General features: G+C 32.8%; 6 protein-coding genes, 1 long non-coding RNA gene and 1 other non-coding gene across 10 annotated transcripts; 4 read left to right on the top strand and 4 right to left on the bottom strand.

The window, feature by feature from the left end:
* Positions 1-863: 863 nt before the first annotated feature.
* Positions 864-1,630, bottom strand: LOC114417208. The gene is made up of 2 exons (XR_003667726.1): positions 1,438-1,630; positions 864-1,302 (listed from the first exon to the last, which is right to left on the bottom strand). It is a non-coding gene; the product is annotated as an uncharacterized LOC114417208 (long non-coding RNA).
* A 15,818-nt stretch (positions 1,631-17,448) lies between these two features.
* On the bottom strand, positions 17,449-18,586 carry LOC114416357 (riboflavin synthase-like). The gene is made up of 2 exons (XM_028381219.1): positions 18,058-18,586; positions 17,449-17,558 (listed from the first exon to the last, which is right to left on the bottom strand). Exons 1-2 carry the CDS (start codon positions 18,584-18,586, stop codon positions 17,449-17,451), a joined length of 639 nt encoding a protein of 212 aa, XP_028237020.1.
* Positions 18,587-21,514: 2,928 nt separating this feature from the next.
* LOC114417207 (CASP-like protein 1C2) lies at positions 21,515-23,962 on the top strand. 2 transcript variants are annotated; one of them, XM_028382331.1, is made up of 4 exons: positions 21,517-21,623; positions 21,793-21,933; positions 22,031-22,133; positions 23,519-23,962. In XM_028382331.1, coding segments are annotated over exons 1-4 (480 nt in total). In that variant the 5' UTR covers positions 21,517-21,621; the 3' UTR covers positions 23,753-23,962. The 2 variants fall into 2 exon arrangements, with proteins under 2 accessions (XP_028238131.1, XP_028238132.1); XM_028382330.1 differs by having other exon boundaries at positions 21,515-21,933.
* Positions 23,963-32,371: 8,409 nt separating this feature from the next.
* Positions 32,372-38,213, top strand: LOC114417206 (basic salivary proline-rich protein 4-like). Its single transcript, XM_028382329.1, has 3 exons — positions 32,372-32,852; positions 34,113-34,400; positions 36,798-38,213. Exons 1-3 carry the CDS (start codon positions 32,721-32,723, stop codon positions 37,971-37,973), a joined length of 1,596 nt encoding a protein of 531 aa, XP_028238130.1. The 5' UTR covers positions 32,372-32,720; the 3' UTR covers positions 37,974-38,213.
* Positions 38,214-41,174: 2,961 nt separating this feature from the next.
* Positions 41,175-49,110, top strand: LOC114417205 (callose synthase 12-like). Of its 2 annotated transcripts, none has more exons than XM_028382328.1 (2): positions 41,175-46,766; positions 48,402-49,110. In XM_028382328.1, exon 1 carries the CDS (start codon positions 41,454-41,456, stop codon positions 46,752-46,754), a length of 5,301 nt encoding a protein of 1,766 aa, XP_028238129.1. In that variant the 5' UTR covers positions 41,175-41,453; the 3' UTR covers positions 46,755-46,766; positions 48,402-49,110. The 2 variants fall into 2 exon arrangements, with proteins under 2 accessions (XP_028238129.1, XP_028238127.1); XM_028382326.1 differs by having other exon boundaries at positions 41,176-46,766; positions 48,683-49,110.
* On the top strand, positions 44,407-44,486 carry LOC114417538. The gene has a single exon (XR_003667800.1). It is a non-coding gene; the product is annotated as a small nucleolar RNA J33 (small nucleolar RNA).
* A 2,221-nt stretch (positions 49,111-51,331) lies between the features above and the next one.
* Positions 51,332-55,592, bottom strand: LOC114417204 (mannan endo-1,4-beta-mannosidase 2-like). Its single transcript, XM_028382325.1, has 5 exons — positions 55,203-55,592; positions 53,883-54,080; positions 53,227-53,349; positions 52,465-52,676; positions 51,332-51,990 (listed from the first exon to the last, which is right to left on the bottom strand). The coding sequence occupies exons 1-5, from the start codon at positions 55,590-55,592 to the stop codon at positions 51,603-51,605; spliced, it is 1,311 nt and encodes a 436-aa protein (XP_028238126.1). The 3' UTR covers positions 51,332-51,602.
* An 8,481-nt stretch (positions 55,593-64,073) lies between these two features.
* On the bottom strand, positions 64,074-65,201 carry LOC114417203. Its single transcript, XM_028382324.1, has one exon. It carries the CDS (start codon positions 65,017-65,019, stop codon positions 64,495-64,497), a length of 525 nt encoding a protein of 174 aa, XP_028238125.1. The 5' UTR covers positions 65,020-65,201; the 3' UTR covers positions 64,074-64,494.
* Between the last annotated feature and the right edge of the window lie 6,888 nt (positions 65,202-72,089).

Here is a 72,089-nt window from a genome sequence, read left to right as displayed (position 1 = left end):
CCAATCAAACTACTTCTAGAAGTAAAATATATATCTTGATTGTAAAACAAAAAATATATAAAATTATTTAATACTTATTATTAATTATGACAACAAAAATCAAATATTACAAGCTTATTATAAAAAGAAATACACTATAAATCACATAGTATAACCATTATAATTTACTTTTTTTGAGATAACCATTATAAATTTATAATAATACTAATTACATAATGTTAAACATTCATTAAATAAAACCAACCAATATAATTATAATATGTGATGATTCAATTTTGATAACAAAATCTAAAAATCAAATTAAACTACAAAAATTATATGATTTTTTTACTTTTGCAATTTTTTGTTTAAGTGATTTTCAATTTTTTTATTTATCGGTTTGACAGCTTGCATAAGATTTGGTTCAATTTGATTTTATCCACATGTTGTAACTTAACAATAAAAACTAAAATTGTTAATAGAGAAAAAAAATGGACTTTAAAGTAAAAATAAAATAAAAAAATTGTTTAAGTTCTAAATTTAAAATTTGTAAGAAAATTGAAGACGAAAACATAATTAACGCTTAAATTAACAATTATTTTAACAGCAAATTCAAGATCAAATTAAAATCTCAAAACTTCTCCTCTTTTTATTCTTCTCCATGCAAAGTGTAAAAAATAACGCATTTATCAAATGATGCACCGAATATACTACATGTGGCCCCCTCAACACCAAATCAATCACCATCTACACAAGCTGCCTGGGACAGGTCCCCAACATGTTTTTACCGAATCAACGAAGGAACAATTGCTAAACACAAACATAAATATATGAACAAATCAAAATCTCCATAAACAAGAACCATAGACAAGAAGAAAAAAACAAGGGAAGAATGAATAAATCAATTAAAGCATTTTTTTTCATGTCTCTCATAGATTTCACAAAGAAATAGTCACGACTCACAACACGAGTAAAAAAAAACTACCTTGAAAACAAATTACAACAACAGTAACAATCCCGTAATGTTACAATTTTCTCTCCATTCCTCAACCCAAAAACCCAAATGGCAAAACATCATTAGAAAAAAAATTAAAACATTTCCCACGTTTGTAATTTTCCTCAATTTTCTAGACAGTGCAAGATCAAAAAAGATTAGGGTAAAAAAAAACCCCAAAGGCGCGTTTGAACAACGCGCGTTCATCTGTGCGCAGTAATCAGCGTTTCAATGAACCGCAACCCGTCGAACCGCGGCGCAAACTTCTCCGTTGACGCCGAACTCACCGCCGGCGAGGATCCGCCGTGGCCTCTCTGAGCCCCACCGTCCTGCAAAACCCAAACGCGCGTTTCAATCTCACCGAGAAAAAAAAACATTTTTTTCGTAAGAAAGGTTTCAGATCCCACGTTTTGAAACAGAATCACGGCGAAAAAGAGAAGAACTATGGAATTTAGAGAAAATACCTGGAGAGAGAGTTTTGCGGAGGAGGAAAGGGAAGCAGCGGTGGCCGACGCGGCGGCGACGGAGGCAGCGAGGAGAGCGGATCTGTTCATGGTGGGAAGTGTTTGGCTGCCTAAAAAATGTTGGATGAATTTTCTGGGAAAATTGGGGGAAGAGAGAGAAAATTGAAAGAGCGCGTTTGTTTAAACGGGTTTGACGGCTTATATATAGAGAATGGGTAATAATGATGCTTTGCCAGCTTTGAGGGGTAATATAGGAATAGCGATGATGATCATAATTACGCGGCAATTCTTCATTGCCTGTTCGTTCAAATTACCTTTTTCCCTTTCCTAAATATCAACCCTTTGTTTATTAAAAAAATAATAATAATTGAATAATCTTATCTTATATATTGCGCAAAGAAAATATATGTTATATATCATATTGTCAGATTTTTCTTAAAGATGACATCGCATTATCAGTGTTAACCTTTCAAGATGTTTGAAATTTAAATCTTATTGATTGATAATTCAGTAATGCATTTTTAAATTTCAAATATATTTTTGTTCTTTTTTTAAAAGAATAACAGATTTTAAAAAACTAAATTCAAAAAGAATTTAATAGATGTGTATTGTCAATATAAAATTTTAAATTTTCAGTTAATTAGAAATCAATTCTGATATAATTTTAAAGGTAATTATTATAAAAATTAATATTTTATTAAATATTATGATTTATAATTATATGATAATGTAGACATGTTAATTTTTTTAACTGAAATATTTATATTTTTTCATTCATAACCAATTAGTCAATACAATCAAATACATGATTAAACATATGGTTATCAAACTAGTTAATTCATTAACTTTTATCAATTCACGAGTTCACTCATCCTTTATGAGTTAATTCATGTATAAAATCTTTTTTAATAGACTTTAGGTAGACTCGATAAACTTTAATAAAACTTTGTAGACTCTCGATTTTAGCACCGAGTTAACAAGTCAGCAAAACATAAGTCATTTTAAGTGTTGTTCCCGAATCAAATAATTCTCACCTCTAATAACATCATACCCTTAATGAGAATGTTCTATCACTAGTATAACATCTACAAATTATTATGAAGTGAACTCTTAACAGAGTTGAGTCCACGAGTCAAATTTATGAAATTCTGTTTAAGTAAACTCTCAAGTTTAATAACTTTAATTACACTTACAAAAAGACGTTGAGGAAACAATAGTGTCACCCTTGCAAACTCATGACAACATTATTACATCATTAACTTGTCTCTTTGCAATCCAATGACATACGATGGATTACTAAGAAGCAAATTCCAATAATGTTGGACTATTTGACCCAACTCAGAATTATCCATTGCATTGCCTTTGATTTTATCACTATGGTTTTGCAGTAAATCACAAAGATAACATTTTGATGCCCCTCACAGCTATGAAGCAAATTGCTGCAACAAGAGCCCAAGCCTCTCCTTCTAGAACTGACATACAAGGCTCCATAAAAATCAGTTCTAATCACAACAATTTTACCATGATGATCCCGAACACACATCCATGCTCTAGTTAAGTTCATCTATTGTTTGAAGAAATGTGTGGGAAGAGATTTCCATTTGTACATCGCATAAGGGGCACATCATCAAGCATTCAACACTATGAGACCTCATATTACACTTTGTAGGTAAACAATCTCTACAAAGCCTCCACAAAAACAATTTGACACGAGGTGGAATGTCAAGCTTCTATATCATCAACCAATCCCCATCCTTACTCAAGCTTTCGATATCAACAAATTTTTCCATAATAAAGTCGTAAGTGCTTCTAACAGTGTAATCCCCACTTCCAGTAAATCTCCATAGTCGAGTATCATCTTCACTAATATCCAGTAATGACATTTTCATGGTTGCATGAGCATCTCTATGGCAAAAAATCTTATTAATAATATCAAAATTCTAGCATCTATTTGGAGCATTAATAATGTTTTCCACCTTCAAATTCTTCAATCCATCAATAATAGGAGTTTCAATTAAAAGGTTGCAACTTCAACCATGTTAGCTATTGATCTTTTATATATAAAATAAATTATTCAATCGCCACATGTCAATGACATGACATTTTACACTTTTTTTTTTGTTTTTCTAATACATTTTATTTTTGCTTTTAAAAATTTAAATATTTTGTTTTATTTTTTTTCTCCCTCTTTTACTAAAAATAACCATGCATTACAGAGGTTTTAATGCTAGTAGTTTCAAAGTGTGTAAAATAACTTTCATTATTTTTTTTTTGTTAAAACATTTAGAATACATCAAGTGAGTAGCACCAGACCATTGTTTTTTCTATTTAGTTGATCTTATGATTAGTTTAGGTCATGTGTCATTTAGAGTTCATTTGTTTTAAAGTGATATAAGGTTTCTAATGAGATCATGATGAGATAACAAAATCTGTGTGCAATTATTATCCTGTATTATTAGCTTGTGATCTTGATGAGACAACAGAATCTGTGCGCAACTAAAACACTACGAATTTAAGTAATCTCTTTCTGATTATTCTCTTTTTGTCTTGTAAAGACCGGAGGTACATATTGTAGTGTTGGTGTATGTTGATGACCTAATCATTTCGTGTGATAATCATGAAGCTATCATCAAATTTAAAGCCTATTTACGCAATTGCTTTCACATGAAAGATTTGGGGATCCTCAAATATTTCTTGGGTGTTGAAGTGGCGCGATCTTCTACGAGTATCTTTCTTTATCAATGCAAATATGCTTTGGACATTATAGCCGAAGCTGGACTTCTGGGAGCTAAGCCATCAAATGTGTCAAGTGAACAAAATCATTGTCTAGCACTTGCAACAAATTTGTCTTTTCCTCATCCTGATCAGTATAGGTGGTTAGTAGGTCATCTCATTTACCTCTGTTTTACCAGACCCGAGCTTTCATACTGTGTGCATGTGCTATCTCAATTTATGCATGCTCTTAAAGAGACCCATTGGGAGGTTGCTCTTCGTGTTGTTCGATACCTGAAAGGGAATCCATGATAAGGTGTTTTGTTGCGTAAGGATTGTGACCTGCAACTATCTGGTTGGTGTGACTCTGATTGGACTGGATGTCCTTTAACTTGTAGGTCTCTTACCGGATGGTTTGTTCTACTTGGATCTTCTCCAATTTCATGGAAAACTAAGAAACAAAAAACGATATCTCGCTCCTCTGTTGAGGCTGAGTATCGATTCATGGCAATTGTAACAGGAGAATTGAAATGGTTAAAAGGTATTCTCCATAGTCTTGATATCTCTCATTCTCAGCCTATGCGACTTCATTGTGATAGTCAAATAACGCTTCATATTGTCAAGAACCTGGTTTTTCATGAGCGTACCAAGCTCATCAAAGTGGACTGCCACTTCATTTGTGACAAGTATCTCACTGCAATATTACACCTACTTATGTTCCTACACATGCACAATTAGCTGACATTTTTACTAAGGCTCTTGGTCCCACTTAGTTCACCTCTTTATTGTGCAAGTTGGGGATATGTAATTTACATGCCCCAACTTGAGGAGGATAATGAGATCATGATGAGATCATGATGAGATACTAGAATCTGAGTGTAATTATTATCCTGTATTATTAACCTGTGATCATGATGAGATAACAGAATCTACGAGCAATTGTTATCCCGTATTATTAGTCTGTGATCATGTAAATCAATTTGTTGTATAGCTCAATTTTAAGAGATTTTGTTGTAATTATCTTGTATATATTTATGCCTTAGCAAAGCATGAAATACAGAACACAAATATTTTGTCATAGGATCCTTTAGTTTCGTTACATTAACATGTGGGGGAATAATTTATTTAGTAAAAAATCCGTATTTAATTCTTTACGTGTGTAAAATTTATTTAAACCAACCACGACAATCATGCATCACAAATGAAATTAATTAATCTTTGACACTGAATTAGAAAATACCTGTGATATTTGACCCGGGTAAAAAAGTCAAGCGAACTAATTTTCATAAAATTAAATTTCAAAAATGTAATTAGAATGTGTGCTCAAATCTCAGTCATATATCTTACATTGAAATATGTGATATGTGTTACATTAGGAGGAATTGATTTTAAGCATTACACAAACATACAATTAGGCCTTAATTACATTTATATATATATATATATATATATATATATATATATATATATATATATTGATCCTTAACTTTCAAAATATATAATATGGTTTCTTCCTTAATCTCTTCATTCAAACTTAGAGTGTTTGTTTCATTAGAAGGCTGGATTTTATTCGTTTTATTTCTACATGGAAAAATAAATGGTTATGTGTGAAGGAAGTGAGTTCATGAAGGGCCGTAACAGCTAGCTTTGATTGTGACAAAGAGGAGTCAGGGTATTTCGGTTTTGGTTTAAGGGAGAGAAAATTCAGTTTGCACTCTTTAAAATCTTGAAATTCAACTTTTTAAAGAATGGAAACTAATTAAGTCAAACATAACACATACAAGTCATTGGGGTCATTTTTAAAAAATAATGGTCACATGCTAATCATGTTAAAGTATTCAATCAATATTTAATTAAAAGATTAATAAATGGATCATTTTCCACGCTTTAAATTCTTTAAGAATCAAGACAGATTTTATGAACCCTTAATTAAGGTTAGAAACTAAATCGTTTATCACCTTAAAATGTCAAAGATGTAATCCATATTTTCTCACTTGTTTTTATTTACCAAACTACCTTTTATGAAGGATTTGTAAGATATGGAAATAGAAATTAATTAATTTCTTGGTCTTTTATCGTTTGACAAATTATTATTAAAATCATGTTTTATCAATTAAATATTTTTTGAATTTATATTTGACATATATTTTAAAGCTTGTGTAATGTATGAGATATTTTATTTGTTTTTATAAAATAAGAAATTGAGTTATGTCAACTTGTTAATGAGAAAACACTAAAAGATTAATTTCATAAGGGAGTAATGAGGTAATAGGAGTAGTAGAATTAATAATGGGTGTAATTGGTTAGAATATGAATGATGACTTAAGGTGGTGAAGGGGTAATTTGGAGAAAGAAATACAACTAGTAAAGGAATTGGGAGTGAGTGGAAGATATTTCATGAAGAATCAATAAAGGAGCGTGCGTGAGTGGTAGAGATGAAGCCAACGAAGCATTACCGTTCAAACAAATTAATATTCGGCTCCGTCGTATCTGTGGACCACTTTGCAAATCCCTGTCACGCTGAATTACCATGTTACCCTCAACCATTCAAGTGACCAACTTACAAATTTTAAAAGGGTAAAAGAAAAGGTCAAATGCTAACTAGCTAGTGACTTAAGAAAATTGGTTGAGAAATTAAAAAAAAGAAAGAATTTTATTTGAATGCATAAAATTATATTGTTTATGATTTTGATAATAAATATTTTTGTAACAATGATTCCTGAAACCTTATAAAAAGCCACTCATTTCCCGTACAAATAATAATAATATAGTTATCTTGTACATAGCATTTCAATGTCCATTCTTAATGCTTTCATCGGGATAACATAAAATTTAGTTGATGAATTTCTTTTCTTTTCTTATTTTAAGATTAAGAGGTGCTTCAAAGTTATTGATAAAGAAATACATTTTTTTTATTCTTTAAGTTAGTCTAAAAGGTAAATGCGAAATAATTTTATATTTTTAATATTTTTTTATTACTTTATGATAATAGCTTGAAGACAATTTTGCATATCAAATTCTATTATTTATGGAGCTTAAACATTTGATATTGGCGATGTTCACACTAGATAATATCACTTATTGAGGAGTTCTAAAGCCAGAAGAGGACTCAAGAATCTTCAACAACCCTTTTCCCAAATGCGTAAATCTTGGTGTAATAAGAATTAAGAAGGATATTGGATCTCTTTATATCATGGTGTCCTATAAAAGTCAAGATGCTAAGATAACAATGTTGGTGATCCACCCTTTGACATGTTGTGGTGCCTTGTCACTCTATGGTTACGTGTGTTCATGGTAGCACTTGAAATCTTGACATGCCAAAAAGTGGTGTGCTCTTTGTACGTTGATGCCATGTGTCTGAGCCTATGTCCTTATAACATGTCAGAAGGTGGTGTGTCTTTTGTTGTTTTCATGCATTCGTACATTTTGGGGTCTCAAAGGGCTTTAGAGTGAGGAAAGCAATGAGAATTTCAATTTCTGTCAATTAGAATTTATTATTCAGATGTTTTTTTTAAGAATTTAAAATTTTGAAATTTTAAATAATTAAAAATTTAAAATTTTAATTTTCTTTTAAAAGGTGAGAAATTGAAATTTTCATCTTACAATTTTTTTCAAAAAAAAACACATCGTTTAAACTCGTAAAACATCGATTTGGTGTGAACTTAGATAAACATGTATAATTAGCATACCAATCATTTTTTTTTTCATTCATTTTTTTTCATCCTCATAATTTTAATTTTTTTTTATCTAAATACAAAATTTTGAAAATAAAAGAATTTCAATTGAAATATTTAAAATTCGATCTTAAAATTTTAAATTTTTCAAAATTTTAAATTCCTCCATCCAAACATATTCTTAGGATTTTTATTGTTTGAAGAAACATACACACTTGTTTTTATTGTTAGAAGAAACATACACACTTCTTATTGCCAAATGTTACACTTGATTTGATGAACTATATAGATGTTGGATGAGTGGCTGATCCATGTAATAAATAACCTGTGGCATTAGTCACTTAATACAAATTGAATGGGTGATGAATGTGGCATAATGTAGTTGTAATGGTGGACTTGTAAAGGCGTGAAGAGAGTGGTGACACAGTCGTTTAGCACCCAAAAAGGAATTGGTCTCTGTTAAAGTTAAATTTCCAAGTCAATGTCGAGAAAAGAAAGAATAGCATACGCAACGCAATCTTGGGACAAATAATTAAGAGCACTTTTGTTACGTTTACTTTCTTTACTCTGCAGGAAAGATGATAAAGATCTTAATATACATCCAACATTTTCAACTACATTGTTCATTTGTTCTTTAATCCTCATAGGTTGGTTGGATAGCTGGAAAATCACGTTCGTGACATTTTGTGTGTGCATTACACGATAGTTCGGTTCCTTCCAAAATTCCGGAGAAGCCAAAATAATCAATTTAATTTCCATGTGTTTAGCAAGTTAGTTTTACTTTTAAAATTAACTCTGCCGGTAACTATAATAATAAATCTAAAGAGAATATACCTCTTATTCGTAAAAATTAAACATGGTTTGATTTCACAAGAGATTTATAACACTCATATTTCACTCTACTCAATAAACTGAATTAGATTTCCTTAATAAAATTATAACAATGACATTTTCTTTTATTGTTTGACTCACAATGCATAATTATTAAATTCTAAATAAAATTAATTATAATTATAATATTTATGAAATATATTTATATCTATAGCATAAAATTAATTTACTTTTAAAAAATGTATTTTTATATTTATGCATGGTGTTTGGGTGAGGTAGATTTTTTTTTCCTTTGATAGACCAGACCTGTGCTTTGGAGGAATTATGACTATAATAATTTATTGGTGTTAGAGAAAAAAATTGTTCCTAGTTTAGAACACACAGACTATAGTTTTAAAAATGATAAATAATTAAATTTGTTTTTAAGATAAATTAATCTTGAAAAATGAAAGAGTTAGATTTATTTCTTAAATATGTAAAAAGTATGATAAATTAGTTCGACAAATAATTCAATGGCAATTTAATCTCTAAATTTTTTAATTTAATATCAAATTAATCATAAAATTATAATTTATTATCAAATTAATCATTAAATATTATAACTTAATAATAGAATGTTCTCACAAATCTAATAACATAACTAATTTATTACACTCTTTACATATTTAAAAATTATTTTATATTTTTTATCTTTAAGAATTAATTTTGTATTGCTTCACATTTTAGTGAATGAATTGGATTATTTGTGTTTGTGCGTCATATCATAGATTTTTCCGTATTAAATTATCATTTTCTCATCCCTTGTATATAAATATTTTTCTTTTCTTTTTCAGTTAGAAACACTGCATGTGGAAATTTTCTAGTTTGACTATATTTTTTTTTTTTTAACTTGGGACATGTCATGCGATCAGAAATAGTAAAACTTAGGTGGTTGATACGCAACAATCGAGAGATTGATCATCCATTCAAGAGGGGATCAGTGCATATATATCTCATCCCCCTTCACCATCACTTCCGTAAATTCTAACCATAAGTAAGATTTATAATAAATTTTAAGATAAATATTTTATTTTAAATAAAAAATATATTAAATATTTCTGTTGATATATATAACTTTTTTTTCTAATAAATGTAATTTTTATAAAAATTAAAAGAAAATATATTTTTTATTGATGAACTTATGTCTTAATTGGTTTATCTTTGTGTTCTGAGTTGCACCGGTAAATGGTTCAATTATAAGTTAGTTCCAATGCTCTGAGTTCTTTTTTATTTTTGAGTTCACGTTCAGCTAACCGGTTAAACTTTATTAACAGTGTTTGTTTCTTTGCTTCATGGGGAGATAAGGGAACTACAAAGTGAGAGGATCTTTTGTTTTAATGACTTTTAATGCTAAATAATATTTTATATAATTTAAATATACAAATTTAAATTTCATTTTTTATTAGAAGAAAAAATATTTTCATTTTTATTAAATTAAATTTATTATTACTTTTTTATCTATCCAAATAGGTAGAAAACCTTTTTTTTTTCATTCTTTCTCCTATATTTACCCGTAGAAATAATACATCTTTTTCACCTTATATCTACTCTATTTCTCATCCTCTTATTTTTTTTTCCCTTTTCTTATTTCATTTCTCATCCAAACCAACAGAACATCGAGGACCTACTGTTTCTATGATCTCCCTTCAAAAATTCCAAGCAATAATAAGGGAAGAATTCTAAAAGACAAAGCAGAATGGGACATTGAAAAATGATTAGACAGAAAGCATTTAGGTACGTGACAAACTAGTTGTCTTTATTAGCCCAATATCGTGAGTATTTTGGACTTTAAATTTTGGGCCCCAAATACGAACAATGATAAATATTGCTATTCGCACTTGTCCTTTTACTCTTCTTACCGCATGAAAAATAAATTGTTATTTTTTTAACAACATAAACAAATTTGGTTGTGCATTAATGTATCAAAATATCAAATCAAATGCATAAAAAATTAAATTCTATTTATTTTGCATAAAAAATACAAAAACTAGCAACCTTCACAATGTTTTACACTAAAAACAGTGTTTTATATTTTTGCAAAAAAAATATAAAATTTACAGGCAGTACAAGAAGCAACCCTCACAATGATAATACATTCAACATTCATTCTCAAATGGGCCTTTGGAGTGGTAATACTTTACCATTGCAGCGTTTGATTCAAATTTTTTATCTTAATATAAAACTGCTTTTCATATTTCCAAATGGAACTTGCTATTCAAGTACTCATCATACCAACCTTAGTCCAAGTGACAATAAGCTTGATTCTCCTTATGCTTTTTAGAACTTTGAATGAAAAAAATAAGCACTGCAAGAATTTTATCCAATGAATCTAAAACTCAAAATAAGTCAGAGTCTACTGTGACGAGTACTATTGGATAATGAGTCTAGAAAAGAAAAGGGACAAGGAACAGGTACTCATTCTCATGCATTTCTGCATAGTTACAAAGTTGTTGCTTCATATGGTCAGTAAACATGACAAAAAAGAAGCTTCAAGGAAAAAAAATCCTGGGTTTGCAGATTAGCCAAGCCACAATCAACAGGAAAAATACAAGTTTGCTCAAAATACAAGATAAAATAATATCCCCGCGAAACTGTGAAAGATAAATGCCACTGAAATTCATCCAAGTGTGGTTGTCCTAGAGGAGAATAGGAAGGAAAAAAGTGTACACGAAAAACTACTTCCAATAGTTGCTCACTCAACCTCTCAAAACATGCGTGTCCTGAGCTCAATACATGGAGGGTTTAAATAAAAGAACAAGGTGCAATCACATCATCCCAGACATGTTTATCAACCAACCCTGAAGGTTCTGGCAGTTTTATAAACATAAAAATAATGGTGCTGAAATGCAAAACAGATCAAGTATTATTATCTTTTAATCTCATTGAGCTTCACTTGGAGTATCAAGAGCAGTACAAGCATCATCATCTGCGGTGCTAATTAAAGAATTAGACAACTTAAGGCACAGAGATTAAGCAGAATCAATAATTCAATATTCAGTCACATAAAGATAGAAACTGGATCAGATTAATGAATATTTGAAGAGTGAATCTTTAATTCTTTCTTGAAGAACCCAAATGTCCCAGTCCTTCTCAATGCGATACAGCAAAAACACTTACCAACAGAAGGGAAAGTACTGAGATAATAACTCAAGAGCATGACAACTATGGAAATTGAAGTTTCCCCATAAATAACTTGCACATATGTCATCATTTCCTAATCAATAACTGATACAGAAAGTCCACAAGTGCATCCAAAATTTTATCTTTTCAAAGAGTAAAGTGAGATAATCCACCAAGTGTATAATGACATTTTAAGCAAACTGCAAAAGACCATGATAAAAGCAAGCACAATAATTTACCCCTTACATTTACCAGGGCATTGGAGCAGTCACTCTTCAAACTCAAAGTAATATCAGCAATCATGTGTGACTATACTATTCAACAGAACTAGAAGTGTTTATTAATCTCATTGATGTTATTTCACTTGTGGGGCATCCATAACAGTGAGTCATGCAGTGTTAACAATGAAGGATGGCAGAACACGGCAGAAGGCCGAAATTCCACCATACGAACACCCCATTGCACCTTATGGAACTGCCATGGCAGGCCTCCCTTCAAAAGACTATGGTGGTTGGCAAAAAATCCACCACGCCATTCCACCACGGCGGCACCATGGCCGCTATTTAACAACACTAGAGTCACAAGAATCAATGTTGATAAGTCATAACCATATATATGTTTTGGACCTGGCTCGGCCCAGGTCAATTGAGGTCCAATTTCCCCTTCAGATCCCAGTCAGATATAAAGCCATGAACGGCTCCCAACACAATTGCATCTCTACCAAATAAGAAATAACTTAACTTTGACCCCTATTATTCTGCCAGAAGATAAAGACCCTATCACAAAGAAGATGATCACATCATATCAACCTACTTTATCAACAGAGGACAATAAAAGCCAACAGAGTTCTAGACTCTAAGTATGCCTAATCCCTAACAATCTATTATGAGACTCGTATCAGAGCATTGGCTCAGATAGGATCAACATGAAGGTCAACCAGGAGGCTCTTGAGAAGCACATAGAGGCTCCCCTGTGCTAGATCATAACACTTAACAACAGTTCAATCAGCACAAGACCATCATTTAAAAGCTTGACCACACGGTCTGATAGTCACTTGATGTCTATTCCCTCCTTCGCACATAGACTTGTATAAATCATTCATTCCTACTTATTTGTCAAAATCTATAAGACAAACAGACACACAAGAATAAAGAAACACACACCACATAAGCTCAACAAAGTCGAGAGTTTCCCCACCGACTCATTCCCGTGATGAACATAAATGTTACATCGTCAGTCCCAAAATTACAGCAGTACTAGGTTCTTTTACACAAACACACAAACAAGAAAAAACAATAAATAAAAGTAAAAGAATATTTATTTTATAAAATTAATTTTATATTATATTAGGATTAGATGATTTCTCTTGTATTTCTTTTTAATCTTTTAGTTAATAACTAATTTTGTTAGTTAGTTATTGTTTTATCTCCTTTTTAGTTAGTTAGTTATCTTCCTAATTATAACTTTGCTTGTATATATAGCAATTTTTGTAATATTTTTTGATTGATTGATCAATGTACAATATTGCACAAGGAGAATTTTTCAAAAACTGTTTTTTTTTTCTTCAAATTCAGTTTAGTTTCTTTCATAGTATCATCCTTATACACGAAGCCTTTTTTGTTCATCATCCTTTCGCGTTTGTTCATCTGAAATTCAGTTTCATTTTCGATTTTTCTTGCTTTTCTTGATCGATCATGGCTGTTAACAATCAGCATTCAACCTCTGATCACCTTGTTAATCCTGCCAATCTATATTTTCTTCATCCTGGAGAAAATCCTATCGTTGTTCTTGTTTCGCCACCACTGACACAAAGCAATTTTCATCAATGGGAACATGATATGGTTATGGCGCTTGAATCCAAGAACAAAGAGCATTTTCTTTTTGGCACACTTCCTTGTCCTCCACCGACAGATCCAATGCATGAAGCTTGGTGGCGTTGCAATCGCAAGGTGATGTCATGGCTCACTCGTTCCATGAGTCTTGCTATCAAGCAATCGATAATGTGGATGGGTTCAGCTTTTGAAATCTGGAAATATCTCAAAGATCGATTTTCGCATTCTGATAAGTTTCGCATTGCTGATCTTCAAGATCAAATCCAGAATTGTAAGCAAGTTAACTCAAGCATTTCTGAGTACTATACTCGTCTAAAGATTATGTGGAAAGAACTAGAATTGTATAGATGTTTCTTGCTGTGTATATGTTCTAGTTCTTGTTCCTGTGGGCTGACTTCCAAACTCAAGAAAGAACGTGAAGATGACTGCGTGATTCATTTTTTGCGTGGCCTCAATGATGTCTATGCACCTGTCATGCTTATGGAACCTATGCCTTCCTTGGTTAAAACTTTTTCTCTTGTGCTTCAGCATGAAAGAGAGTTTTTAGTGATTTTACTTCACAATCACCTACGGATACTGTTGCTTTTTCCTCAGTCAATGACAATACCAATGTCACCTCCTCCAATAAAAGTTTTTCCAATAATCACAAGGTTCTTAGTAATTCTGGTAAAGGACCTAAAGGCAATAATCTTAGTACTCATTGTGAAAAAACCAACCATATTGTTGAAACATGCTTTTTCAAGCATGGATTTCCTGTTGGTTATAGAAATCATGGTAAAGGAGGCTCTTCAAATTTCAAGTCTTCTGCTAGCTTGGCTGAAGTAGATTCTGATATAACTTCACAAACTGCTACTTTGGAGGATAGTTGAACCCGAGATCAGTTTCGTTTGTCCAAAGACCAGTATAATGCCATTATAGCTCTTCTTCAATAGACCAAGGATTCTTCTACTTTTGTTAATCACATTCAGCATTCTGTAGTTAATCAGTCAGGTATTGACCCTTCTCTCTGGATTCTTGATAGTGGTGCCACAGATCACATATGTCCTAATAAATCTTCCTTTTCCTTTCTTAAGAAAATCAAACCTATTCATGTTAGACTTCCTAACGATAGTTCTGTTACTGCTTTCTTTGCTGGTGATATTCACTTAGGTGATTTGCTTTTGAAGAATGTTCTGTATATTCCCAATTTTTCTATTCACTTAGTTTCCATTTCTAAACTGCTTCATACCATTGATTGCTTAGTTCTTTTTTGTAAATCCTTTTGTCTCATTGTGCAGAACTCCAACTTCAAAATGATTGGAGTAGCTAAGCAACACCATGGTCTTTTTCATCTGCAAGATTCCAGTGATTTGAAGTCTTTTTCTTTTTTTAGAGATTCTTGTATTGTTTTGGAAAAAAATTCTATTACAGATTCTATTGTAAATGCTACTGATAGTTCCATGTTATGGCATTCTAGACTAGGCCATACCTCAAATACATTTTTGCAACAGTTATGTTCTCAATACAATGAAATTTCATTTGATTCTATTAGGTCTTGTGATACTTGCCATTATGCTAAACAAAAGAAGTTGCCCTTTTCACTTAATATTGTTGTTAGTTCAATGTTTTTTGACTTAATTCAAGTTGATATTTAGGGTCCCTATTTTGTTCCTTCCTTTGAAGGTCATAGATATTTGTTAACTGTTGTTGATGACTTCAATAGATTCACTTGGATCTATTTATTAAAGACTAAAGCTGAGGTTTAAATTGTTCTTCCAAATTTTATACTTTTCATTCAAAATCAGTTTGCAGTTAAATTGAAGAAATTAAGATCAGATAATGGTAGGGAATTTTTTTTAACAGATTTTCTCAACTCCCATGTCATCTTTCATGAGACCTCTTGCCCTGAGACTCCTCAGCAGAATGGTATTGCTGAGAGAAAACACCAACATCTTTTAAATGTTGGTCATGCTTTGTTATTTCAATCTAAACTCCCTATTCATTTTTGGTCTTATGCTATTAGACATGTTGTCTATATCATCAATGGGTTACCATCCTCTTTTTTACTTCATAACAAAACTCCTTTTGAACTTCTTTTTGGTTCTAAACCTAATTTCTCAAAACTTAGAACTTTTGGTTGTTTGGCTTTTGCTCACACTTTGGATTCAGGCATAACTAAGTTTGATAAAAGGGCTTCCAAGTGCATTTTCATTGGTTACAAGGCTGGTACAAAAGGTTATCTTCTCTTTAATCTTCATTCTCATTCCTTGTTTCAAGAAATGTGATTTTCTATGAGAAAGTTTTTTCTTTTGCTATTGACAACACTAATCATGGAACATTCAATGGTGTTTCTACTTATTTGTCTAATTTTGATTCCCTTGTTGATGTTGATATTTCTACTCAAACTCAAGATTTTCATCAACATTTGTCTAATCAGAATCATGTAATAGACCCTTTGTCCATTTCTTTTACTAAATTTGTTCCTCACAATGATACACTTCCAATCACCGTAGGTTCTATAAGATTTTCTACTAGACTCAAGAAACCTCCTAGCTATTTGTTTGATTACCATTATGGCAATATTTCTTCTCATTCTACTTCTACTCATTCTACAACTCCTTATCCTTTGCAATCTATTCTTTCTTATTCTAAATGTTCTACTAATCATATTCTTTTTGCATGTCTATATCTGCTCATTTTGAGCCTCATTCCTTCAAAGAGGCCAACAAGCTTGATTGCTGGAAAGAAACTATGATGACAGAATTGCAGGCTCTTCAGGCTAACAACACTTGGTCTTTGGTTCAACTTCCTTCAGGCAAACCTATTGTAGGTTGCAGATGGGTTTACAAAGTTAAGTACAAAGCAGATCAGATGGTACCGTGAAAAGATATAAAGCTAGGTTGGTAGCTCAGGGTTTCACTCAAACAGAATGGGTTGATTTCTTTGAAACTTTTCCCCCAGTTGCCAAATTGAGCATTGTACGATTTCTCTTATCTGTTGTTGTTGCAAATAATTGGTTTCTTCGACAGCTTGATGTGGATAATGCCTTTTTACATGGAGACCTTTATGAGGAGGTTTACATGAAGCCTCCCCCTGGTATGCCCATTTTTTATCCTAATCTTGTATGTAAGCTGCAGAAATCATTGTATGGCCTCAAACAAGCTAGTAGGAAATGGAATCAGAAGTTGACTTTTTCCCTTCTTCAACTTGGCTATGTTCAAAACACTTCAGATTATTCCTTGTTTGTTAAGCAAACTTCGTCTTCCTTTACAACATTATTAGTTTATGTTGATGATGTTGTCCTTACTAGAAATAGTCTAGTTGAAATCAATGCAGTCAAACAACAGCTTCATGATCAGTTTCACATTAAAGATTTGGGTGATTTAAAGTTTTTCTTGGGCTTTGAGGTTGCACGATCTAAGACTGGCTTGATTTTGAATCAGAGAAAGTATTGCTTAGAAATACTCTCTAAATTTGGTCTTACTGGTTGCAAACCAGCCAATTCTCCTGCCAATGCTTCTATTAGATTGAACTCTGATGAGGGAGATCTTCTAGAGGATGTCACTTCTTTCAAGAGGCTTATTGGAAGACTTCTTTACTTAACTAATACCCGACCAAACATTGTTTTTGTTGTGCAATAAGTTAGTCAGTTTGGTTCCAAGCCTAGAACTCCTCACTTACAAGCTACCTTAAGAATTTTGAGATATTTGATAGGTGCTCCAGGATTAGGTCTTTTTTTATCCTGTTGATAATGACATGAAGATCCAAACTTTCTCTGATTCTGATTGGGCTACATGTCCAGTTAGTCACAAGTCAGTCACTGGCTATTGTATTTTTCTTGGTAATTCCTTGATCTCTTGGAAGGCTAAGAAGCAATCAATAGTTTCCAGGAGCTCTATTGAAGCTGAGTATAGAGTTCTTGCTTCTCTTGAATCTGAATTATAATGGATAAAGTATCTTTGTGATAATCTTCATCTCTCCATTCTTGTTACTTTTTGCATTTTTTCTGATAATGAATCTACAATTCAGCTTGCAAAGAATTCATCTTTTCATGAGAGAACAAAGCACATTAAAGTGGATTATCATTTGATTCGAATCAAGATTCATGAATGCCTCATTCTCTTGTCTCATGTTCCTTCTAGATATCAACTTGTATTTCTTTTTAGTCTTTTAGTTAATAACTAATTCTGTTAGTTAGTTATTGACTTACCTTCTTAGTTAGTTAATTAGTTATCTTCCTAACCATAGCTTTGCTTGTATATATAGCAACTCTTGTAATCTTTTTTGATTGATTGATCAATGCACAATATTGCACAAGCAGAATTTTCCAGAAACTGTTTTTTTCTCCAAATTCAATTCATGTTCTTTCATATTATCATTAATTTATTTATAGATTTTGTTATTCACTATTAATATTATATTGAATTGCTCACCCATGCGACTCGATTGGATAATCGCCCGCTCCAGGTTCACCGTCGTATCGGGTTCTAATTTCGAGAGGGAGGTTTTCCGAAGCGTCTCCGGCGACGGCCCCACCATGAAGTCGAAGACTTTGACGTCGAATTCTGTGACGGTGAGGCACGTATCGTTGACGGCGATGCTGTAGCCAAGGTTGACACCGTGGAGGACGGTGGAAGCCGTGATTTTGAGGTCGAAGCTGCCATGTGGGGAGGTGCCAAGATGCTTGACGGTGCCCATTTCCTCCACAATGCCGATGAAGAGGGATACAGGGGTGGAGGGGCGTGAGGTGAGGGGGAGGAAGGCGCGTAGAGGGTTGAATTTGAGAGAGGTGAGATGGGAAGTGTTGTGGGTTGTTGTTGCGATTATTCTTGGGATGATGTTGTGTTGGAAGACTCTTCTCGGTGAAGATTGAAGAAGTAGCAATAGCAGTCCTAATAACAGTCCTGATGGGTACCGATAGCATTTGTGAGATTTGGGATTGGGTTCTTCGACATAAGACATTATAGGTTAAAAGATCATTTTAACAGTCAAATTCATTCACAAGATGTAAAATGGTGTGACAAATTAGTTTTTTAAAGATGAAAAAAATATAAATTTAATTTTTGAATGTGTAATAAGAACAATAAATAAGTGTTAATTGCTAAATATATGATGTTATAAAGTTTAAAAATTATATTTTTTAGAATTAAATTGATATTAAATTATAAAATTTAAAAATTAGTTTATTATTAAATTATTTTTAAAATTAACTTGTCAACCTTGGTTGTAATTTAGAGATTAAATTTAAATTTTTCATCTTTTAAGGATCAATTTGTTAATATCTCACACTTTTAATGATGAATTTAACTATTTATCTTATTCCTTAAGATTATATTGATGAAAATGGTTTGTGAAATTAATAAGATGATAGAAAAATAGTACATGAAATTATAAAACATTGATTAATTTAAGTCTTTATTAGTTGGTGTTATTTAACAATGTTAAAAAGGTTGAAACAACATGCTAACTTATTAAGGCACTTAACTGACAATCAATTAGGCACATATGTGTGGTTATCATTTCGTTTCTAATATATCATTAAGAAGACTTAAGGGTGATTTGATCACCAAGAATGCAAGAGAATGAAAAAAAAAGTGAATAAATATTAAAATAAAAGTAGTGTTGTAAAGTAAGGAGATGTGAGACAAATTATTCTTTTTAATTTATCATAGTGGTTTTTTTTTCTGAATTGAATAGTAGCTTTTTCTCTTTAAGCAAACCACCCCTTAGTTTCTCCGTTTAATTGTGCATATTTTCATACATCTTAATTTTGAGGATAATTATGATTAAAATTTTTTAGTGGGTAAGTTAGAAGACTAATACGAAACCAATCAGGGAGAATAAAAATGTGGGGAAAGAAAAAATGATAAATATTCCACTAATATTTTAGTCTTTTTCATCCTTGTGGCATACAAGTAGATTAAAGGATAAATCAATTAAAATTTGAACTTTAGGCCCATCATGAAAAAAAATATTTATTTTTATTTTTTATAGAACAAAATGACAAATGTTGTATCCACTCATATTTTCCTATTTTAATTTGGTTATAACTTAAATGATTTTTTTTTTCCAAATCTTATTATTTTCTTCACATTGTTACACACACCATCCACATACACTCCTTCTAAGACAACCAAATAATCCCTCTCTCTTTCACTTCTTATATGATCTCTTATTCAATATCTCCCCTTTTTTTAGTCTCTTTGTCTAAAATTAGGGTTTTTCATCTCCAAGCTCTCTAACATGGTATGTTTGCACTCTTTTTTTGTGATTTATGTATAATTAAAAATAATTGCGAAGGAAAGAAATTAAAAATTAAATTTGATACAATTATTTTTTGAAATGCATTTATTTTTAAACACCGGAAAGTAGTTTTCTAGATATTGCTTTACATTCTTATATCGCACTTTAAAATTTTTAACCGTCATATCAACACTTAATTAATAATCCAAAATAAAAGTTTTCATAGATTAGGAATCAATGCAAAGTTATTAGAAAATTAAAACAAATTCATTAATTTATTAGTGACCTAAAATATATTTTTGTCTTATTTAAATATAAATAGTTATATATATAAAAAATTTAACTTTTGTAATAATTATTTAAAAAGTTAATTCTAATATTATTTTGAAGATACTAGTAATATAAAACTTTTTAGATTCAGTGTTAAAATTTAAAATTAAACTTCAAATCATTAAATCAATGGTTGAGGAGATATAAGAAACATGTCCTCGATATTTCTCCCCAGTATTTTGTTTTTTACAAATTTTAATTAGTAATTATTAGTGTTTTATTAGTGGAGAAATCAAATGTAGAACCTTTTTTTCTCTTTCTTCTTCTTTTATCATTCAACCAACTTTATAACCTTCCTGGTAAAGAAAACTAAGCCTGATGAAAACTGCTATGATATTAAGAATTTTGGTCGGAAATCTGATGATGAACGGTGCCTTCTACCAAGTGTTGGAGCACAATGCCCATAAATGCACAAGGACCATTGAACCATGCCAGAAGACAATGCTACATCATAAAAATAAATTCATATTTTATAAGAATGTAAATTTAATTTTTGTTATTGATATGGAAATTTTTTAACAAACAATCTGTAAATATATATGTATATAATACAAAATTTTCACGCGTAAATTTAATTGGAATTTTCTTCTACTTCTACCGCGTGAATGATAATGTAAAACCAAATTACTCAAATTAACGCCTTGGTCACTTTTTGCACAGTTTTTTTCGTACCAAACAGTGCTAGAAATTAACATTACTGTCGAGAAGCAGCAAGTGTTGACTGCTGAAAAGGGAGCAACCTTTCTTGCTAAGTGAACCAATTGAAAGGAAAACAAAAAGACACAAAAGAAAGGACACAAAAAGAATATTAAAACAATTTAGCTTTGTGTTTAGGTTGGAAAATTTTCACCTGCTTTATTTGGTATCTTACTAAATATTATTCATGCAAAGAAGTAAATGAAACTGAAAAGGACATAAAAACTAATATAACTTTTTCTCTGTACACATAATATTAGGATGAGAATAAGACTCAAACACACTCTCAAAATTAAATGGCTAAGAGATTATATAAAATATAATTTATATTTGTATTATTATTTTTATTTTTATTATAAATAATTAGATGTTGTCACATAAATGAATAATATCTATTGATTAATATTAATTAGATTTATATAAATGTATTTCTCCTTTAGGGCAAGAATGAATAAGAAATGAATGGAATTTATATTGGTTCTCTTTTATCTACTTTATTTTATTGCTTTGATTAAGTAAATTAGAATAAGCCTACAATTACCTTTGTAACACATAACTACATAAGTGATCAAGTGCAAATACCAAGATAAAATTGGAATTGCTTATATAATTACATGCACTCCTCGGAAGAAGGGGGGCACAGCAGCAAAACTAGAAAAAAAATGTTACAAGACGGTGGCATAAACTGTGAGGAGACATATAAGAATTTCACCTAACACAACACAAAGATGTACTATAATTTCAGTGCATTACTACCCTATTGTTTTCTTTCCTAACTCCCTCAGCATCCTTGAAATTTCAACACTTCATTTTTAAATTTAACCATATCCTTGAAGAGTTTCATTGCACCAACTTTTTACTCTTTGTTTTTTTTTTGTGGAATCCATGGGCAAGACTAGGACGGCATGCCATCTTCTGTTAAGGTTCTTGGTCTTCTTGGCAACGTTTGCAGCGGTGATTTTGATGGCTACTAGCCATGAGACAGCTACCATCTTCACAGTGACCTTTGAAGCAAAATACACCAATTCCCCTGCCTTCAAGTAAGTGTCTTCTGGTGCGTGTAATTTTAATCATTTTTGTTCAACAAATTTTTAGTTTCCTTAATGGTGAAAACTGATTAAAAAAAATTCTATCTAGGTACTTTGTGACTGCATATTCTGTTATCACTGTCTATGGATTTTTGGTGCTCTTTCTTCCTGCAAAAAGCTTGCTATGGAAATTAGTGGTGGCCTTGGATTTGGTAAATGCTCTAAAACCTCTTTTTTATGTTAGTTGTGTGTCTCAAGTGCACATGCAATACATTAGTGTGATTAATCAATAGCATCCAACCCATAATCAAACTCGCATAAAAAAGCATAAAATACTAAGAAAAATCTTGAATTTTGTCATGAATTAAATATTTCATCTCTTTCGAAATTGAAGGAAAGAAACTCCAATCCATTTTATTTTTTTTTAGTTAAAAATTTAGAACAACATGGTGCCCCTCTTCCAAGACAGGGTAAGCCTTCGGGAGTTCGGATTAAAAAATACTTACAAATATTCTTCCACTTACCTCACCCAAGGAAACGAGATGAGTGAATATTTGAACCTTCTACGTGTCAGATGATGTGAGACCATATTTTTCTTCACTCAACCAATTTCAGGGTTCTCTAATTGTTGGGATCGCTCCTTAATTGGAGAGGTTCTAGAAAATTTTAGAGCTTTCTGGAAAAGTGCAGAATTTTTCAGAACGTTCTGGAGAACTCTAGAGTAGTGTAGAACTCTCTAGAAGCTTGTGGAAGAATGTGGAAACCTCTGAAATATTCTGGAGATGTGTAGAACCTTCTAGAACCTTATGGAAGAGTATGGAAGGGAGTAGAAGAGTGTAGAGATTCCTAAAATGTGTGGAGCATTCTAGAGAATTCATCTCCACCCTAAGATACAAGTAATCTCCACCATTCATTGTGGAGGTGGAGTAGTATAAATAAGGGTAGGAGCCTTCATTCCTATCCATCTAAGACAAAAAAGAGTGAATCCACTTCTTAGAGTGGGAAAGAGCCTCTTTGAGAGAGAAGATAAATAGCTTGAAAAGTCTCTATCCTCAAGCTTGAGTGAGTCACCATAGAGTAGTCAATTTTGTAAACACATCATTGTAACCCTACTATCACTTTGTATAGTAGAAGAATCTGCATATTGGAGAATTATAATCATGTGCTCCCATTACTACCTTTAATTACTAAGTGTCTATCTTAGCTTCACGAAGTGGGAAAGTCTGAGTTTTCCCAACACTAATCCATATATGATTACACCTTGAGCTGACATTTTACATCATAAATCATTAAACTAAAGATTGAATTGGACTATTCACTTGGAGGAGTTGGCTTCCCTAGAGGATAGATGTATTATAAATTGCCAAGTAATAATCGTTTGATTCGAAATTCTGAAAATAAATTTTAGTATTTTGAAAATTTAATATACATGTTAATCGAACTAAATGACATTGTATGATCTATGTTACTTATCATCTCACCTAATGAGATTATATTAATATGGACAAATATTTTATTTTATAATATTAGCACTTCATATTATAGATGATGAGTCAAATTTTAACAAGTGTTATCAACTGGTTCATTTTATGTGTAGCTGTTCACCATGTTAGTCGTCTCAAGCTTCTCTGCATCTTTGGCTATAGCTCAGGTGGGAAAGAAAGGAAACAGTGATGCAGGTTGGCTACCAATATGTGGCTCAGTCCCCAAATATTGTGATCAAGTGACAAGAGCTTTAATAGCTGGTTTCATTGCAATGATTATATACATAATTCTTCTGTTGCATTCCATTAATACTGTCATAGACCCTCTCCTCTTGAGACAAAGTTGAGCAACTTTTTGGGGTCAGATGTGTTAGAACATTGAGAGTAGAGTGTGTGGTAGGTCATTAGTTGTTGAACCAAAAGTTTCATTATGCTTCACATTAGTTTTACTTCTTCTTTTTTTTTTGTGGTTTTCTTTTTTCTTTTTACTTCCCTTCTTTCTAGCTTGTAATATTTTCTTTGGCTGAAATGTGTTTTTCAATTTTCATCCTTTAAAATATCACCAATTTTCTATTAGATCCTTTTAAATATCATTAGTTTTCTAATTAGTCTCTTAATTTTTGGAGTCGCATAAGCTTTTCTATTTTGCCTCTTGATTTTTAAAGTCACGTAGACAATTTAGATTGTTTAGGTTCTACGAGGAAAATTATTCTTACTAAACAATTAGTGAGAATAATTGTTAAAAATTATTATATTTTTTCCCATCTCCAAGTAATTCTTTTTTAAGGTTCTGTTAACACGTGTCTTAAGAATAATTTTAAAAAATTAAAAAAATACTTCTTTTATTAAGAATACAGTAGAAGTATATTAACAATATTTTTTAAAATATTTTTTTTACTTGTAATTCCTTAAATTACATCATGAAAATATTTAGTATCATTTTTAAAAAAAATTATGTACTACATAATTTAATAGTGCAAATCCCAACAGGATGTTGACACATGAGATGATCAAAGCATGTGAAAGAAGATTTTTGCCTTCTGTATAAGTCTGGGTTTGAATCTTCTTGGACCTATATAAGCATGGGTACTCTTTCAAGATGTCTTAAGATTCTCATGTGTTACTTGAATCATTGCGATTATCAGGTCCAGGAAAACTGCTTCTGATTTAAGTATGTGTTCACGTAATTTTATCACTTAAGATTCTCAATAATTTTTTCAAGCATGTCCTTGACGTTGTTCACGTAATCACGCGAGGGTTGATTTTTTATTTTTCTATTGTGTAATTGATGTAGAATATTATTAATTTTGCTGATAATTAAAATAACACCATAAAGAATATTATACAAAGTTCTTTAACACTTATATGTGTCGTATAAAACATAAGAAAAATACCTAAACATAAATTAACTTTCATATATTGGGAGATACAAAATTATGAACATATTCTTTCATATGCAAGCAACTTCATGTTTCAAGCTCTTCCTTTGAGCATGTTCACTTGTTTAACTTGTAAAAACATGCAATTAGAACGAATGAGATATAATATATAAGTGAATGTTTTAAAATTTTTAGGTTGACTTTCTATTTCATAAATCATTTTTTTAACTCTCATGATTTCTTTTTTTTTTTTTAAGATTCATTTTCTTTTCTTAAACAGTCTATCTCACAACTATTATCCCATCTCATTATTATTTTCATGTCCTTGAATCATACCTTAACATTTAATTAAGTATCTAGAATTGATTACCTTAATCATCTCTAAGGCCACTAATACTTTAAAACACCTAAATATCATTATCTTTTAACTACTAACTAGAATCTTAGTTCAATATGACATTAGATAAAAATGTGCATAACACTTTCTTTTTTAAAATTGTCCACTAGGGTGCATATCACTTCTTTATCTAGCATAATATCTTTTTACAATGTAATTACATAATATCCCTAAATTGGACTCATTCATGCACATAACTTAAATAAATTCCAAACAAGGGAAGGGGAATAAAACTAAACTTTATACATTTAAAAAATGAGGCATATAATAACCAGAAAAGTATAACAAAAATCAGATTATACAAATGTTCTCTTATATATGTACATTTATGAACATCAACGTGCCACAACATTATTATTCAATCACCAAGTAGCATTGGCCAATGCACGTACACCATTGTGGGGGTAATTGCCCCCGCAAGAATTATTTATCTATTTATATATGTGTAATAAAAAAAAAATTTGCCCCTAAAAAAAATATATTTTGTCTCCACAAGATAATTTGTTTAATAAGATGAATATAAATAGTTGTAAAAAAAATAAAACTGAGAATAAATTGATACTAATTTTATCCACTTTATTTTTTAATATTTTACTCTTTAATTTTTTATTACCATTTTTAATAAAGCTTACATAATTTTTTGTTTAAGAAAATATTAAACTATTTTTTACCCCACTAAAAAAAATTCTAAATCTATCGTTGCCAACTAGTTTCCATAAAACAACAAATATTATGATAAACATTTTAAACACCTTCTATCAAAATCTCTTATTGTATTCTATAGGCTCATTCTCGTTAAGTCATACTCTCATATATACTCTTAGGAAGAATCTTCACTCAAGCCATACTTTTTCCTCACTTAAGTGAAATTTCACGCTTAAACTAGAAATTAAGTGAAATTTCACGCTTAAACTAGAAAATATCTCGCTTAAGCTAAACTACCAGCTCTGATTCCAAGAGGCAGCTTAAGCTAAAAATTTTCTCACTTAAGCTAAAAAAAAATTATCGCTTAAGCCTTGCCTCAAAAACTACACTTTACAATTTGGGTTCTCTCGAACCCATAATTGTTCCTAAACCTCCCAATCACTCCTAAAAACACTAAGTCAGACCAACAACACTTTTACATCAATGCCCAACTTCCAATCATGCCTAAACACCCTTCAATCAAGCCTAATCTTGTCCAAATCACCAAAATCCCACTTAGGGCTCAAGAGGAAAAATAGGGGAAATGGATAAAAAAACAAATAAGGACTCACACTAGGGATATCAAATCTACATTTTGGGTACTAGTCTTTGATCTCTGCTTTACTTTTCGTCTTTTCCTATTCTTTTTATTCTCCTTATTTTCTCTATCTTTCCTTCTTGCTTTTCTCTTTTACTTTTTCTAGCTTTCCCTTCCTTTTTCTACTTAAACATGTGGTGTGTGTGGCTTGGTGAGTCTGGGTCCACCTTGAGCATTGCCTTCCAATTTAAGTCCTATTATCTTGTTCTCATTGGTTCCTAATATAAGACAATTATAGCCTTTAATAATTAAATATTTAAGTTATTTCATAAAAAAATGTCTCTTTATTATTTATTTCCAAGGTTAGTAAATTTGGGATGTTATAATTAATATTATTATATTATATTTAGTGAATATAGTATTCAATTATATATATCTTTGATATAGAATTATATTGTTTTAATTGATAGTATATTTTTTTTTTTGAGAGGGATAGCATATTATTAATAAATATAGTATTCAATATTTGGTTAAATTATTTTTTCGTCTCGTTTATTTATTATATTCAATTTGTTCCTCTTATTATTTAAAAGTTTAATTAAGCCTTTTATTTTCCAAAAATAATTCAATTAGATCCTTTATTTATAATAGGTTCAATTATAGGTCTTTGAATTTTTAAAATGGGTTCAAATTAGTCCCTTTTTTCATTTTTTCCACAAAAACATTGTAAAATAAGACTGAATTTGATTTTAAATAGGATCAAATTGAATTCTTTTAAAGTAAATAAGAAACTTAATTGAACCTTTTAAAATTAAAGGATCTCATTAAATCATTTTAAAAATAATAGGACCAAATTGAATTTTAAATAATAAAAATATTAAATTGAACATAATTTTTTTTAAAAAAATTAACAATTCAACCTTAATTTTATTATTTGTCGATGAATCAACAGCTACCTACTCTCTCATTATTATTGTCGTGTGAGGCCACTTTTATTCGTATCATTACTCTAAACTCTAAAGTATTGGGTAGAAGACTATTTCAATATCTGACAAGTGTCTAAAAGAATTTTCAAGTGTTGTCCTTAGCTATAATTCAGGAGATGTAAATGTTAAATAAATAAAGATAAAGATACGAACTATATTTTATATTAAATACAATCTAATCAATTAACATTATAATATTATGTATTATATTATATAATTATATAACAGAATAGATATTTAATGAAGAAAAAAAATTCTTTGTTCAAATAATAATTACAGAGAACTTACTCTTATCTTATTCTTTCTCTAACATGTAAAAGTATATAATAAAATAGCATAAATAGTATATAGATTAATAATATAATTTTTTTACTATTATTTAATTATTAATCATAAATTATGATGTATAATAAATTTTTCGATTTTTATAATAATTATTTTTAAAGTCAAATAAAAAATAATTTATGGTTAGTTTACATTGTAAAATTCTTTACAATGTTGAATGTTCTATAAAGGTTAAACTCAAAAACATAAAAATTATATAGATTTCTCAATAAACATTAAATATGTCTTATTTAATATTTATAAAAATAAAATATATGTTAATTCACTCATATATTATAAAAAAAATATACATATTAAAGAATAAGTCTAACTTTTCCTATTCACTTAATTAGGAATTCTCAATATTATTTTTTCTTTCATTGTGTATTTTACATATTACTTTGACAATTAACCAAAACAATACTCCCTTGATCATTTCAAATTAAATTCCTCTTATTTAAAGTATAAATACTTCCCCAATTCCACAATAAGTGTCATTCTAATTTCTTTCAGGAATAAAAAAAATTAATAAATAAGTGAAAGTAAATAATTTTATAAAATTAACCTTATTATTTATAACTTATATTATTCACCATTAATATTATTAGGAATATAATAAAAATATAATTATTTTTTTACAGTAATTAATTTTTTGTTAAAAAATCTAAAATAGCAATTATTTAGAGACTATTTTTTTCCGTATACAATGCATTATTTTTTTGAAGAGTACCTGATTTCCTTATTTGTCTATCCCTTTTAATCTATCTTATATTTTTATTTTCTCGCTGTCTCTAAATTCAAATTTAATATTGTTTTCTTTACATCAACTTTAATTATTTTAAATAATTGAAAATAATAGTATACAACAATTTAAATCATTTATTATAAAATATAATATAATTTATATATTTAAATATATTTATTTATTAGAACTTTTATTATGCTATATTAAAAAAAACATTCATTTACTATGAATTCCAATGATATAAAAGCAAAATTCATCTTATATAACACAACCTAAAAAATAATTATATTAAAATTTTAAAATTATTTAATATACATGTCTTTTAATTTTAAACGTTTAAAAATACTTAACAGAATATATGCTCTTCGTTTCTTTTTAATTGTTGAATTTTGAAAAAAATGTTTATATTTTACTGCCCTTTTTAAATTCAAGATAACAACAATGAAACCTTTTGTCAATTACTGTATCTTTATTTTTCACTTAATTTTTAGTAATATGTAATTAATTCATACTTTTGTATTTATTGTAGGGTAGAATTGTAGAAATGAAGAAGAATGAAATAGAAAAGTCCACAATTTTTTTTATTTATATTAAAACAAGAGAAGTTTATAACTAATTTTTTTTTGGTTCATAAGGGGAGGGGAGAGATTTTAAAAACAAATTTACTTTTGTATCCTTATAATTATCATTTTTTTTAAAAACATAAATAAAGATATTTTAATAATTTCAATTAGAATGTTTTAAATCTCTATCCCGTCGTCCACTATTTAGTTTATATTTTCATTTTTTGTTTTCATTTTCTAAAAACTGTTTTTATTTTCAAAGGATTAGAATTTTGAAACCATGTTTGGTTTGACTTCTTGTTTTTTACTGTCAAGAAATAAAAATCATTTACCCAGAATGAGGTTCCTAGTTTCAACTGAAAACGAGATTTTATCATTTTCAATTTTTGGTTAGTTTGAGAAAATATTTTCACTAAAAATATTTTTAAAAATTCAACCAAACAAATTTCTATCACTATTTTCTATTTCTAGTGAAAATGAAAACAAAAAACCACCAAACTAAATAAGTTCTTAGATTACCAGAAATTTTGCTTCCCTCCATTCCCTTACGTTAAAATTGAACCAAACAACCATAATTTTTAAAAAAAATCCCTCTCCTCCCTTTTATTTTACTCAACCCAAACATTAGTTTTTTCTTTCTTTCTTTTTTTTACATAGATTGCATTACCTCATTTCACTAATGATCAACTTGTAAATAGAAGCAGGAATTCAATCAAAATCTTTTAGATGTAAAAGACAAATAAAAAAAGAATGAAAGAGTTTGGGCCAATGGGTCGGTCACCTGCAAAACTCTAACCTACATGGTATAGAGGCTTTGATTTTTTATACCTTGCGAGTTAAATGGATTTGTCTGCGGGACTTTGTGGACCTTTTATACCTTGATTTTTAAAATCAATAATAATTTATACGGTTTAGCTTAGTAAAAAAAGAATTAGTATAAGAGAAAATGTATAAAATGATTAGCAATTGTATAAAATAATAGTAAAAGGGTTTTAATTTAAATTTGTCATTTTTTAATTTGATTTTTTGGACATTTTTTAAAAATTTAATTGCGGGCTCATTAAAACAGAATTCATTTAAATTGTGGGTGTGAATACCCAATTTTACCCAGGGTGTTTTTATCTTTTAAATAAAAAGTATTTAAAATATGTTTTTAAAAAAAAAGAAAAAGAAAAAAGTTACATAAGATATAACATTTACAAAAAGACTTGATCAGATATTATTACCGGAGTAATAGTCATTCAGCAGAAAAAAATAAACTGATTACTAAAAAACCGAGTTATGAAACTGCAAGCCTAAAAATAATGAGATTATGATATAATGAAATCAGTTGGTTACTTAAAAATCAAGTTGTTCTTAGAATATAAAAGAAACTCATTAACACATAGAAAGGGAACAGAAAAAAAGCCACTGGGATCACACTGTTGTTGCTAAGACTCAAATTCTGTTCAAGGTAGCAATCACGATTGCGGAAAATACAGTGAAAAGAACGCATAGGTGCACCACTCCTACCTTAAGAAAAGTGCTTTCCTTTGTCTACGTTTATCTTTCTCCCTTTCTTTTGATATCCTTCATTCCTCCATTATTTCAATAAGTTCATTTATTTGATTCTTATAATTTGATGATTTGTACTTTTATTAATTTTTATAGTTTACAAGTAATTTGTTAGTTCTTATCGTTTATATTTTATTTTTTCAAATTTCTGAAATTTAAAAGTGTTATTTTTAATTTTTTTTTAGTTTTTATAATTTGAAAGTGATATTTTTAGTTTTTATAATTTGTATTTTAATTATTTTTTAGTCTTTATTATAAAAAAATATAAAAATAATTAGTTACAAATTAGTTATAAATTATTAATTATTTTTTATTATAATTTATATTACAATAAATTAATTATGAATTATTTGTTAATATTTTTATAGTTAATTATAATTGATAATATTACTCAATAAGAACTAAAATGAAATTAAAATATAAAATTAAAAAAATACAAATGATAAAAATTAAAAAAATACCACTTTTAGATTAAAAGAAAATTAAAATATAAATGATAAGAATTAAAAAAAATCACTTTTAAAATTATAAAAACTGAAAAAGAATTAAAATATAAATTATAAAGATTAAAAAAATTACTTTCAAACTATAAAAAAAAATAAGAATAGGCAAACTATAAGAATCAAAACAGAAATTTAATCTTTCAATAATATTGGTCTGCGTTTTACTTGTTGTATATATCTAATTATTGTATCGTCATGTTTTGATATCGTAGTATTCAGAATTTTAGCAATATGCTGCCATCTAATCTTTGTGCTTGGGTTGCATTGCTACCTATTAAGTGTAGACATTAGGATACTATGCTTTTCTTTTTTCTTTTTACGTCTTCATGAGTTACTTTTTTATTTTCTTTCATTACATTTTCTAGTTTTTTTTTTTTTTTATGAGATTGATACCAACGTGTTTTTACATAGGATTAGAAAACTAGGATCCTTGAAAAAAAAAAACAGCTTTTAATATTCAATTTTTTTAACCTTTAGTTTGCTTTTTCTTATAATAATGTGAATATTGTTTTTCCTGTATCACCCCTTAATTTTTATTTTAGAATAAAATTGAAGACGTCTGATTACCTAATTAATGTATATAATTTGTTTATAGTTTTTTATCCAAATAAAAATGATAATGAAAAAGTTTCAAAAAAAGATATTTGTTTCAAGAGTTTATATACATGATTTCAAATGAAAATAAATTTATAACTCATGATTTGTGACATGAATTGAGTAGCAATTCTACTTTAAATTATTTGTTATCTAAATCTTTTTGCATGAAGTTTATTTTTTGATAAAAATAAATAAAAGTATTCTTTTTATAAAATCAAAAAATATTTTCTTGAGATAAAATAAATATTTATAAAGTTAAATGATTTTGCCTAATTAATCATAGGCATTATTTTTTGACTTAGGTTGTAGTGGACTAGTATCTTTTTTACATGAAATTGATTCTCGAACTTATTTTTGATAAGAAAGATCATTATTTTTTTAAAAGAATTTTACAATATTCTTCTTCAAGATAAAAATATCTATAGCAATTCATCCTTGAAATGGGTTTTGTGGCGTGAGATTAGAGGAAAACACTTACCCACGTGTCAAACTTTAGAAGGGATTAGTATTAGTATTAGCATTAAGCATTTTTTTTGGGTGAAGATATTAAATGATTATTTGTCTAATGCTCTTTGGACATACGATACCCTAATAATACAAAAGTCAATCATAAGCTGGTCATTTAAAATTTAAAATTAAGACAATTAAATTAATTTTGTAATGAATCACACAGTACACACCAAAATCAAGAACCCCTCAACTAAAAAACACTGGTCGGTGCTTCTCATCCTTATCCTCTCATCTTCCCCCAACACACACTTTCACCATTGTTTAGTAAACGTTTCTTTCTCACCTCTCTCTCTCTCTCTCTCTCTCTCTCTCTCTCTCTCTTTTAATCGTATAAAAACCCTCTCATAATTTCCCCTTTTAAAAAAGTGTTTTACAAATACGAAACTTGGTTTTGCGGAAAAACAAAGTAACACCACCCACAACACAGCATCCGATATTACACACATATTCTTCTTCTTCTTCTTCTTCTCTCTCTCTCTCTCTAAATATTTTTCTCTCTCTTCAGCGAATTCGTTTTTCTCTTCAAGCTTCGGCTATGGCGTCTGGATCCTCGGGTCGCGGAAACTCTGCCTCCAAAGGCTTCGATTTCGCTTCCGATGACATCCTCTGCTCCTACGACGACTACGCCAACCGCGATTCCACTTCCAACGGCAATCACACCGATCCGGTAATTGCTCCTAATTTAACTAACGTATATTTACCCATGTACCCCTCGCGTCGTTTCGCGCGTTGACTCGCGCGTTTTTGGCCTCTGAGGACGATTTCAGAACGTGGGTTTCGGTCTCTTTGAGCGGAAGTTATTAGGGTTTAGGAAAGTTTCAATTTTTAGCGATAAAGATTAAATTTTGACGGTGGAGGGTTTTCTTTTTTGTTTGCTGTGATTTCCTGATCGTAGTTTTGGTTGGGTTAATTCTTTTGGGTGTTTGTTTGGGTTGTTGAATGGTGAATGTGTTGTTGGGAGTTGGAATAGGAAAAAATTGGAGTGACTTGCTGTGGTTTGGGTTTATGTTGTTCAGTTAATGGCTAGTGACATCTTAGTATGTGAGTTCGATGTTATGACTTGTGATTGATTGTTTTAGTGTCAATTGAAAATTTTGTGGTGAAATGAAATGAATATGAAGATGTTTTCTTTTGGGGTTATGGAATTCGTTTTGGTTGATGAGGTTGCTTTGACTTATTGGTGGGACTGAAATATGAGTGTGGTATGTCGATGGATTTAAGGTCTTGGAGTTGGTTTAAGGGATGTGGATTCTGGTGTGGTGTGCATGATTGGATGAGCTGTTTAACATTGAAAGAAGAGAAGTGTATGAGAGTGAGAGGAAAAATAAATGTGTTGGTGTAGTATGCATTTGTTGTATGTTGGGTTTTCTGTATTCGAATGCCTGTTTGAGTTTTTTTATGCTATTCATAAGCACTGATATGTGAGATGAATGATGTCAACGTGGTTGGCTGTTGAGAGAGTCAATGACGAATTGTGCCCAAGTGTGCCAGGTATAAATGTTTTGGGGGATCAGATAGTGTGATACTTTTAGTTTGTGCAGTCAGGTGCCCTTACTAATAGATTGATGAACATGATTCACTCTATGTTTGGAACATAATTGATCAATCCTCTCTTTTAAAACTAGAAATGCAATCTTTTGTTGGCCTACTTTGTTTTGGATATATGAGGACGAAGGAGACTGATAATAACATACTTTTTTTTATGCTTAAAGTGGTAAAGTGAAATTGTCCCATTTAATTAAATTCGTTATTGTGGTTAACCAGGTTTTCTGTTTACTCAGAACTGTTGTGCTTGCTTTATTGAGTTTTCTTGATCATTTTCAAGCAGTCAAGCTTATTGTTTTTTATATGCACATATATTGCCACATGTGCCTTTTATGCATATCTGGTAAGTTTTTGAATCTCATATCAACTAACTTTTTGGCAGGATTTTCACAAATCAAGGATGGCAAGAACATCAATGTTTCCTACTACTGCTTATAATCCACCTGAAGATTCTTTAAGTCAAGATGTGATTGCGACTGTAGAGAAGAGTATGAAAAAATATGCTGACAACCTAATGCGGTTTCTAGAGGGAATTAGTTCAAGGCTATCACAATTGGAATTATACTGTTACAATCTTGACAAATCTATTGGAGAAATGAAATCTGATATAAATCGTGACCATGTGGAGCAAGATTCAAGGCTGAAATCTCTTGAAAAACATGTTCAAGAAGTAAGTTGCAACTTTAATTGGTAATAATTGTAATATCTGTATTAGCATATTACTATTCAGGTTATACTGTGTGGTTTCACTCATTTTGGTGTGCTTGATAAATTGCTTATGGCTCTAGGTTGCAGTTGCACAAAGTAGTCTCATATCATACTAGTATAGGTCGGGATATGGAATATGGTAAATTTTCTAATGATGAGGGTTCAGATGGTTATATTAGAGAAGTTATTATTAGTAGAATAAACTACCACTTTGGTTATCCAAGGATACACTTGATCTCAATTTGGTCATCCAAAAATTTAAAATGACATCAAAATTATCCAATCTTTCAATTTTTGTTCCCCCAAGGATGGAGTCTATATCACCCATATGATTTTTATTATTAATTGACTATTTTACCCATTAGTGAGAGTGAGAGGTATTGCAAACTGTTTTAAGATTCTTGGCCAGCACTCTCAACCCGGCAGCTCCTCCCAACCATAGGTGTGTTTCCTCACAGTGTCAAGTCACACAATAACATGTTAACTACCAGATTATATGATATTGTATCAACATAATAGTGTCAAAAACAAAGTACATATACAGATTGACAATTTGCAAGATATAAATTATTTTTTTTCTTAATATGATTTCGATTTGATTGAATAAAACATTCCCTAGTCCTAGAGGTGTCAATTGGTAGGTTTGGATAAAATTTAAGTTGTATTATATTGGATGGATGGAAAACAATCCATTAATCTATTTATGATCTGTTAGAAATGCATTGAAAAATCCAATCCATTCACTGATCATTTTTTATGGATGAAAATCCAACCCATTTATTTAGATGTTATATTTTGAAAATTCATTTTCAATAATTGCAATATTATTGTTAGTGGATCACATAGTGATGGAGAAGTAGCAGGAAGGAGAGAGCTTTCAATAACAATAGGAAAAACCAATTGATCTATTCAATAGCTTAATAATTCAATGGATTGGAAAAAAAAACGGATGGATCATTAACTATCCGTTAATCACAATAACCCGACCAATCTTGTTCATTTACTTTTTTGTTTACTTAAATGGATGGTTGGATTGGATTGAAGTATGGATTAATTAGTTAAATTATTGATATGTGGATTATTTTTCCATCCTTACCCACAGCCAAGTAAATACTGAGGAAAGTGCAAGAAAAAGCAAGAATAAATGGCACCAGAAACATAAAAAAAAAAAACTTCGTACCCCATTGCCCGGAGGCTCTTCGCTATGCGAAGGTATGGGAGAGGGATGTTGTACGCAGCCTTACCCTTGCATATGCAAAGAGGCTGTTTCCGGATTCGAACCCATGACCAACAAGTCACCAAGGCACAACTTTACCGCTGCACCAGGGCTCGCCCTCAAAAAACTTCGTACCCCATTGCCCGGAGGCTCTTCGCTTTGCGAAGGTATGGGGGAGGGATGTTGTACGCAGCCTTACCCTTGCATATGCAAAGAGGCTGTTTCCGGATTCGAACCCATGACCAACAAGTCACCAAGGCACAACTTTACCAGAAACATATATACAAATAATAATTAGTGATATTTGATATCCTTAATCTCATGTACAAGTACATATATGGTCATTTTATGAAGCAGAGGCAATCAACTTTCTTACCACAATTTTTTTGTTTCTTATTCACGAGTTGAGGTGTGAAAAGTAGAAGGGCTCCATGTCTCTATTAGTCTATTTGCAAGTAAGGCTGAAAAGTTGGTAGGGCCATTTGTTAAGAAGGATATATCTTCATATCCAATTCTAAGGAAACTCTGTCCAAATGTAGCATTTCATTACTAATATATGTTGATCCACTCATTTGGTACCTAAAACTATTTGGGGTTTTTCAAGTAGGTCCCTAAACTAAAAATAGTTTTTAATTGGGTTCTTGATTATGTAATTTTTTTAATTGAGTCCCTAGGGTTAGGAAACTGCTATCTTCCATGGAATATTTGTTATTCCCTCCTAACTGGCGGCTTGGAACTGCCAGAAAATGATAATTTATGGAAGCCATTTTCTGGCGGATTTTAAAATAACCATAAATAGTCATTTTAGGTGGTTTGAAGCAGTAAGGAGAGAATAAGGAATATTTCAAGGAATATAACATTTCCCTAACCCCATGGACTCAATTAAAAAGTTTACATGATCAAGGACCCAATTAAAAACATTTAGTTTAGGGACTTGCTTGAAAATTCCCAAATAATTAGGGACCCACTGGGGTTAATTTACCTAAAAAACTAATCTTACTGTGCACTCAACTTGAATAAAGACTATTAGTCATCAACTTAAATCTTACTGGTTCTGTGCAGTATTGCTACATTAAAAATCGTTTACTGCTAGAATAATCTGTACAATCGTCCCAACCTCATTTTCTTGTGTTACTTATGTAGGTTCACAGGTCTGTACAAATTTTAAGAGACAAGCAAGAGCTAGCTGAGACACAGAAAGAATTAGCCAAGCTTCAACTTGCTCAGAAAGAATCATCTTCCTCCAGCCATTCACAGTCCAATGAGGAGAGGTCGTCACCCACAACAGATCCTAAAAAAACTGACAACGCATCTGATGCAAACAACCAGCAGTTGGCTCTTGCCCTGCCTCATCAAATAGCTCCTCAGCCGCAGCCTGCCGCACCCTCAGCTCAGGCTGCTGCATCAAATGTGACTCAAGCCCCTCAACAGCCTCCTTATTACATTCCACCCACCCCTATGCCGAATTCAGCCTTGCCCCAGCACCCCCAGAATCAGTACTTACCATCCGATCAACAATATCGAACACCCCAACTTGTGGCTCCACAACCAACACCGTCTCAAGTAACCCCATCCCCACCTGTGCAACAATTTTCTCACTATCAGCAGCCACAACAACAGCAGCAGCCGCCACAGCAGCAGCAACAGCAATGGTCACAGCAGGTGCAGCCTTCACAGCCACCCCCAATGCAATCTCAAGTAAGACCCTCCTCTCCAAATGTGTACCCTCCGTACCAGCCAAATCAAGCAACAAACCCATCACCTGCAGAAACACTGCCAAACAGCATGGCCATGCAAATGCCATACTCGGGAGTTCCACCACAGGGATCTAACCGTGCCGATGCCATACCTTATGGATATGGAGGAGCTGGAAGAACAGTTCCACAGCAGCCTCCACCCCAGCAGATGAAGAGCTCTTTTCCTGCACCACCAGGTGAAATGTATGGACCTACCGGGTCCCTCCCGGCGCTTCCTCCACCGAGTAGTGCATACATGATGTATGATGGTGAGGGAGGAAGATCACATCATCCACCCCAACCTCCTCATTTTGCTCAACCTGGATATCCCCCAACAAGTGCTTCCCTTCAGAACCCCCCACAAGGGCATAACCTCATGGTCCGAAATCCGAACCAGTCACAATTCGTCCGCAACCATCCCTACAATGAGTTGATTGAGAAACTGGTGAGCATGGGATTCAGGGGTGACCATGTTGCAAGTGTGATCCAGAGGATGGAGGAGAGTGGACAGGCCGTTGATTTCAACTCAGTACTTGACAGGTTGAGCTCTGTGGGTCCTCAGAGAGGAGGATGGTCAGGGTGATGAAGAACTTTTCTGAACAGTTACTTTGTCTACCAAACTAAATATTCTGTTCAAACCCTCAAAATCATTGCGTGTTTTATTATGCATGGAATAAAAGTTTTTATGTAATGTGACGGTTTACCATCGTATGTAAAAAATGTCTTGAGATGTGAGGATTATCTAGTATTTTTATGCAGAAATCACTCGCTCTTTTTCTACTTATTTTTTAACTTATATTTTAAAGAAGTATATGTAACTCTAGATTATTGGTGATCTACACGTTTGCTATCTAACCATCAAAGAGAAAAAGAAATACTTGGGGGTAAAATGTGATTGAAGTCTTGGTCAAAATTGATTTTAGTCTTTATATAAACATGGTTTTGATTCTTGTATTTTCTGAAATGTAGTGAGTTTGATCACTTGATAGGTCAAACTCATAATGGTTTATAGGATAAGAGATAAATTTTATTACATTTTATAAATATAAGGACTAAAACTTTAAAGTAATGAAAGAGGTGTATGAATTGAGATGGAAAGAAATGAAATATTTGAATTAAAATAGAATGTAGATGTATGAGATTCATATTAATTTGATATCATATCATATTAATGTTTTTAATTTTATAATTTAATCTTTTATTTTTTTTCCTTGAACAAAAATACTAATAGATGAATCCAGGGACTTATTTGCTATGTCAAAACGAGTGAAAAACATTGTTAGAAGATTCCTTGTTTTGCGCTCCTTTGTTGATAATTTCGAAGAACTTAACGACAGCAACAAAGGTGCATGTGCTGCTATGCACATCCAAAGGGAAAATAGTAAAGTCTCTACCTCGATGCCATTTGGAGACTTTTTTGTGATGAATCATGCATAGCCGGCGTTGCTTTTAGCCTTTTAGTATATCTAAACAAATTATAGAAAAATGTTATTATTTGTATAAATATCTCATATAACAAATTATAAGAGATAAAAATTGTGAGATGTAATGAATTGTATAATAAATAAATAAATACAAAATAATTTATAAATTATTATATAATGGTTAAATTACATTTATGTCTTCTAATTTATTTTTAATGTTGAATTAGATCTTCTAATTATTAAGTGGTTCAATTGGATTTTACTCTATAACAATTACTTATATAATTATTAAATAATTAAGAAAATTTAGATGAAATTTCACAGAATACACGTTCGTTTGCCATCCAAATTGCACGTTACGTTACCCTTTTACTTTTCTTCAAAAAAAAAAAAATAATTATTGCAGCTACTCAAAATTCTTTGAATATGTAGTTGCCTTCCCCCTCGAGTACAACCACAATTTGTCTATTTCAACATAATAGAAAATTCGACTTAATTATTATTAAGTGTAAAGAAGATAGGGCTTCATATTGCTTAGTTCCTGTTTTTGTTAACTTTGAAAAATTAAGTTTACCATCTTTTAATAGAAACTATATTTCAATATAATTTTATGAGTAGAATTAGTAATATAAATAAATCATCCTTAACAATAGTAATAGGAATATTATATTATTGTTTAGTAAAGGAAAATGAGCATTAAAAAGTGGAGAATTCTTGAAATCAGTAAACAAACTTTCATTGTTGTTGACCATTGATTGAGAATCTTACTTTTTTTAAAACTTTCTTTTACTAATTTAGATAGACCATACCCAACAAGACCTCACCTCACGCAAAAGAAGGAAAGATAGTTCATTGCCTTTTCACAAAATCATAAGTATTGCTAAATTCAATTAAAATGTCTTTATATTATTAATTATTTTAGAATGGTAGTATTTAATTATAATTAAAACAATTATAAATTATTTTATATGATATGATTTTGAATTTTAATCATAATCATTTTAAAAATTATATTTGGGAATTTTTAATCAATCAATAGTATAAAAAATTGGGTAATAATTGATAAAATATAAATTCCATTTTTTTTTCTTTTGTCTGTTTTATTTTAAATATTAGGCATTCCCTTGTAGTAGATTTGATATTGATATTAGTCGTTTTTTGTACAGTAATATTGATATTACTCGTTAGAAATTAAGTGCATGGAATTACATTATTACAAAAAAATTGTATCAACATTATTAGTAATGAATTACAAAAAAAAGAAAAGAAATCATCCTATAAGGAATCATTGTGGATTCCACTTCACAAAAGTTAAAAAATCATGATTTTAATATATATTTTAAGAATATTTAAAATTTAAAGGTTGGCACGCTCCATGCACATGAATTTGATTGGTAAATCCAATGAACTTTATTTTTTGTAAAATCAATTTCTCTCACCATATATGAGTACATAAAATCCGTGACTCAAATTAAGTTAAACAAATATTTCAATTACATTTAGTAATAGTTAAATTTAATTTTATTTATCTTAAAAATATACACTAAAAAATACCAATCCTTGACTAATATTATTGATAAAATTTTTGAATTAGACGATTTAGTTGAATTAGTTGAAACACAAATTAATTATGTTTGTGACACAAATTAACCTTTTTTTAATTGTAGATTTAATTTTTAATCCGTCAATTTGATTGAACCTTAGCAAGTTGATCCTGTAAACGTAATTTCCAATTCAATTTTTAAAACATAACGTAGGATGAAGGATCACAAATATCTACTCCTTTGTTTTTATCTATAAATATATTTGGTATGGTCTAAATTATCTTATATATTTACTTTACTTTATTAGACGTTAATTCATTAATTCTTACACCTTTCAGAAAAGGATATTCTCACACGATCAAGTCAAACCTAAAATTTTATTTTATTTTTATTTTTTTTCCATGTAAAAATTTGATTCGACAGTCAATTCTCATTTAACCCCAGTAAAAACCTTTCTTTCCTGTTATTGGTATTTTCAAATTCACGAATCTCTATCCATAAATTGACCACGACAACAATAATTAAAAAATGGAAAAAGACAACGACGGTGAAATCGAGAAGCAGAAAAGGTCAATAGGTGGATTTGTTAACAAAAAATTTCATCATTTAATTAATTAAAAGAAAAGAAAAATTAAAATCACGAATTCAAAATTCAAAAAGAAACCACGAAGAGACAAAGAAGGTCAAAATGGGAAGTAAAATACGTTAACAAAATATTTCATAGTTGTACTACTCGACTCGAAAAACCTATGGTATAGAAAAATAAATCCATCGGTTTAATTAATTACAGTAAGTAGTGATTAATTAAAATTAATGCAAAAAATAAAAAAATATCTCAACGTTCTAAACGCGCACCAAACGCGCTAACGCGCCGTTTCTTCTTCTTCTTCTTCTTTCTGTTTTTCACCAGTGCGCACGTTAGCCACCATCACCATTCACCACTTTCTCTCTCTTCTTTCTTCTTTCTCTGTAACTAACGCCACTCACACTTTCAGCACCTTCTTCAACTTCGGAAATTTCAAAAACCGTTACTGTATAGTACTTCTTTTACTACTATAGTTCCAACCTTCTTCTAGGGTTTTTGATTCCGATGCAATGAGTCTCCGCCACCGTCAATCTCCGGCGGCGGCGGCCTCCGCCGTCCCCGGCCGCGACGAAGAGCCGTTCAACATCGTTCCCGTGCACAACCTCCTCGCCGACCACCCGTCGCTGCGCTTCCCCGAGGTGCGCGCGGCGGCGGCAGCGCTGCACTCCGTCGGCGACCTCCGGAGACCGCCGTTCGGGCAATGGCGGCCGAACATGGACCTCCTCGACTGGCTCGCGCTCTTCTTCGGCTTCCAGCGCGACAACGTTCGGAACCAGCGCGAGCATTTGGTTCTCCACCTCGCCAACGCTCAGATGCGCCTCACGCCGCCGCCGGACAACATAGACACGCTCGACGCCGGCGTGCTCCGCCGCTTCCGCAAGAAGCTCCTGAAAAATTACACCTCGTGGTGCTCCTACTTAGGAAAAAAATCCAACATCTGGATCTCCGACCACCGCCGCGGCGAAGACCTCCGCCGCGAACTCCTCTACGTCTCGCTCTACCTCCTGATCTGGGGAGAGGCCGCAAATCTCCGATTCATGCCGGAGTGCATCTGCTACATCTTCCACAACATGGCGAACGAGTTGAATAGAATCTTGGAAGATTTCATCGACGAGAACACCGGGCAACCGGTCATGCCCTCGGTTTCCGGTGAGAACGCGTTTTTGAACTTGGTAGTGAAGCCTATTTATGATACTATTAAGCGCGAGGTTGATAGTAGTAGGAATGGAACTGCTCCTCATAGTGCTTGGAGGAACTATGACGATATAAATGAGTATTTTTGGAGTAGGAGGTGTTTTGAGAAGCTGAAGTGGCCACTTGATATTGGGAGTAACTTTTTTGTTACTGCTGGTGGTGGAGGGAAGCATGTGGGGAAGACTGGGTTTGTGGAGCAGAGGTCGTTTTGGAATTTGTTTAGGAGTTTTGATAGGCTTTGGGTGATGCTGATACTGTTTCTTCAGGCGGCGATTATTGTGGCTTGGGAGGGGAAGACTTACCCTTGGCAGGCTTTGGAGGATAGGACCGTGCAGGTTAGGGTGTTGACCGTTTTTTTCACTTGGAGTGGCTTGAGGTTTGTGCAGAGCTTGCTTGATGTGGGTATGCAGTATAGGTTGGTGTCGAGGGAGACGATCGGGCTTGGCGTGAGGATGGTGATGAAGTGTGTTGTGGCTGCTGGATGGATTGTTGTGTTTGGGGTGTTCTATGCCAGGATTTGGACGCAGAGGAACCAGGATAGGAGGTGGTCGCCGGCTGCAAATAATCGGGTGTGGAACTTTCTGGAGGTTGTGTTTGTTTTCATCATTCCTGAGCTTCTGGCCGTGGCTCTTTTTGTGATTCCTTGGATTAGGAATTTCATTGAGAACTCAAATTGGAGGATTTTCTACATGTTGTCGTGGTGGTTTCAGAGCAGGAGTTTTGTGGGGCGTGGTTTGAGGGAAGGGCTTGTGGACAATGTGCTTTATTCATTGTTTTGGGTTGTGGTGCTGGCCACGAAATTTTGTTTCAGTTACTTTTTGCAGGTGAAACCGATGATTGCTCCAACAAAGGCTGTGTTGGGCCTGAAAGATGTTCAGTATGAATGGCATGAGTTTTTTCATAACAGTAACCGGTTTGCCGTTGGGTTGTTGTGGCTTCCGGTTGTTTTGATATATCTGATGGATATTCAGATTTGGTATTCAATATACTCGTCTTTTGCTGGGGCAATTGTGGGGTTGCTTGAACACTTGGGTGAGATTAGAAATATGCAACAACTGAAATTGAGGTTCCAGTTTTTTGCCAGTGCGATTCAGTTTAATCTCATGCCAGAGGAGCAGTTGTTGAATACAAGGCGAACATTGAAGAGCAGGTTTAAGGATGCCATCCGCAGGTTGAAGCTCAGGTATGGGCTTGGTCGGCCCTATAGGAAGCTTGAGTCTAACCAGATTGAGGCCAACAAGTTTGCTTTGATATGGAATGAGATAATTCTGTCTTTTAGGGAGGAGGATATTATATCTGACAAAGAGTTTGAGTTGCTGGAGCTGCCACAGAATTCTTGGAATGTCAGGGTTATCCGCTGGCCATGTTTTCTTCTCTGCAATGAGCTACTGTTGGCACTCAGTCAGGCCAAAGAACTAGTTGATGATAGTGATAAGAGGCTTTATAAGAAGATATGCAAGAATGAGTACAGGCGCTGTGCTGTCATTGAAGCTTATGATAGTTGCAAGCACTTGCTTCTTGAGATTATCAAACCCAACACGGAAGAGCATTCTATTGTGACTGTTCTGTTTCAGGAAATTGATCACTCTCTTGAGATTGAGAAATTCACTAAAATGTTCAAAACAACTGCACTGCCTAAGCTCCACAACAAGTTGATAAAACTTGTTCAATTATTAAACAAGCCTGTTAAAGATCCTAACCAAGTGGTGAATACCCTTCAAGCTCTTTATGAGATTGCTACCAGAGACTTATTCAAGGAGCAAAGAACTCCTGAACAGCTAAAGGAGGATGGTTTGGCTCAACAGAATCCTTCTGCAGGTCTACTTTTTGAGAATGCCATTCAGTTGCCTGACGCCAACAATGAGAACTTCTATCGCCAGGTTCGGCGCTTGTACACAATTCTTACATCCAACGATTCAATGCTAAACATCCCAGTAAATTTGGAAGCTAGACGGAGAATTGCTTTCTTCAGTAACTCACTTTTTATGAACATGCCCCATGCTCCCCAAGTTGAGAAAATGATGGCTTTTAGCGTTCTGACGCCTTACTATAGTGAAGACGTATTACTCAGCAAAGAACAGCTCAGAAATGAGAATGAAGATGGTGTTTCAATCCTGTACTACTTGCAGACTATATATGATGATGAGTGGAAAAATTTTATCGAGAGGATGCGTCGGGAGGGATTGGCAAAAGACAGTGATATTTGGACCGACAAACTTAGAGATTTGAGGCTCTGGGCTTCCTACAGAGGTCAGACGTTATCACGGACAGTTAGAGGAATGATGTACTACTATCGTGCCCTCAAGATGTTGACTTTTCTGGATTCTGCATCAGAAATGGATATTCGGGAAGGTGCCCGCGAACTTGTTTCAATGAGGCATGATGATTTAGAGAGTTCCAACTCAAAGTCGCCTTCCTCCAAGAGTTTAAGTAGAGCAAGCAGTTCTGTTAGTTTGTTATTCAAGGGTCATGAATATGGGACTGCTTTAATGAAATTCACATATGTGATTGCTTGCCAGATATATGGAACTCAGAAGGAAAAAAAGGATCCTCATGCTGATGAAATTTTGTATCTAATGCAAAATAATGAGGCCCTTCGAGTTGCTTATGTTGATGAGAAAACCACTGGAAGGGATGAGAAGGAGTATTACTCTGTTCTTGTTAAGTATGACCAACAGTTGCAGATGGAGGTGGAAATTTACCGCGTAAAGTTGCCTGGACCCTTGAAGCTTGGGGAAGGAAAGCCGGAAAATCAAAATCATGCCATCATCTTCACTCGCGGTGATGCAGTTCAGACTATTGATATGAATCAGGACAACTACTTTGAGGAGGCACTTAAAATGCGAAATCTCTTGGAAGAATACAGGAGTTACTATGGTATCCGGAAACCCACTATTTTGGGAGTTAGGGAACACATTTTTACTGGTTCTGTTTCCTCTCTTGCTTGGTTCATGTCAGCTCAGGAAACAAGTTTTGTCACCTTAGGACAGAGGGTTTTGGCAAATCCTTTGAAGGTTAGAATGCATTACGGTCACCCAGATGTGTTTGACAGGTTTTGGTTCTTGACTCGAGGTGGTATCAGTAAAGCTTCCAGAGTGATCAACATAAGTGAGGACATCTTTGCTGGATTTAATTGTACTCTTCGTGGAGGTAATGTCACTCACCATGAGTACATTCAGGTTGGAAAGGGAAGGGATGTTGGGTTGAATCAAGTATCAATGTTTGAAGCAAAGGTTGCCAGTGGAAATGGGGAGCAAGTCCTAAGTAGAGATGTGTACAGATTGGGTCATAGGCTGGATTTTTTCCGGATGCTCTCATTCTTCTACACTACTGTGGGGTTCTTCTTCAACACTATGGTGGTGGTTCTGACTGTATATGCATTTTTATGGGGTCGGCTATATCTTGCTCTTAGTGGTGTTGAGGAGTCAATGGAAAGCAACAGCAATGACAATAAAGCACTTGGTACCATCTTGAATCAACAGTTCATCATCCAACTTGGACTTTTCACTGCCCTTCCAATGATTGTAGAGAATTCCCTTGAGCATGGGTTCCTTCAAGCTATCTGGGATTTCTTGACCATGCAGCTCCAGCTTTCATCAGTTTTTTACACATTCTCAATGGGAACTCGAAGTCATTTCTTTGGACGGACTGTTCTGCATGGTGGGGCAAAATATCGAGCTACTGGTCGTGGTTTTGTTGTAGAGCACAAGAGATTTGCTGAAATCTATAGACTCTTTGCCCGTAGCCATTTTGTGAAAGCAATTGAATTGGGGCTGATACTTGTAATTTATGCATCACATAGTCCTGTAGCTACTGACACATTTGTTTATATAGCCTTGACCATCACTAGTTGGTTCTTAGTTGCATCATGGATTATGGCACCATTTGTGTTCAATCCTTCTGGCTTTGATTGGTTAAAAACTGTTTACGATTTTGATGACTTTATGAACTGGATTTGGTACAGTGGAAGTGTATTTGCTAAAGCTGAACAGAGCTGGGAAAGGTGGTGGTATGAAGAGCAGGATCATCTAAAGGTAACTGGCCTTTGGGGAAAGCTTTTGGAGATAATCTTAGACCTTCGATTCTTCTTTTTCCAGTATGGAATTGTCTATCAGTTAGGCATTTCTGATCATAATACCAGTATTGCTGTTTACTTGTTATCCTGGATTTATGTGTTTGTTGTATCTGGGATTTATGCTGTGGTAGTCTATGCCCGGAACAAATATGCAGCCAAAGAGCATATCTATTATCGGCTGGTCCAGTTCCTTGTCATAATTCTTGCAATACTTGTGATAGTTGGTTTACTGGAATTCACTAAATTCAAATTCATGGATATTTTTACTAGCCTGTTGGCGTTCATACCCACAGGCTGGGGTCTGATATCGATTGCCCAAGTATTCCGGCCATTTTTGCAGTCCACTATCATTTGGGATGGTGTTGTTTCAGTGGCCCGTATATATGATATAATGTTTGGAGTCATTATCATGTCCCCTGTGGCACTACTATCATGGTTGCCTGGATTTCAGAATATGCAAACCAGAATTCTTTTCAATGAAGCATTCAGCAGGGGCCTCCGGATATTCCAGATTGTTACAGGGAAAAAATCACAGAGTTGACTGTGAATTGAGGTAATTTCTATTCTTATTTTTAGTCAATTTCAGACTTGTAGTGTTTTTGGTGTAATTGTTTTTAAAATGTCCTTTTGCTTTAATCATTTGCTAATAGACAAGGCTGCTGTTGAGCTAACAAAATTGCACCCTTTTTGTTCTGGTTTTTCTTCCCTTGTGTGACTGTTATATCCTTGATTCAGTGTCATGCACCTGGTGGAATGTTCATTTCTCATAATTGCATGCATGATTAATCAGGCAATGAATTTCCTCATCACAATTGTAACATGTTCAGTTAACTTTTTCCTTCCATATTATATGAAGTACTGAAAATGACTCCTACACCTCACATTGTGGTGACATGAACCCTTTAGTTGACACCCTTTTTTTTTTGTGAATTTCTGCCATATGTTTGGTATTTAGCTGATCAGTTGATATTGATATAGATATTGATTGGTGTCTTTTTATGATTTTGTATTTGGTGGTGATTTCACCCGATCACTGAGTTATTTAAAATGTCATTGTGCTTGAAATAGAATGCATTTTATAAGTTTTGTTTATTAATTTATTTCCCTGTCAATTCTGAATTTAAATTGGAGGGTTTTCTTTTTTTATTTGGTTATTTTGAAGCTTCCATGTTTTTGATATATTTGGAGATGTATGGGCCTTGTGCATATGATTGCATGCCCATGAAATTTCTTACCCTCTATATTTCTAATGGTGTCTCCTGTTTTGCATCTTTCAAATTCGAGCTGTGTATATTCACTTTGGCCATGTATCATTCCAGTCATCTAGTTTCTCTCCTGTTATCTCTCTTGTTTTGTTCTAGATGTTTCATTCTGCTGTGTTGTCTCTAATAGTGTTTGCATGCTTTTTAGCTAGTATGACCTCCTAGTAGGGTGATGTTTCTGTAGGGTGGTTTTTTTCCTGTTTTACAGGACTTTATATTTGTATCTTATAGTACCTCTGGTACTGTTTTAATCAATATATATATCTTTGCTTTCCAAAAAAAAAAAAGTGTTTGCATGCTTTTTACATTGTGGTTGATGGAGCTAGACTTGAGATATTGTTTGCATGTGTGATTGTGTGATATTTGAGCTGGCTTAAGCCACACTGCATTAATATTGAGATCACCACAAATTGGTGTATTTCATGAATTGCTGCTAATGCACGTGTGCGTGTGTAATATTTGAGCTGGCTTAGGCATTCAATGCTTTAATTTTGAGACCACCATAAGTTGGTGTATTTTGTGAACGTATTGCTATTTGTCTTAGCTATTGCGATTTCTTATCAATGAGACTATCCCATGTAGCCATAACTCATCATATGAAGTCCCTAATGAGACGATACAATGTTTCTAATGAAGCACCTTCTTCTTTAATAAACTAAAAATATATTTACACCAAGATCAATATAAATAAAAGTGGTTCAGCATATACCATGAAGATGGACTATTTTATTGTAAGTTGATAGTTATTTCTCTATTTTTCTGGATGCTTGTCTGCCTTGTCTGAGTTAATCCTCTAATACCAATATCACTGAACCTTGGCTGCCATTTTCACAGGATCATGACGATCCTTTGTTTTTATTTTTATTTTTATGTTAAAATATTAAAAAAAAATGTGTTAAAATTCAGCCCTTGGGTTATTGTTGCAGGAGATGCCGTTTAAGACATAACTGCAGCTGATCCATTTCCCATTTCACAATGGCTATTTGTGACTCATCCCATTATATGTGTCTTGTTATTTAAAGCTATTGGCGGTTCTTTTATCTGATTCATGTTTTCTGGTGCCTTTCATGCATACACCTGTGGCTTTCTGTAACCTTTGGTGTTTTGCCTCCTTTGAACCTTTCACTTGACTGAATTAATTAGGGCTACCCTATCTTTATGTATTTATCATTTTAGCTAATAAGGTCTGTATTATGCTTGCTTCCAGGGTTGACGCTGAAATGATATGCACAGGGCCATAGAAGATGAGAGATTAAACTTTCTGTGTTCCAAATTTTCATCTGGGTATGTGAGGGCTGTTGTTGATTGAGTTGGTGACTGTGATTATATTTTGTTTGTTTGGTGGATAGCGGAGATTATTTTCTGCTTTCCTTTGATGGTCATATTTGTTATTGTAATTAGTCAATTTCTCATGTTTTTCAAAATTAGTTTTGTTCGGTGATCTTCTGATTATGTGTGCTGTTACACACCCCTGGCAGAAAACGGTTCATTGTCCCACAGAACGATAGGCATTACCATGATTCAGTTTTGTTAGCTTATTTCCGTAGTTGAATATATAGTGCATGTTTAATTCAGAAAAATATTCGTTTTTCTCAGATTTCCGATAGATATAATGCACAGGTTATACAGTTCTCTGTAACTTCTAAAGTTTAGAATGATAGGTACTACCACGGTTCAATTTAAGCTGAACTAAACATGTTAATACTTTTTCTTTTTCTGCTGAAACCATAAGAACATGAGCATTCGATATGCTAGGTTTTGTGACGAATATTTATTTGTTTATTACTTCTAATTTGACTCGGTTAATAAATTGAAACTGCACTCTGGCAGTTTTATAATCTCTTAGTTTGTTAGTTGAAGCAAGGTGAACTACCTGGAGAAGAGAACACAATACTCGCAAATTGAAACTGAATGTTAGCTGTTTTTTTTCGTTGTTGTATATAACTATAAGCTATATCTGCAACAAAAAAATAAAAATATATTTTATATATCTTAATCTATAATTTTTCTATAACTTATACAAAGAAGGAAGTGTTAGGACACTTGTTTTTACCCCTAAAAAAAGACAGTTGTACTACTATTCATAAAAAATTCTTTATTATTATTATTATTATTATTATTATTATTATTATTATTATTATTATTATTATTATTATTATTATTATTATTATTATTATTATTCATGCGGAATCCTTTGTATGTTTAAATAAAACTCAATTGATTAAATATTAAAAAAATAAGTGGGGTCTTGAGAGTTTTAAGTGAAAACCGCATATGCTAGCTTAGATTGAGCTTCAATCTTAAAAGAATGGAGGGCAACAATAATGGTTGTCTTGATCATCCAGTTAGAGGCTCATAATTCGTTTTATATCCTAAGGCCATTTTAAAGGGTTCTATCCAAATGAAAATTCTTGTGTTGAATCAGAGGTAGTTTGTAGTAAGGGTGGGTATACGGGCCAGTTTGGTCCTTTTAAGGTTCAGTCCCTAAAACCTGTGTTTTAAGCGGACCAAGTAAATACATTTCACAAGATAAATGAATTTGTTTTGGGTCCGTATCCAGTCTGCTAAGCCCACAGATAAATGGATCTGTTCGAGGGTTCAATTAAGAATTTTTTTTTTAAAAAAATGTTTTTGGTTGTTTTGCACGACCACAAGCAAGAGAGAGGTATGACGGCATAGGGGAGACGTGATGTGCAAGGGAGAGGTGCAACGTGTAAAGAAGGGTGGTGCACATGAGCTGAGGTGAAGGAAGTGACCTTTTCGCGCAGTGTTTGGCCGAGGTAAGGGAAGCATGGCGTAGTGTTGGCCAGGGTAGGGAGGTCGCGCACGAGTTGAGGAAGAGAAAGTGATGTTGTGGGCCTCGCAGCGGATTGAGGGTCGAGAAAGGAGACACACCACGAAGTGAGGGTCAGGAAAAGGGAGGTCTCTGAAGTCTCAACTCTCAACTCAACTACTCAATCTATATAATTTTTATTTTAAAATTAATTTTCTCTTATATAGGCTACCCGTGAGTCCGAGGATAAAATTCGTTAAGTCTGTGGACTTAATAGGTCAGACTCACGTCTTACTTATAATTATACGGGTTTGTAAAAAACAAAATTCATAATCTACTCAGTCTGTGAGCTTAACGGACCGACCCACATACCTCAATTCATATACCCATCCCTAGATTGTAGCATGCTAAGCACTAGGTAGTGTGTAGCATGTTAAGCATTTTGGTGTTTATTTAAGCACCTTTGTACATTTAGTGGGCCAATAGTGTATTTTTGTGGGACTCATTAATGTTGATGAAAGCTATGCATAGTTATTTGTGGGACTCATTAGGAGAATTTTTGGAGTTGCCGAGTTTGGGAGATAAATTACTTAAATCATAAAAAGAAAATAAGTGTTGTATAATGGTGTGACCTATTTAAATATTCAAAAGATATAATAATAATAATAAGTTGCTGATATAGAGATACCTAACATGCACAATAATATTTCATATGTCATGTGGTAGGCTGGTAGTTCAGCTACTTGAGTAGGATTGGCCTAGTTATTAAAAAAAAAACACTAGGGTAGGCAGACATAAAGTGACTGAAGTAACATCCATTAAGTTATATATCATGTTTAAGATTTGCAATGAAATTGGTATCTGGAATTTGAGAAATATTAACGACACTCTTTTTAAACTATATATCATTGTCTGAAATTTATTAAAATCAACAATTTTAATTAGTATATGTATATAAAAAGAGAAAATCATTAAATTTTGATGAGTGTTAAAGTCTCCGTGCCATTCCTCATCTAGAATATTTAAGTTAAAGTGAGCTTTAAGAAATTCTCGTGAAAGTCGGAAACAAATGGAAGGGCGAACTTCAAAACAAATTCTCTCATCTTAAAAGACTTCATGGTTGATTTTGTTCATGTGGATTACAATCTTTAAATTCAAAATAACTGTTTATAGTAATATCTAATCTATGTTACCACACTATATATACGCCTCTAACCAACTTTATCATTGGTGATGAAAACAAGAGCATATTGTACAAAACTAGTCATGCACCTATTCAGCAGTCTTAAACCACAAAAGAACCCATATATCTCCCCCCATTCAAATCAAGGGCTTTTTATTTCCACATCTTTTCCTAACAAAATTGTTTAAAACTTGTGTCCTTGTGAGGCCATTCCTTGACCTTGGTCAATCTGCATGATTGTTCAACAAATAGTGAAGGGATAGGTGTCTTTTCCCATGGGATGATCCCAAAATCATCAGTAAACTCCTGCATTCCTCCAACTAAGAATTGCCATACTAGAGCACCTGCTCCAGACCTGTTTCTCTTTGCAGATTTGTAGCTTATGTCTAAAATTGTTTTGTACATTGTTTTTCGTTCAGGCATCGTAAAATTTATGTCTGACAATCCATACTCCGAGAACAAGACTGGCTTGTTCAATATCTTATCACCATCTTCGATGTGGGAAAGCATCCACTTGGAGACAAACTTCATGTAGTCTTCAAATACCTGATGATGAAACCTATGCAAAGGTTTTTAATTAAAAAAAAGGAGTTAATTTATAAAGGACATGATAAAAAAGAATAAGCAATATGAAATTATCATAAGATTTGGGATGTGTGCTTCTGAATAAAAATCAAATGTAATATCTTAAAGGTCTTGGATGCAAATTTCAAACAAATTAATGCTGAGATAGTTGATTACTTCAAGACAAAAACATGAGAAATTTAGAGCACAAAAGCTCCCATTCTGCAGGTTAAGTTATTTGGAACTTCCAAAGTTCAGCTCCTTTTTTTAAGAGTCTAATTACCTGTTAGGTATAACATCTTGTATGTACATTAAGATGGAAAAAAAAAACGTCAATAGAAGCCTAAATACATAGAAGCTATAACTGTTAGTAACTTCTTTGAATGCAAATAAACTTTGATGCAATGTGAAAACAAACATGCACAGAGAAATTTCAAAACTACAGATATAGCAGTTACATAATGCTTACCAGTGATCAGGATAGATATGGACAGAGGTGAAGTCAATATTTGAGATTTTGGAGTTCCTTATAAAGTCAGATCCAAGTCTAGATGCCCAATCCTCAGGGTTCACAGTCAATCTTTTCGGATCATTAGGACCATAGAAACCTTCAAGTCCAACAGTCACAAGATGGCGCTTGTCAATCAATTTGACAAAAGCTGACATTTCCTCTATCCAATCCTGCAGTTCTATGATAAATAAGTAAACCATATACAACTATACTTGGATATACCTACATAAGAAGTAGTGACACCACTAGTGTTTTTTCTTTCCCTTCTGAACTCAGAAGAATCCAAGGGATAAGGATATCCTGTAATTTTTCCCCTCATTTACATTTTAATGAATTTAGATGGCACAGTACAAGTATAAGTCCAGATAATTAAATACTTAAAATAAAGGTTTCAACTTTCAACTTCAAGTTTCCTTTCAAAAGGGGTTTAAAGTGAGCAACATCTGAAATCTGAATGAGCATCAAAATGATGGCTAAAATTCAGAGTACACCATAATATCAAATTCAGCCAAGCATTTGTGCAAATATGTGAGCTTGCATGGTGGAGAGGGAATTTCTATAAAAGCGCAGACCATTTGAGATCATAATAATTTATTAAACAAAAAAATTGAGGAAAGAATAAAGATATTTGAATTAGTCACTTTGAATTGCTCATTAACATTTCTGGCATGTTATTTCTATAAATATTTGAAGGGATAAAAACACATATAAAGGACTTACTTGGAGAGTATCGCCAGAAGGATCAGTTAGGCACCGAGGTTCGTTAATCAATTCCCAACCAAAAATGGTGGGGTCATTTCTATATTCAATTCCAGTTATAGTATTCTTCCTTGTCAAAATTGTCTGTAGAAAAATTGAAAGGAAACAATTAATTTATCTAAAGACCAGTCTCAAAGGCTGCAAATATGCAGCTAAAATTGAAATGCCCACCAAAGCAAAAGTAAAAGGACAGGCAAGGGAAATTGAAATGGGGCTACGGATAATCATTGTTTCGACCCACATGAGAAGGAAATAGAAGTGTCATGTATTAAAACAATGGGCATGGAAAAACAGCAATCACTTGTTATGAAGGGGGAAAACAATAATGCAATATAGAAATTCCATAATTTCATTATTAATCCTCCCTTTGATTTTATTTATTTAAATTTGATCATAAGGATAAAAAAGACTTCAGTCTAAATGGATGCATATTTATTGAAAACTTGGTTTTTGATAGATAGACCCAACAGCGTTATTTTATTAAAAATGACGTAGGCTAAAGAACAACCTTGACTAGCAAAGACTAATATCCCATCTACTTGTCTACCCTCTGTCCAATTCTTCAAGCGTAAGTCGTAAAAAAATTGGGCTACTAATACAAGATAGACATATCTTACCTTGACATAATTCTTGAAATAACTACGGATTGATGGATCAAAGAAGAAAGAATCGTTAGATGAGCTTAAGCCAACCCCTTCTTGCCATGCCCATTTGACATATTGAGTCTTCCCACCATATGCATGCAAGTTATTGACTAAGCTAAGGAGCAGCCTAATTCCATGTTGCCTTGCTTCTGCTATAACATAGTCCAAGGCCTGTTACCCAACCAAAGTTCAACATAGTTTTCATTCATCATACAGTAATGTTAAACAGTAAACAACTAGCTTAATCCATGGACCAAAAATATTAGCAGTAATGCAACATAAAGCATTTTTTTTCATTTCTATCAAGCATGACTCATAGGGTACATTAGCAAGGAAAAAATATCCAAGACAATTATGAAGGACTTCTAAATGACTAAATTAAAAAAGCATGCATAGAAAATTTTCAAAATGTAAGCACACATATAACTTTCAATTTAGGCATTTTAGGGAGAATTTTTCACACGTGATAGATTGATCAAGGATGGAGTAAGCAAGAAGAGAAATAACATGAGTCTGGCACACTATACTTTCAATCTATGAAGCACCGACACGGACACGTGGACACCTGTAATGTCCAAAATATAGAACGTAGTACGGGTGTCGTGTCGGTGTCGGACACTGACACAGACGCGTGTCGGACACCGGACACAGCAAGGGACTGGACTGTCCGTGCTTCATAGCTTTCAATCATGAGCACATTGTAGAGGCATACAAACAAACAAAGCAAATTCAATCTTCAACTTTATTCTGCTAAGATTGTCATCATACATAAATGTTTCTCAGTTTTTGTCAGTATCCTACCACATATGATATTATATCACTTTCAAGAACAATGGTAACCGTGGCCATTCAGCTTAGCTACAACAAGCATGTCACCACGGCTCATGTCACAATTCAAAAGTGCTTACCACAAATTCTGCAAACTTTAATCCCAGCCCCCTATGAACCACAGCAATTAATGCATAAATCGTGGACACCAATCATACACACAAAGTTACAAACCTAGTTTTGGAAGCCTCCAGCCACAAACTCAATTTCAGGGAAAAAGGAATAAAAGTGAGTGAGAAGACGATACATAAAACAAAAAACAAATCAAAGCAAAAGAAAAGAAAACCAAAATATCCAACACCCCACTACTGGACTCTCATCAAAATCTAGTTATGTCAGCATCCATAGTCAAGCACGGAAAAACCAAAATAAAATTACACCAAGACAAGAAAAATAATCCAAGGAGGAACAACAAACAACAAAAACATGAAAAAATAATCACAAAATCAATCTACAAAACACTACCTTGAAAGCTTGTTCATTGAACACACCAGGGGAACTCTGAAGGGCATTGTAGTCACCATCATTGAAGGCCCAAGTTCTACACACAGTGAGCCCCATCTTAGCCCCAGACCTAAGCATTTCACGTACCTTTGGCCTGGAATACTCATCCACAGATTGAACCATTAACCAATAAGAGTTCCATCCATTAATGTAGAAAGCCTTTCCATCCACCATAAACTGAGTCCCATTTCTCTCCACAAAAGCCAATTCAGCTTCTTCCTCAAAACCAAACCTCACGTCCCCAAAAGACATGTAAATGAACAGCACGATCGATGCAAACCCCACAACGGGGTAAAACAAGCCATTTCCACTCACCATGATTCTGTACCTCTTGCACACCTTATACAACATAGAATCAGGGAAATTCAACAAATTTGTGAGATCCTCAGATACCCTTTTGAATTCTTATCCAAAGGGTCACTTTTGTTAGTGGCACCAGGTGAAGGTTAATGAATTCACAACTTTAGACCCAGATGTGAATGTGAATGTTTCTGACACCCCAAATGATTAGAATGAATAGATCACTCTCTTTCTATCTGAGAAGATTATGAATGGACCTTAAAGGAGTTACCTTTAAGAAACTAAGTGCTTGAAGACTTCAACTTTGACAAGGGTGCAGGTTGCTGAAACAAGGGGTTTTAGTTTTTATAGCTATTTGATGAAATGGGGAATGGTAGTGCTTCAACCATGTAGAAGGAACTAAAAAGAGAAGACTGAAAAAGACTCACATGTCTTTCTTATTCTTTCTTCAGAACTTTCAGTCAAAATAAAAATGAGGGGTGATTAATTAGGTTGAAGGGAAAAAAAAAAAAAAAAGTAGTGATGAAGATGGTGAGAGTGTGGTGAAATGTTTGTATCAGTGTATCAGGTTATTTGGATTTAGATCTGAGGCGTGTGAAGCTTCCTTCAGTTGTAATAATACTTTAAGGAGAGAGTATCTTTCAATTTTTTCAAGAACTGTGGGCCACTTTGTTGTATCTGAGTCTTTTCACATGGTCAGCAATACAAAAACAAGAACAAAACTAAAGATTTAATTCCACCGTGATAAATGCTAGTCTAGTCCCTTATTCGTTATAATTTAAAAAATATTAATTTTAATAAATTTTATTTTTGATTTAATGATTTTCTGCTTATTTACATTAAATGAGAAATGAAATTTACAAAATTTAATGATTTTTAATAATTTTTAACAAATCATAAAAAAAACTTTTAAAACTGTGCAGGGAAGGATGTCATTAACACTTCTTCCACTTTTTTTTTTGCAATTTTATTTTCTTGAATTTTGTTTATTTTTTTTATTTAGATTCAACATTACACCCAAGACATAAATCAATAAGTATACAATTATTTTAGTTTGATGAATAATTTTGAATATGAATTTTAAATATACAATTGCATTATAGACTAAAAAATGATCAATTTATAATAATTTTATTCAACTCAAAATATTATATATAGAGAGAGAATTTATATTAGGATAGAATATTATTTTTGTAATTATGTTAACATAACTACTCAATTAATGTGGATTTATTTTCTTTTATATGAGGTTGGAATCATGTGTATTGAATATAATTGTTTCAAGATACATTTTGTCTCAAAAAAACACTAGTCAAGAAATCCAAAATGATTTTTTTATTGAAATTTACATTGAAATTGAGAATAAAGAGTAAATGTATATTAATGGCACTTTTAGTGTTTTTATTACTACTACTGTTTTGTACTGAGGTTTTTAAGACAGTTTTAAATGAGATTAAATATGTAGCAATGACTCTAATTAACATTTGCTAAAAACAATGGGAAACAATATTCACAAAAAGTAAAAAGAATGGGAGACAAAATTCACAAAAAGTAAGAAGACAGAAAAATACAGTTAAATTAAAATAAAATAAAAAAAACAAAAAGTAATAGTAGCACTAAAGGAAAAAAAGAAAGAAGACCACTTCTCACTTCTGAGACAGTGTTCTTAAATGTTCGCTAGGTACAGATTCTGTATAAAAGTCATATTAATTCGTCAGACCTAGCTTGCTTGTTTTGTTTGCGGATGTCGGCACATTCCACGTGTAAACATGGACAATTTCTTTGACAGCTACCACTTGCTTATTTTATTATGCTACCTTATTACTTCATATCATAATCATAATAATATACCACAACAGGTATGCAATTTGATTTTGTTTAGAAAAACAATTATTTCCCTAAAAGAGAAATTAGTATTCAATTCGCTGGATGTCTGTGGTTTGATACATAAATAAAATAGATGGTATGATTGAGTAAATGTGTATTGGGTTTGTATTTTTTATTTTTTGAAAATTATTTTTATTTTTAAAAGATTAGAATTCTGAAAATATGTTTGGTTTCATTTTTTTTAAGAAATAAAAATACTGAAAATATATTTTTAGAAGAAAATGTATTTTTAAATTTACTTAAATTACATTCTTTGGTACCGCGTTTTCATTTTTTTCAAAACGAGATTTTTGATTTTAACTGAAAATATTTAAAACACAATTTTATTGTTTTTAGATTTTGATTCGTTTGAAAAAAAAATTCAATAAAAATGAAAATAAAAATCCAACCAAATATATTTTCATCATATTTTTTATTTCCAGTTAAAATGAAAAAAAACTAAATTATACACCCCTAATTTGTCCTTTGGCGTTTGAGGTCAGCACATCTAAATCATAGGTGCCTTTTGTATTTGCAAATTGCTCCAATGATTCCGTTCAGGAATGATTAACGATGAATAACGCTTTTTTCTTTTGGTAAACATTAATGGCTCAATTCTTGTAGTGATTAGGCTGAGCCGTTGCGTGATTTGTGTAATTTAAATGTAGGTATGCTACTGTAGGAAAATTGCAGGCAATTTGTAGTACAATTTTGCTTAATTTTTATGTATTCTTAATGCGTACACTTTTTAACTTATTAGATGTCTTTTTCAATATAAATTTTAAAATAATTATTTTAAAAAACAATAATTTCATCATATATAAAATAATTTATAATTAGATAATAATATAAAAATAAATTATAAATAAGTTTATATTTCTATTTTGTTTTTAATAAAACAAAATATTCATACTTCGAAAATTAGAGACTAACTTTTCAGAATATAAAAATTCATTTAAAGAACTGACTTATTTAAACAAACAAATGTTTTTTATATAACACAGACCTTTCATATTTTCATTATATTACCTAAACTTTGTAAGTACACAAAAAATGCTCAATCAATTGTATAAGTATAGAGAAGCTCAATTAATGAATGTAACTCAATAGGTAAAATTCACAAATATTTTCTGATAGAAATAATTCTAGTCAAGTTAGATAGAACTAGATCGGTCGAAGCTAAAAGTATGAAATGTGGAGGACTAATTGATATTCTTAAGGTGAATGAATTGTAGGATTTTCTAACATTCATTCATAGGAAATATGATAATTTGAATCAAATTTATGCTCTTTTGCACTAAGTTGTTCGCCCCAAATAGAATAAGTGAAAGATGGACTACTTCTTAGAGTTGAAGAAGTACATGGAATTAACTTCTCTCCTCGCTTGCAGCAAATTTATAGAGATGGTGACCTAACAAATGAAACTTATAGCCCAGAGTTGGTATTCTGGTCTTCATTTGGAGTTTGATGTGGTTGGATCTCAGATATTATCTAGTGGTAGGTGAATAATCTTATTAAACACATGTCATAGGGTAATTTAATTTTTTTATTATGTAATAAAATTATCTATTAGTATAATTTAATGTACAATTAATATACATAAGTAATGCTAATAATAATGGTTTAATTTACATTAAATAAAGATTATATGTGATGTAGTATTATTTTGAATAGTGGTTATAAGTCCAATATCTAAAAGTTTGGTCACTCGGATTGGAATGAGTACTTTGGATTGGAGGTTCGTGACCTATCCAAAACAAGAAAAGGACAACATACATAAGCTAACATGCAAGTTACCTTACATGATAAGGTCAGAACTTAGAAGCGTCTTATATGGGAAGCCAGGCCCAGGAGTATTCTCAACATTTGTCATTATATAACTTTATGTGCATTTTATTTATTATATTAAATTTAAAATGATCCAACAATAAACGGAGCATACCTCGCAAAAGTCTCCATAATACAAGAAGACCTATATCAAGATATTAAAACAAATACAACAGGTAAGTTTATCTATACATAAGAAACTTAATCTTGCTAATAATTTCTATCATTGGGATTGGAATGAATTTGAGGTTGCCTTATTGAAAGTCGGGGACCAACCATGATCAGTGAAACAAAATGCATCACTTCTGCGTCATAAACGCATCTGATGATTTATTCATGAGCAATCATAGTGCTATATACATACATTTGGTTCAGATCTTTAATTTTCAAGTAGAAAGGCAAAGAAAATGAGAAATCATTTTGTACTGGCCTTAGGGAGAACTAATGATTCATCTTTTCTCATAAATATACTAAAAATAGGAGAATGATTAATCTTTACTCGTATATATTTACTCTATAAAGTAAAGTTAATCATATTCTTTGTATGGGCATGCAACTATCTCATAATTATATTTCCAATTAATTACCCCTCTCGCATAAAGGTTTATATAATGGTTACCTTTCATCAGCATGATATATTTCTGCATTATCATACAAAGTTTTGGTTATTGTCTAGTATAAGAAGCAAATTAGTTATGACTTTTGTTTGGACTTTGATTCATGACTTATAAAACATTGAAAGTGTAAATTACATTTTCCTTGTCCTTGTTACTAATAGGCATGGGCTATACTCTTGTTTTAAAATAAATATTTTATTCTTTTTAATTAAATATATTTGTAATTTATATATATTATAAATTTTTAATTTTGCTAATTTGTCCTTCCCTTAAATCTTACTTTCTTTTGGACATCCAAATTAACCTTGTGAAGCATATGAATTATCCTCTCCTTAAATTAGAACCAAGTTCTCACAACCTCCATTTTACTGGCTAAGTATTAAACCATCTTTATTTTTTTTTTACTTTGTTGCCACCAATAGTGCCAACTGTGAGTTCAACCTGTAAGAAGCTTCAACACTCCCTGTTTTTTTGTTTCCATGAATCAGATAGCATAAAACAGCCCAACACAGGAGGATAATCTTTTAGACCATCTTTTAGATATAAGGATACAAAGGTAATATCCATATGACCATAGAAAAACATTTTTTTTTGTCAACCCTTAACAAACATAGAAGCAACCCATAGAAAAAAATATATGCTTTTAGACAACAATTTGGTAAGATTTGAAAACTTGTACTATTCTTTAATTAGAAATAACGCATGTATAAATAAAAATATACAATAAATATGTATAAGAAAACCATTATAATCGTAGGATATAATAAGAATAATATAATAGAGAGGAATAATGAATTAATTGTATAATTGTGGGATATGACAGGGATGACAATCAAATAATTAATGTTAACATATTCTGCTAACATATTCTTCAAAAAAAAATATTCTGCTAACAAACTCTAATTGATTGATGCCTTTCAAAAAAAAGAAAAAAAAACTCTAATTCATTGATAAAATGAAAATTAAAAGATACTATTTCCTAATATCTCTAGGTATCATTTAGGATATATTCTGTTTTAACTCCCTCTCTCAAATACAAAGATGTTGTACACATTCCCGGTTTGTCATGGAAGATCCAGAATTTCGAGTGAGGGAATGACTTTGTGAATCCATAACATCCTTTGAATTGTGCTAGAATTTTATCTCAAATGAAGTACACAACAATTTCTTTGTGCTTGGTACAATCATGTCATGGGTCACTGAATTATATTCTAATGCATCTGCACTTTGATGGTCACATCAAATGACTAACTTACGTTGAAATGTTCCAATGGTGCTTTGATGCATGGAGGAATTATGCAACGATTCGCCATCTCATTTTAATCATCAGCAGTTTTAGTCTCTGGATTTAAATTGGAACTATTGGTGATTGGATATTTTTTATTTATTTTCTAATACTTTTTATTTATTTATTTGACCCCTTCAAATAGCATGACTTTTAAGGATCGATATATAAGTAACAGCCTTTAAAAAATAGGAAACTAAATAAATCAATCAAAACATCTCAAGTGACAAAACATAATTTAGACAATTTTTTCTTCATCTGTTTTTCCCGTTTTCTTTGTTGGTTAAAATAATGAGCTCAAGAGTCATCTTCAGATTCTTCACAACGTATGGCATGTGTTGACCGTAGTGTGCACTTCAATTTCAGTCAAGACTTTCTATTTCACTTGTTCTTTCATTGCTTCAAAATAATTTGTTTGAACTCACACCGCGTGACAATAACATTGCAGCCATATTGCACTTTTGGTTGCTATATATCACTTGTATTCTTGGTTTGACTTGGTCTATGAGTGATCATATTCTTGACTTTTGGCCATTGAATTGCGGGTCTTTAGGGCATTAATGTCTAAAACAATTGCAATGAAACTCCCCCAAGTCCAACAACCATAAAAAATTCATGAAACTGGTGAAATCACTATAGCAAATCTAATGATCCCAAAGCAACCAAAAACTGAAAAACCGCTTTGTTAAATAAAACAAAATGACCATTTGTAATTTTTATTAGTTATTAGTTATGACTTATTAGTGATTTAGTGTACCTTTCATTTTCAGGCTTACATTTGGCTTATTTTCTAAACACTAACCAAACCTATGTATAGTTAGACTTTATATTTAAATAAGTTTTTCTATAAACACTTACAGGAGAAAAAATAAAATGATAAAATGAATCAAATTTCTCCTATAAACTAAATCATCTTAGGCACTTAATATTTTTTATAAAAAACTTTCATTTAGCTTCTCCAAGAGCTAAGGTGCCGATCTTAGCTTCTAGATTTTATTCATTTTACTTTCTTGTCTTTTTTTTTTTTCCTAATAAGTATTTATCAAGAAGTTTATTCAAACAAAATTTATTATTAATGGACCCCAAAAAAACAAAATCGCAGAAATAAGGGATTGTCGGTAAAGCTGCAATACATCACATGCTTAATTTTACCTGCTTCAATATATTGTAATCACAACAGGCACTGTGCCACTAAAATGAAGCAAAGAAACAATTAACAGCATAAAGTTTCTCTAGATCTATACGTTTAAGAAAGGAATAAAAGTACTTGTGCTTATTTTTATATGATTGATTCTGCGCAGATTAATAGATTCTTTTATTCGGCTTTTGGGTGTTGAGGTAATTCCACTCTTTAATTAAAACCAGAATATATAGTTTTGTCCTTATGGGGACTTGTCTCCTTTTTACATTATTTTATTTACTTATGATTAATCTATATATACTATTGGGCGAATAAAAAATAATTACTTCTTTGTATTTCTAAAAGGATTTTCAGAAAATATAGTATTTTTTTTATAATTAAGCTATTGTCAAACGTGCAGGTAAACTTAGTTATGAAAACTTCTTTTTTTAAAAAAAAAAAAATCACATACAATGAATCCAATACTGGTAGAACCGTAGAAAGGTACACTTTGATATGATTATCAATTTTTTGACCAGAATTGAAAAAGAAAGGGGAAAAAAGAAAATTTGGAGTCCAAGTGGAGTAAATGAATCTTTCCTTGCCCGTGTCTTGCTTGCTTGTAGAAGAAGTAGCAAGAAAAGATAATCTGCAACAAAAGTGTAGTTGTTGGTTGGGCATGTGCAAGAAGACACCAACAATTAGGGGTATTTGGGCAAGTAGAGGAAAGAAAATTGAGGACAAATAAAGTGATGAGATGGAAGGTGTTTCTCCATGATGTTTGCAACAATTGGGAGAAAAGAATCTGGTGGTAGATAACTTTCAAAAACAACTTCGCTGACCCTAATATCAGTGAAATAAACCCTGTCAGGAATTTAGAATAATAAATATTCAGAATTCAGATGCCAAATATGTTGTTAACACTTTACACATATATTTCATCACAAGTTCATCCATTTCTACACCCCCCTCTCTCTATCTCTTCCTTATATCAATAGCCTAAATATCTAATGCCAAGGGGTCCATGCATAGAATCTTCACTGTTAGAAACATTTCTTTTCAGATACTGATAACAGCATTGACTAGTTGGTAATATCTTTGGTGAAAATGTGAAATCATAGCCACAAGCGTTGGTAAGATGGGTGGTTGTTTGTTATCACCTGATAATTTGGCAATGGATCAGTGATTAACTTCGCTATTCTAAGGATGTTCCAACCAAAACTTGCCTTCCAATAGAAGTTGTTTCTGAATAATTCATGTTTTGCTAGAGACAATATGATATTTCTGCAGTCTAGGCATGACAACTAAGGAACACCCCTTTGTCTTCTCAATAGGTTTAGCTAACTTGAAAGCTCTAATCAGATTCTCAATTAAGTCTTTTTCACTCAACTTCCTAATTTGACTTAAAACCAAAGATTCCCCACACCTCAACTATTTTCATCCCTCCCCCTTTTGGGCTCCAAGTTTCAAATTCTATTCACACTAGTGAACTCACTCAATGAGGAGTCTTAAAACCAGTCAATAACTCAAGAAACCTCAGTGAATTCTACTATGCGTGACCTGGCATGACTAAGGGGGTCACTCCTATTTGTTGAGTGTGTCCTCTAGAAACCATAATATTGGACCCAAGGATTAGAGGTACAATTGTCCTCGATCGGACTATCCACAACCCTTCAAGCGTCAAACCTGAAAGGCGCAAAAAGTTACTTGATCGAATAATCCACAATCAGATTGTCCAAATTCAGAAACATTTGATGAACAATTAATTAGCTAAATTGAGTACAAGAACTTTAGTAGCACAATCACATATCTATAAATTCAGCAAAAAAACAAACCAGCTTGTAAGTGGTAGTAAAAATTAATGAATAATCATCAAGAGCATACACAAGAAGGGATTTACCCTGTCATCACCAAGCAGCTAAGCATCTACACATATCTCAGTAAGTAAAAGTAACATTTTTCATAGTTCCATCTTTTCACCAATGTAAATCAACCTCTACTCTAGTATCCCAAAAAAGATATTAAATTAAGACACTTTACCAAATACCAAATCACCGGCATCTAGGAGATATAAGGTTAGTCCAGTGGTTGCGGAAGGGTGAAGGAAGAATGGACAGGTTGCAGTCGCAGGTTCAAATCTCTCCAACTGAGATTTCTAAAAAAAACTAAAAAAATGTAACATTTGTGGATAAAAAACAAAAAACCACGATCTCCAAAACCTAACCAAATATCAATAATTCACGATTCACCAACAACAGCAACCCCACCACCTTGAGTCCCATTCCTTCTAACAAGAGCAAAGTACCCCAAAACAGCACAAACCGCAGCAACAAAATTCCCTTCTTTCAACAAAGTCCTCATCACAAACCCGAAAATCTCCTTAGTAATCTTCCTCCCCTCCACCACAAGCGTCCTCTTAGGCTTCCCAAAGAAGGCCAAGAGCACCACAATCGTGATCCAAGTCACCACCACCGCGGGAACCATAACCACCATAGCCGCCACCATCGACAGAACCCCGAACACGGTACCCAGAAGCACCGAAGCATAGAGCGCCGGCCACGCCGAGGTGGTGGAGGATTCAACTTGCAGATTGTACCATGAAAGCGTGGATTTGAGTAAGTTCCATGAAGATGCCAAAAGGGTACCGTAAACAACCAGAAATAGACATGCCCATGTTCTCCTCTTGCTGAAGATGTTCAGAATTAAGGTGTATGCGTAAGGTGGGTGTTGTTGTTGTTGTTGTTGCTCCTCTTCTTTTGCCATTTGAGACAAATAAAGCTCGAATTTTTTTTACCTTGCTGTGTTCTGTGTTCTGTGGATCAATCTGGGCAGTGACCGTGTGTGTCTCACTCTATGCGGTCGGATTTTTTTTGTTAGGATTAATCCTTAAAAGTTTTGGTCATTGTGTCTTTACTCTTGTGTTATCCACACTACTAGGATACTATCTCTCACTTTCGTTTTGTTGGTAAAAGACAATTTTTTTTAAAAAAAATTATATATCTTTAATTATTTTATACGATTTACTACCTTGTTTCTGTATTTTGTTTATGTTTGAAATTAAGACACAAATTAAGGAATATTTAATGTATGTAAAATATTTGGACTAAAATATACTTATTTAATATATTAGAATTTTATTTTTCATGTATTTGAAAGCTTTTAAGAAGATTGTTATACTTATTCTCATATTGAGTCTAACTCAAGTTTAGTGGCTTTCTCATATAGAGATACTGACACAAGACTAGAAGATAATTTAAAGACCTTGACTCTGTCACCAAAAGATAATTGTATTATTTAAACTTATCATATTAATGATATAATGGAAAAGACCTTCGAAGGCAACAAGAATTCACAACCACCCCCCCCCCCCCCCAAAAAAAAAAAAAAAACTAAGATCCAGTCAATTAAAATCCAATAATGAGAACCACATGTATGGAACATTAGCACTGTCTATGAAAAATAATTAGTTCTCACTATTAGTTAATATAAAACAACCTAGATCAATTTTGCGCCCTTGCCCTAATTAACACCTATGATCCTCTAAGAGCTATCATAATGGTGAGAACCAAAAGAAATAATTCCAATTGCTCACTAAATCCTCCTGGGTTATTAGAGAATGGACAACTGACATCACAACTAGCACTTGAACACATTAGCATCCCAACACTTAGTACTAACACCCATAAGCAAAAGCATATGAAAAGACTCATTAATGAGCAAGAACATTTAATAAAACAATGAAACCAAAGGTTGCAAATATTAGAGGTACAACCAATTGATACATCTTTCTACTAGAATCCCACCTTATAACTTCAATTGTGCGCCAAGTTGGTTGAATCCAATTGCCACACAGCCTTATCTTTGAGAGTTACATCGTGGCACACAAGAAAGGTAGCCAAAGCCATCTTGAAAATATTTTTATACTCTAAGTTCTTACATTGACATCCACGGTGATGATGAGATCTTGGAGATCAATCAACCACTATTTGAGAAAATCTCCATGTTCTTGATCCCAAAAAGTCTTAGAGAGTTGCCAAAGATAGATTAGTATGATGGAAAGAGAGACTCAGGAGAGCATCTCGGCATGTTCGAATCCTCAGTGTCTTACATAAGAGCTATGGTATTAAGTGTAACATCCCCAACTTTTAGAACCTTTTTCTTCTTCTTTTATACAATATTTTATATTGAACAATCTAGAAAGAAATTCAAAATTATGTTCCCCACTACTGCAATCAAAATTTTAAAATTTACTTAATTATTATTTGTAATAATTAGCTTGGACTGAGGTTGGAGAATTGTTAAAATGACGACTGCATCCTGATTTATTAGTATTTGTGGGCTAATAGGAGTGAGCCAGGACTGGTCTGCCCAATTCGAGATTGATTTGAATGGATTCGGATTTTGAAAATAAACTCGGTGAATTTTTTTAGGAAGAATTGGAGTCATGTTTTGGATCATCTTAAACTGTTTTAGTGTTACAAGTTTTTTAACAACTATTTATTAGCATTAAATCCTTTCTTATTTGATAATTAGTATTTTTTTATCACATGATATTATATTTATAACGAAATTAATTTTTTAAAATATATATTGTAAACTATATCTTAATTTAACTTTTGCACTTCTTTTGTTCTACCAATTAAATATACATAATGTTAAAAAATACTGTATTAAAAAGTCAACTTACTTTTGTCATATCCCCTAATTATATTTGAAGTCTTGATTGACTCAGGTTTAAGTTTAAATAAATAAATGACTCGACCAAATTTTGAGTCATGTGTAGACTAGGATAAATTGGGCTCAACTTGACCCATGCTCATCCCTTAGTGGCCGACATGAGAAAAAGCCTACGAGTGTAACATGAAAATCTGAGTTTAGAATCCTATTCTATATATTTAAATATAGTTCTAATAATTTCTCTTGAAATTTTATAAACTTCCAAGAAAAACTAATAAAAACTCCTAATTATCTATCAGAAGACTGGTAAGTATTTGTCTGGCCTTCAAACTTGATAAAACTGACATAGTTAGTTCATTATTTTTTTGTTAAATACATAAAAACATAAGTTTCATAAAAATTACAAATTTATTGAGTTAAAATGAATTTAATATTAATCTAAGATGTTAAACAAAGGAACTAATATTGTTTTGGAGTAGTATCTCAATCGGTAACCTACATAAATCAAGATGTATTCACATACTTGGTTTAATTGAGTCAACAACTTCTTATCCATACTACCACTTAGGCATGCGTGAACCCCCAACTTGAGTCACACAGGTCACGTGACTATAATTGTCTAACTAACTTTCTTGCTTAAACTTGTGTATATAAGTAGGTCTCAAGTATGAAACACCTCTATCTCTCATTATCTACTCTCTATCTCATAAACTTCTAGCGTGAGAGTGCTTGCAGGTACTCCACCGTCGTCATGTCATCATTATTGTTGTGTTCCACCGGCCAACTCAGCTCTTAAACCCAAGATATGAATCGTATCTCTGTCATTGAAGTGAATCTGATCCAAATCCATCGAACAATATCAATCACTCCTGACTAGGTCAATCAATACACCAAACCTAAAAAAAATTATATTTTCTGTATTCATAAATACCCATCAAAGTATCAAAATTTAATGAGTAACAAATTCTATTCGTAGAAGAACACATAAATACATACAACAATCTATTTCATCACACGTAGTACTTTTCAGATTAAATGACAATATAGTTTCATTTCCAATGTATTTAAATTAAAATTTAAAAATATTTTAAAATTTAGTTAAAAACAAAACTAACTCCATTTTTTGCAATTACCTTAGATGTGCCCTTAATAAAGCTAAAAAACATTTGAACTAAGAAACGTGGGTATTATTGTGCTTGGGTCCAGGTTTAAGCAAACAAATTATCATAAAAAACAAAACACAAGTTCAAAGACAATATATACCCAGTTAATCCATTAGGTCAATGGATAGAATAGTGTACTTATCAAACTTTGGAGCTGGCACACGTTAGGGTGGATGTGGTCAAAGTGAGCTCCTGGACTTCGCATGTTGGTTTTGAAAGAGGTCTTTGTTAAAAGGAAAGGAGGGGGGACCTGCAAAACAAAGGATAAGTGCACAGGTATGTTTGCTCGTGTGTGTTGAGGGATCAATGGAACCTGGTATTTATAAGAGTGGAGTGAAGCTACGGATCCTTGTTTGTAGGGGCTGTTATAGCCTTTGCAGATAATTACTAACTTATGGATAATAACCAATAGCTTATAGATAATGTTAAAGATAATATGTAGCTTAAAGATAAAAGCTAATAGATAATTGTACTTTATAGATAATGTGTGATTTTGTAGATAATTAACTACCCGCCAAGAGATAAAAGATAACAAGATATTCAAATAATAAGAGGTTAGCAATAACCTATCAATTAGGGAGCCTGACTGCTAAAGGCCGAGTGTCCAGTGTTGAGGATTGTCTGATGTCCGGGGTAGTAGCCTTGACAAGTAGGAGGGTGACAAGTTTGTCAAGCCCCCAAGCATAGATGAGTGTTTGTCCGATGCCGAGTGTGGTAACCTTGACAGGTAAGAGAATTGCATGTCAATGTAGCTTGTCAAATCCCCAAGCCTGGACAAGTGTTGTCCGGGTAGGTTTTGTCAAGTTGTTCGGGATGGACATGTCTTTGATCTTGCAGGCTAAGTCTAACGTGCCTAGTGAGGGAAGTCTTTAGATTTAACAACTCTATCCTTTTTTTACCGTTGGAAGGTACACTAAAGACATACGTTACATTTTGTCCGTTGCCACAGGTGTGTGCGGTGCACACAAAGTACTCTTGCATATGTGTCACTCATTGAGTGGATACATACTAAAGACACGATTCGTGCGTGAGTGGGGCTGCGTTGTGATGCAAAATTTTAGGACACCACTTCAACTCCTGCCAGTTACCAAAGAGTCCTCATCCTCTTTAAATGTAGGGGACATTTGATTTCGGGGCACCGTCACTATGATTTCCTGTCTCTTGAATCCTCTTTGCTTTCATGTTTGTTTGTTGTGACTTCCTTTCTTCCTCATTCACTTCTTCAATCCTTCGAGGGATTTTGTTTTTGATAATGTCTTCATTTTTGTTTGACTCCACCATCGGCATAGGTGACAGTGATTCTGGGGATTCGATTCAACAACCCCTGATGGATCGGGAGGTTATTTCCATTGGTGATTCCTTCTTGGAGGATACTCGTTGTGGTACCTCCGATAGTGAGTCCTCTTTCTCAGAAAGGGTAAGGGCTTCGTGTCGTACTGATGGAGGCACTTCTCGCCTTCACGAGAGGGCCTGGCCTTCCGCTGATTTCGGGGAGCCTATCTCGATTAATGTAATCCTCCCCTCTTCTGCTTCTGGGGAAGTGAGGAAAGGTACTGGCAGTGGAGATGCTAGGGCGTCTCCCCACGTGCGACGTAGCCATAACACTAGGTTTCCATTGTCCTTACTATCGTTGTTGGTTATGAGTGAGTGAGGGACGATGTTTTGAAGTATAGGTTTGTTCTCACCTTTACGGCGAGCGTCGTTGCTCTACGATGCCAGGTGAAGATGGCAAGCCTTGAGGACTGCTACAAGATAACCGTCCATGCTTGCGGGAGTGATGACTTCCCTTTCTTGAGGGTGGCGTCGGGTAATCCGCCCTTCTTCTTTATGTATAAGTGTTTGTTTGGGGTCTTAGGGCTTGTTCTCTCCTTGGTCATCTTCCAGTGTGCTCTGCTTGAGCAATTGAATGTGGCTTCTTCTCAGCTCTACCCAAACAGTTAGGCAATGGTGAGAACTTTTGAATTTTTGTGTCCTTTCTTTAACATCCAGCCCAATGTGTCGGTCTTCTTATACTTCTTCTTGATGAAACTAGCAGGAAAGATTGGTTGGATCTTCTTGAACAACGTGTCCAAGAAGTTGTTCGAGTTTGACTCAAAAGTCTTTCGCCGTTTCAAGGACTATTTCTTCAAGGTCCTGGACTCGGGTGTCGTGACTGATGGTTTTCCACTGATGCTCAACAAGGACAAAGAGCCTCACTTCCCGTTCTACTGGGAGGTTGATCCCACCATGTTTAAGTCTTTCGATGAAGACCTACTGATCCTCATGAAGAAGATGCATAAGGCCATCTTAAAGTAGTTGTCGGTCTCCTTCGACGCATGGGCTATTTTGTTTCTTCCCTCAGCAAGCGATCCCCTTGTCGCCTTGGACGATAAATGTTTGGCCTTATATTGTTTTCTTATGTTTGTACTTGCATTGAGGCTTGAACTAACACTTGCTCGTGTTGTTGTTGCTCGTTTTGCAGGTATTATGGGTGACTTCGCTTGGAGGCCACTCATGAAGCAGGTCGGACTTGCAGTTGGGATTATGCCACCATCTGCTACTGCTGCCACTGAAGGGGGTCAACCTGTTGTTGAGATTGGCCCTATTGTTGTTAATACTGCTAAGATTGCTCCCAATGCCCCTTCATTGCCTATTCCTCTGTATGGGCTAAGAGGAAGTAGGATGATAGTACTGGTTGCGTATTATGCACTAAAGCGTTCGACGGGGGTGTCGAAGCTGTCTATGGATCTTGGTGGGAGTCCACCGTACCAGGTCAATGTCTCCCTTTGAGGGACGTTGGGAAGACACGACATAGGTATATAGATTCTCTTGAGTCAAGAAGGCATCCATATGCTCATGTGGATCGATGGTCTCATCATACTGCTCCAAGTTGAGTGGTTTCCAACCTAAGGGTATGTCAACTTCCATGATGCAGTCAACGAAGGGATATTGACGAGTAGTCCACCCTGTTAGACGGTGCATGTGGGAGAGAATTAAGTCATATGGAGTGTTGACTATGCATCGGGGGTGTGATTCCCCTTGGGTTCGCTCAGGCAATGTATGAGTGGAGTGCTCGTCACCCTAGGGATGTCTGACATGAGCTTCCAGATGATTGTGGTTAGCCTTTAGCTTTCTCAGCTCCTCCTCATGGTGTCGCTCCATCTCTGCAATGCAGTTTTGGAGTTGCTGAAGAGTATCTATGTCTGTCATAATTGCTATTGAAGGGTTGAAGCCTTCGAAAAGGGTCTTGCGTCTAAGGCCAGACAGAGTGCTTACCATGGGTCGACAAGAGAGAGATGACGAGAGACCGCGGGGTATGCTTTATCGCGACCCCACGGTGAGCGCCAAATGTACTTACCAAAATTTGAAACTGCCACATGTCAAGGTGGACGTGGCCAAAGTGGGCTCCTGGACTTCGCATGTCGGCTTTGAGATAGGTCTTTGTTAAGAGGAGGAACCTGCAAAACAAAGGACTCTGACGTTCAAGTAAGTATATGAATTAAGAGATAAAGCATGTATATGTATAAGTGTAAGCATGAGTAAGAGTTCAAGAGATGATAAGTGCACATACATGTTTACTTGTGTGCTAGTGTGTGTTGAAGGATCGACGGAACCTGATATTTATAGGAGTAAAGTGGAGCTGCAGGTTCTTGTTTATAGGGGTTGTTATAGTCTTTGTAAATAATTATCGACTTATAGATAATAGCCAATAACTTATAGATAATGTTAAAGATAATGTGTAGATTATATAAAAACTAGTAGATAGTTGTAGATTATATATAATGTGTGACTTTGTAAATAATGAACTGTCTGTCAAAAGATAAGAGATAACAAGATATTTAAATAATAAGATATTAGATATAGTTTGTAAGTTAAGAAATTCAACTGCTAAAAGTTAAGTGTCTGTGTTCCTATTTTAGTGCTGACATGCTTGGAGTATCACGTATAATATCACGTGTATTTTGTGAATAATGTACAATACAAATGAGAGTAACTCCAAAATACGAGTTTAAG

This window comes from Glycine soja, chromosome 6, assembly GCF_004193775.1.
Source record: "Glycine soja cultivar W05 chromosome 6, ASM419377v2, whole genome shotgun sequence".
NCBI lineage: Eukaryota > Viridiplantae > Streptophyta > Magnoliopsida > Fabales > Fabaceae > Glycine > Glycine soja.
This window is presented reverse-complemented; position numbering and strand designations above follow the sequence as displayed.

Coding starts and splice junctions, on each gene's coding strand:
- LOC114417203 (XM_028382324.1), bottom strand. CDS start 65,019: ATGGCAAAAGAAGAGGAGCAACAACAACAACAACAACACCCACCTTAC.
- LOC114417204 (XM_028382325.1), bottom strand. CDS start 55,592: ATGTTGTATAAGGTGTGCAAGAGGTACAGAATCATGGTGAGTGGAAAT. Junction 53,350..53,882: donor ATTTCAAGAATTATGTCAAG/GTAAGATATGTC, acceptor ATTTTTCTACAG/ACAATTTTGACAAGGAAGAA. Junction 51,991..52,464: donor CATATCTATCCTGATCACTG/GTAAGCATTATG, acceptor ACCTTTGCATAG/GTTTCATCATCAGGTATTTG.
- LOC114417207 (XM_028382330.1), top strand. CDS start 21,779: ATGGGCAAGACTAGGACGGCATGCCATCTTCTGTTAAGGTTCTTGGTC. Junction 21,934..22,030: donor ACCAATTCCCCTGCCTTCAA/GTAAGTGTCTTC, acceptor AATTCTATCTAG/GTACTTTGTGACTGCATATT. Junction 22,134..23,518: donor TAGTGGTGGCCTTGGATTTG/GTAAATGCTCTA, acceptor TTTTATGTGTAG/CTGTTCACCATGTTAGTCGT.
- LOC114417206 (XM_028382329.1), top strand. CDS start 32,721: ATGGCGTCTGGATCCTCGGGTCGCGGAAACTCTGCCTCCAAAGGCTTC. Junction 32,853..34,112: donor ACGGCAATCACACCGATCCG/GTAATTGCTCCT, acceptor ACTTTTTGGCAG/GATTTTCACAAATCAAGGAT. Junction 34,401..36,797: donor TTGAAAAACATGTTCAAGAA/GTAAGTTGCAAC, acceptor TTACTTATGTAG/GTTCACAGGTCTGTACAAAT.
- LOC114416357 (XM_028381219.1), bottom strand. CDS start 18,586: ATGTCTTATGTCGAAGAACCCAATCCCAAATCTCACAAATGCTATCGG. Junction 17,559..18,057: donor TATCCAATCGAGTCGCATGG/GTGAGCAATTCA, acceptor ATTATAATTCAG/ATTCAAGAGAAGCAAGAACT.
- LOC114417205 (XM_028382328.1), top strand. CDS start 41,454: ATGAGTCTCCGCCACCGTCAATCTCCGGCGGCGGCGGCCTCCGCCGTC.